The 72,089-nt window shown below is 35.3% G+C and overlaps 2 protein-coding genes and 3 pseudogenes across 4 annotated transcripts in view; all 5 read right to left on the bottom strand.

The window, feature by feature from the left end:
• Positions 1 to 20,058: 20,058 nt before the first annotated feature.
• LOC143630427 (cysteine-rich receptor-like protein kinase 2) lies at positions 20,059 to 36,219 on the bottom strand (annotated as a pseudogene). Its single transcript, XR_013153162.1, has 8 exons — positions 35,558 to 36,219; positions 35,087 to 35,182; positions 34,874 to 35,001; positions 34,627 to 34,728; positions 21,539 to 21,674; positions 20,723 to 20,956; positions 20,477 to 20,627; positions 20,059 to 20,388 (listed from the first exon to the last, which is right to left on the bottom strand). The product of XR_013153162.1 is annotated as a cysteine-rich receptor-like protein kinase 2 (transcript).
• Positions 36,220 to 37,022: 803 nt separating this feature from the next.
• LOC143630426 (cysteine-rich receptor-like protein kinase 2 pseudogene) lies at positions 37,023 to 37,550 on the bottom strand (annotated as a pseudogene).
• Positions 37,551 to 57,113: 19,563 nt separating this feature from the next.
• Positions 57,114 to 61,376, bottom strand: LOC143630452 (cysteine-rich receptor-like protein kinase 2; annotated as a pseudogene). Its single transcript, XR_013153168.1, has 8 exons — positions 60,201 to 61,376; positions 59,269 to 59,938; positions 58,815 to 58,921; positions 58,517 to 58,653; positions 58,193 to 58,403; positions 57,874 to 58,108; positions 57,639 to 57,789; positions 57,114 to 57,547 (listed from the first exon to the last, which is right to left on the bottom strand). The product of XR_013153168.1 is annotated as a cysteine-rich receptor-like protein kinase 2 (transcript).
• Positions 61,377 to 61,627: 251 nt separating this feature from the next.
• LOC143630450 (cysteine-rich receptor-like protein kinase 2) lies at positions 61,628 to 67,298 on the bottom strand. The gene is made up of 8 exons (XM_077099455.1): positions 66,322 to 67,298; positions 64,748 to 65,419; positions 64,261 to 64,371; positions 63,203 to 63,339; positions 62,883 to 63,093; positions 62,554 to 62,788; positions 62,305 to 62,458; positions 61,628 to 62,211 (listed from the first exon to the last, which is right to left on the bottom strand). The coding sequence occupies exons 1-8, from the start codon at positions 67,073 to 67,075 to the stop codon at positions 61,873 to 61,875; spliced, it is 2,613 nt and encodes an 870-aa protein (XP_076955570.1). The 5' UTR covers positions 67,076 to 67,298; the 3' UTR covers positions 61,628 to 61,872.
• A 3,844-nt stretch (positions 67,299 to 71,142) lies between these two features.
• Positions 71,143 to 72,089, bottom strand: part of LOC143630425 (cysteine-rich receptor-like protein kinase 2) — a 1,325-nt gene continuing 378 nt past the window's right edge. Inside the window, exons 3-5 of the mRNA XM_077099441.1 lie at positions 71,758 to 71,968; positions 71,434 to 71,668; positions 71,143 to 71,344 (exon numbers count right to left, since the gene is read on the bottom strand). Coding sequence (XP_076955556.1) covers positions 71,143 to 71,344; positions 71,434 to 71,668; positions 71,758 to 71,968 — 648 coding nt within the window. The remainder of the gene's footprint in view (positions 71,345 to 71,433; positions 71,669 to 71,757; positions 71,969 to 72,089) is intronic.

Genomic DNA, 72,089 nt, shown 5'->3' with positions numbered 1-72,089 from the left:
TTTATATAGAAAAACATGGTTGATCAAGAACAACAAACTCAACCGCCACAGGAACAACCTCCACAAGGACAACCACAACAACACGATCAACAAGCTGAAATGATTTTATTACCGTTTGATAAGAAGCACAACATTTGTGCTTATGTTGAGCAAGATGTGACTGATTTTAGAACGTTTGGAGCTATGTTGAATTTCTTACGCTGTTCAAAGATACACTTTGCAATCACTGCTAAACCGAAAGTGTATCTTAGTATAATCAAGCAGTTTTGGAACACGGCAGAATTTGTTGAAGAAAATAATAGGGTTCGAGCTACAATTAATCAGATCCCTATTACGATTGATGTTGAGGTCATTCGTCGGGTACTTCAATTTAACGATAATGATGATTACCCGAGTGAATTTGATAGGACATTGGTTAGGGGTTTATTCACACGCTTGAATTATGGGGGTGATATTCGTAAGTCTATGTTGAACAAGAATGGGTTGTGTCCACCTTACAAGTATCTGCTGCATGTTTTACTTCATTGTATGAGTGGACGTCGCGGTGGTTTTGATGAGTGTAGACTAAGTTTGCAATCAGCATTTGTTGCTCTAATCCTGAACAAGCCCTTCAACTATTCAGAACTCATCTTTGATCATCTGAAAGAGCAAGTTCAGCAAACTCTACCGTCAAAGAAGTTCTTAATGTATCCACGCTTTTTACAGCTAATTATTCAGGATCTGATACCGAATTTGGTGATTGATCGATCGTTGGTGAACGATGTTCTTGAGATGGAACATATGAAAGCTGAAACGGTGCATCGTATGTTAATCAATAGAAAATACAAGCCACTGGATGATTGGTCATATAATTAATCCGGATTACGTATGTCCTCCTAATGAGCGCTGGATCCATGATGATTCGGACTCCGAGCATGAAGGGGAGAGGGTGGGAACAATGATGGTGGAGATGATGATGGTGACAATGATGATAATGATGGTGATGGTGGAGCTGGTGAACGAGCTCTTAAAGAACAACAAGATACAGTCGATGCTGCTCTAACTGCCACCATGAAAGCTCAGCTAGAAAGAAAACGAAAGGGGAAAGCTGTAGCTACTGGTGAACCATCAAAGAAGCCCCGTGTGTCTGCTGGGGCTGGGGTAATTATTGGAACTCCACCACCACGTCAATCAACTACTCAAAGCTCGGCGGTGCCGCTAACTACTAGCACTCCGACGCTTACCTTGACAACGACGATGGTGCCACATGAGAGGCTCGGTCTTATTCCTCAAATGGCGTTGACTGAGATACCGAGGCCTCCTGCTGTGTTCTCTACAGTATCTTCCACAACCTCAATGAGACCTCCTCCTCTGCCAACAACTACTCTTCCTCCACCTCCGCCTAGTGATGTATCTTTTATGAGGATTACTCGGTCTCACGGACCTGTTCAACCAGTTCATCCATCTGGATACAATTTGCCACCAGGTCGTCAAACGGAAATGCTGCTTAATCTGCTACATCTATATGAAAATCAAATGGCAGCTGACCGTCAAACTCAAGAACGACTCATGGAGAATCAACGACGAATGATGAGTTATATTTCTTTCTGTCAGAAGGAGACTAAATCATTGCGTACGATTGTTGAGTCTCAGGGGGTGAAATTAAAAGAACAAGAAGAGTTGATTTTACAATTAACTTGTAAAGAAGATGCCCTCAAGAAACTCAAAAATGACGATGATGATCCTGACGAATCTGATGCAGGAGGTGAGCCTAAACAATCGCATGGTTCATCCTCTGGTGCAGGTGTTAGTGGCGCTGATGATTCGAACAAGCAGATAATTATCTATCAAGATCCAACAGCTGCCTAGCCAATAGAAATGATTGAGGCTAACACGGTGATATTTATTGATGGATCGGGGATGGTTAGAAGTGTGGTGAACAGAGATGAGATACAGGTCGATGAGTTTGTGGTTAGATCTTTGACACGGGAGCAGATTTCGATTCTGCTTGGGCTAAATGACGATCAGTTGACTGCTTTAGAGACTGAGCCCGATGTCAAAGTGATCAATGAGGAAGAAATGGATGTTGATCCGCTATTTATGGATACGGATTTTATTTATGAGAAGGAGGAGATTGAGATGGAGGATGTGACAGCTGAAGAGTACCCGGACTTGTATCAACACGCAAACGTTGATCAAGGTGCTCCGGTATTTCATGAAGATTTAATTAAAGAGACTGAGGATGAACTAGAAAAGGTTGTGCAGCGAACAGTTCCTTCACTCAAAGAAGTTACTGATGATGACATAGAAAGATGGTTCAAACGTCAGAAAGTGGGTAAGATCATCAGTGCTTATCGGTATGTTGATCAAGAAAGAAAGGATACCGCTGCTGCTTGGATTGAGGCAAATCAGGTGACTACCTTCAAGACTGCTTCTAAGGTACATGGTGATATTGTCTCCTGGCTCTATGATTCAGACCTTAAGGTATGTATTGTTAAATGGGAAAAGGGTGTCCAGTATTACGAGAGGATAATGGATGTTTTAACTCTACCGCGCTGGGATGTACGTACCCTCGCGAGACGTCCATTTATCAATCGTGGGAATCACCGAACTGCTGAGTGGTTTCATCAACACTTACTGTTCGAGGTCAATCATGGCTTCAAATTCTTCAAGCCCCAGGTCCCAAGACGTAAGCGCATTGACGAGATTGATCATAGGACCGGCTGGAAGAAACTTGTCTTGAAAGTGAAGCCGCCAAAAACAATGAAAAAGGTTCATGTGGAGACAATGCCTCAAGATATTTATCTGTCTTTCAACCGTTGGTACTATGACAATCGTACTGGCGAGGCCGTTTTTGTTCATGGTCGAGGACTGCAGACCGAGCTCATCAAGATAATCGACCCGATGTGGTTGGTTAATTTATCTGAGACAGACAACGACGTGCTATACAGGAAGCAGATTTTGTTTGAACGCCAAGAAGATTACGACCTGGCTATGCAATTCCAACGAGTCGTTCGTGTGTGTCACGAACATGGAATTCATAGCTGCAGAGACTGGCAGTCCAAGCGCTTCAAATAAGTTAAACACAAAGAGCTCAAGACGAGGGGGTGTCTGTTAGTGCACGGTTTTGCGTCTAGAGTCTTTGTATTTATCGTTAATGTTTATTTGATATTTAATGTAATATTTAATGTTTATTCTTAACTAGTTCGTTAAGATTGAGTCTAGTTCGCTAGAGATGTTAGCGAACTAAGACTAGTTCGTTAAGGTTAAGTCTAGTTCGCTAGGGATGTTAGCGAACTAAGACATATTAATGTATTCCCACCTGATTCGTTAGGGGATGTTAACGAATCAGGGGGTGGTTCGTTATGTTAAGTTATGTAACGAAGGGGAAGCTGGTTCGCTAGGGGATGTTAGCGAACCAGGTCGCCTTCTATATGTAGTGAACAACTGTTCACTTGTAATTAAGTTTTGAGAAAAGTTTTGGAGAGTAATAAGTTTATTCAGAAAAGTTTTGTGCAATTACTCTCTCTCAAGCTTCACATTAACGTTATTGATAATATATACACATATACATAACATTAAATCAAGGTTAATTATGAGATAGATCTTTAACAGTGGTAATTGAATAATTAACAGATCTGTGATCTGTGTTATTGTTATCGTCTGTTAATCCGGGATCAAACAAAAAGAACTCAAAGTGAGCCTAATTCTTCAAAAAAAAAATTTTTTAACCAAATTAATCATGAGAACGAATTAAGGATAAGAAGAAACCTAAACTTCAACCGGAAAATGATTTTTTAAGAATTATAAAGCCTATGAGCTTAAGAAATTCCGTGGAAACGAAAATATCATATCCACCTGGAATTGGCTCAAGGAGCAAGAATCAATCTTGAATAATATTACCTGCACAAGTGAACAAACCATTTGGTGTTCTTCGAAAATGTTCAAAGATAAAATCTCTCAAGTGGTGTATATTAATTCAAGTTAAAGGAAATAAAGTAATGCACAATTTAAGTTGGGAAGAATTTAGAGACCTTATTCTTATAGAAATTTTTGTCCAATTAATAAAACGAAACAAGACCAAATCTTGCCATCGGACCAGAAGGTCGTTAATAACAATTTCAAGGAATGCAATGCTAAATTGTCAAGTAAACTCTGCAATTAGATTATTTAGAGTTTGACAAATGATGAAATGCATATCTGGGCTATAAAAAGGGACAAAAAGAATAGTAAAATTACATGTACCACAAACAAACTCTGAAATTATGATAGTAGCTAAATATGTTTATAAAAACCGAACGAAGAAGAGATCAATAAAACAAAAGAAATAATGAAAGGCAAGGAAAAGGATTGCCTAAATTCACAAGACCCATATGTGAAAACTGTGGAAAAAGTCATATAGGAAAATGTAAAAAGCTAATCAGCATAGTTATGTGTACCTTTGGTAAGAGAAAGGGGGCATTTCAAGAATGAATGTTCGGAAAATAAAACAAGTAAGAGCAAATATGAAGCGATGGATGTTGAAACACTTATGATAAATATATGAAGAAATGTCAAAGACAATCAAACAGATTCAAGAATAGATAAAAGGAATGTTAACTTTTGTAAATAACTATTAGTCTAAGTTAACTCTTGTAACCCGTTTTGCAAACTCGTTATAAACAAGAGATTTTGTAACAATGAATGGATAATTAACTCCCTAATATGTATAAAGAAAATATTAACATATAAATCGTGTCTATACACAAGAATGCTTATATGCAAAGGAAAAAGAGATAGTAAAATTTTCAAAATATAAGAAAGTATATTATTAAATCATCATCTATAGAAAGATGAACTAAAATGAATGATAAAATAAACAAAGCATGTCTATTCAAAGAAAATCAATTATCCGAACTTAAAAGGTTCAAGGAAAATAAACGGAAAGAATCCATCAAATTCATGAAGCAAGGGATTACGTAATATATATATATATATATGAAAATCTTGAAAGCTATCAAGAATAAGTAAGTTAAAAAGAATAGAAAGAGATTCGATAGATTGAATCCGAGAAATATCTAGTTAATATTTAGAATACTGAAAGTAAGGTAAATAATTAAACACAATTGGCCATTGTGTTTAACGATTTACAATTGCTTACGACATTCTAAATTATAAACTTACTATATCATCCAAAGGAATAAAATTGACAAAAGAGATATACTACAACACTCGGAATTATTAGTAAAAAGTCAAAAAAGTTAACTATAGAGGGAAGTTATCTATTCAAATCACAGAAATGTATTTAAAAGAAGATTGCATAAAAGAATAAATGTAAAACAAGATGGTATAGCATTAAAACATCTACTTAAGATAGTAGATCCAAATAGTTGCTAAAGATAAGTATGAAGATTTTATTACCAAAAACGAAAAAATAAGAAGATCTGGAGAATTAGAATATTGGAGTTTTAAAAGTTTAAAACTCTAAGTAAACATAGACAAAACAAAACTTAGAAAAACGCAAGAGTAAGTAATCAACAAAAATCATATTTCCAAAGCGAAAGATTATGGCACAATCAAATTGGAAGTTAAGAGAGATGACGAAGTCCTTATACTCGAAAACCAAAAATTTGATACCAATAATGGAAAGCTATACGAGACGATAATGAACAAAGCACATAAATACAAAATGCACTCAAAAATGTTATAAAACATACCACAAACCTTAGATCGAATTATTAATAGAAGAACATGAACAAGATATCACTTCGTATATATAATGAAAGATCAAAATTCATTTACAAATCAAAACCAAGCACAAGAAACCTTTGGATTACTTTAAACAACCCAAACTCCCCATGTATAAAGGAGTAAAGACAACTATGAAACCTCCCAAGAATCCATGCCAATACAATACAAGATAGGTTATTGTTGATAGACTAACAAAGTTTACCCATCTTTCTCCCAATTAACGAGTAATACTCGATAGATGAATTAGCATGAAATTATGTGAACAACATCGTGTCTCTACACTATGTGCCACTATTTATAATCTCCAATCAAGACAATTTAATTACATCCCATTTAAAGGATACTTTTCAACTAACGTTAAGAACTCGATTGAACTTTAGCATAATCTATTATATATGGGCAAATTGAAAAGAATAATCTAAACGTACGAAGTTATACACCGCGTAAGTATAAAAGATTTAAGTGGAAGTTGGATAATTATTTTCCATACAAACATTCGAGCCACACCTTATGAGACGTTATATGAACATAAATTCAAAACATTCGTATATTGGTCTGAAACAAGAAATAACCAAATGTCTAGACCTGAAGTAGTTCATGAAAGGACGAATAAAATATTACAAATCTGTGAACGATTCAAGTGGCGTAAGATCGCCAAAAGAGTTATACGTCCATCATAAACCATTAGAATATAATATATACGATAAGGTGTTAATTAAAAATTTCGCCTTAGAAAAACGTCATTCGCTTCGGTAAGAAAAGAAAACTTAGCTCGCTTGAGATACTCGAGCAAATTGGTACCATTGCACACCATTTGCAATTAATCAAAGAAAGGAAAATGATACACGATGTATTCCATGTCTCTAAATCTGCATAAATGTCTAGACCATGAATCTTTATCGATATCATTTTAAAGATATAGAAATAAATGAAAATTTAATATTTAGAACGACCAATTCAAAATCAAAGATTCGAAAACAAAGAAAGTAAAAGGACGAAAATTAAAGATTGTGAAAGTAAAGTGGGACTCACGAATAGGCCCCGAGTATACTTGGAAACTCGAATCCGAAATGAAAAAGAAATACCCCTACTCGTTCTAGAAAGAAGCAATCTCGAGTACGAGATTTATTTCAAGGTGGGGAGGATGTAACATCAAGAAAATAACCGGATAAAAATACCAAGTTTCAATAGTACAAAGACTTAAAATATAAATTCTAGTTTTCTGTCTGGTCGCGATACGCGACATCACAGAAACAAGCCCATCGCGTATCGCGATGGGAATGTTTTCAAAACCCAAGAAATGGGAAGACGGCGACACGCGACGGATCAAAACCCAACGTCATCGCGATACGCGATGACATGGTCTATCAACGTGACACGTGTCCCGCCATGTGTCACATGGTGGCACCATGCTCCTGCTACGTGTCACCACGTGGCGAAAAGGCATTACATGGTGACACGTGTCCTGCCACGTGTCACCACCTCGTTTTCCGTTACCAAAAAATACCTCGTTTTTCGTTTCACACACACATTTTTTCACACTCTTTCTCTCTCTAACATCTCTCTAAAAATACCTCGATAAACGTACCGACCACCTCGTTTTCCGTTACCATAAAAACTCCGACATATTACCTCGTAATCCGTGCCATAAACCGACGATACCCCAAAGTACCAACCACAATATCTCGAAGTACGTGCCGACCCGGTACGACATGACGTTCCACCTCGAAGTGCGTGCAGACCCGGTACGACCCGACATTCCACCTCGAAGTACGTGCCGACCCGAGATGACCCAACGTTCCACCTGAGACGAGCCGACGTTCCGCTTCGAAGTACGTGCCGACCCGAGACGACCCCGACAACCTGCCTCGAAATGCGTGCCGACGAGACTTGAAGACCAGTGTGCTTCGATTTGCGTGCCAAGGAGGTGTTGATCAAGATTCTCGATATACGTGCTAACGTCGAAGTGCTGCACGTGAGTTTATAAATTAATAAGCCAAACAAGGTAGGCATAATGCCCAAATAAAATATTAATAAAGGCTTAGACCCTAGTCAAGGGTATAGTCAATACCTCAAAAATAAACAAAAGAAAATAAAGAAAATAAAATTTTAAGATAAAGATTAAAGTATAAATCTTTATTATAAATAAAGTATGATTTTTATTTAATTGGCAACGAGACAGTGGATTGATTCCTACACCTACGGGCTCAGGTTCCTTCCTCCTCTAGTCCGAATCAAGATGGCTCCTCTCGATCTTGTGATGCCTTCAGCGCAAAATGATCCAGATAACTGCCTTTACTTTTAGATTAGTCAAGGGAAAGCTTATGAACGGTTCCGAAATGACACGCTATTCCATCTCATCCTTTCGCCCCGGATGGTAGGAATAAGATAAAGGAGAAGGACTTTTTTTACTTCAACCGAGGAAGACTCGCACCCACGTCTTTGTTTAAATCACTAGCAGTTCGGGCAGGCCCGCAGGACTGGAATTCTGAAAAGAAGGAATGTCTGGCTTTTCCTATTCTAGTGCAGGTTCTTGCTCGGTATAAATCGCTTCACTTTGAGTGGGCTTGGCCCGCGCCTTGACAAGGCTGTTGCCCTTCCTTCCACCCGTAGAGAGAGCCAGAGTTAGGCCTTTGTATGACGGATTTCTTGATAGTAGGATCAATGATCTTTAGTTTCATTCAGGATCGACATGCCCCATGTTTGAAGAATTCGATGACAGGCCTTCGCTGCAAAAGATCCCGGAATTGGTCGATTCGGAATCGGCTGGATTGGATAAAGGGTTGTTTCGTCGATAGCATTATCTGATGTGGGATGCGTAGTAGCTGTTGTCACGGTAGGGGTCCCTAAGGCGGGAATTGTCCTAAAGTAGCCATAGCGTTGATTGCTCTCCTTGTTCTATTGTATGGGCGAATTATCTTAACGAAAGCTTTCTTTTTGGCCCTCGTGTGAGGGTTGTCATAACTTGTGTCTATCCGCTGTTAAATGACTTCACTTAATAGAGTCCTAAGGGCAGTCTCTTTGAGAAGGGGCCGTATTAGTTTTTATTAGCTGTCCCAGGGAAAAGAGTAAGTATTGGCTGTTGGCATGTCCGAGCTAAGATCGGTTGAGGCGGGTAAGGTTGCCTAGCTTACTTGGTAAAGGACTCCTTTCTTTAGTTTAGCGGTCATGGATCGATTCTAGGTGGTTCACTTGTATACCCCTATTCTCAGAGTTCACGTTCTGATACCAGCTTCTGACTCCTTGCCTTTGTATACCTCGCACGAGGCTAGGGTCACTTAGTCGATGCCAACCTCTTTTACCCCTCCCCTCCCTCCACGAGTAGATATTTAGTATTGAATAGTGTCAAACCCAATCCCAAGCAATAGTCAAGAAGAAAAACTCAGGACTAGGAAAGAAAGGCAGAGACAGGGAAAGCTAATAATAAAAAGAAAATGAATAAAGAAATAAATGAAAACAATCTTTATTAATGAATAAAGATAAAAGTATTATTTATAGATAATTTAAATAATAAAGATAAGTAATGAATAAATATATATATATACATTGTTTGTATTATTAATATAAACTAGTTGGGGTATATATATATATATATATAAGTATACGTTTTGGAAAACGTAGACGGACTAAAGGTCCGAATATCAGAGTAAGAGATATATGATTTGAACTATAGGTTCAAACATATTATAAAAGAAAAGAAAAAGAAAAATAGAAGATAGTTATAGTTCAAATTTATTATTCTTAAATAATAAGTAAAAGAAAAATATATGTTTCTTAATGAAGAAGAAACATAGAGTTTAAGAAAAAGAAAACAAGTTAAACTAGTGGTTTATCTTGTGAAAGAAATAAATTAAAAAGAAAGAGTTTTAACTTGGAAAAGGAAGGAAAGAAATAATATTTTAAACTAAAGGTTTAAAATAATGAAAAGATGTTATGAACTAAAGGTTCATAAAGAAATTAAAATCGAGGTAAAGATTTTACAAAAGAGACTAGAGGTCTTAAGCCGGATTGTATATCCGACTAAAAAAAAGTTATACTCGTACTATAGGTGCGAGATAACAAAGAAGAGGGAAAGACCCTCGGACAGTGTATTGAAGCTGATCCAAAAGAAAAGGCTATACTCGTACTATAGGTGCGAGGTAGTAACGGTAAAGACCCTCGGACAGTGTATTGAAGTTGATCCAAAAGAAAAGGCTATACTCGTACTATAGGAGCGAGGTAGTAACGGGAAAGACCCTCGGACGGTGTTTGAAGCCGATCCAAATCAAAAGGTGAATACGCCCCCAAACTTTTATAAACTTGTTTTCAAACGAGTCAAACATGTTGTGTGAAATTGTTTACAAGGAACTATGTGTTCCTAAAACCGTTATAAATAAGGGTGTAAACCTAGCCCTCAGGCTGTGTACGTGTGTCTGGATCCTTACATAGGTGGTACTACGCGGTGGGCACACCGCACCACCCTTAGTCGTAGGACGCTCTCCTGCAGGGAGTACGACCGTTGTGTATATTTACGGGTACTTAACTAAGTCGAACGCTGCGGTGTTTGCTGAGGTGACCTAGAGTAGAGGCTCGAATTTATAATTGTGTTGTTTGACTTTGTTATTCCTAAGCCACGTTGGGCCGAGGCAGGCGTAGTCTCGAGGGGTAATAAAGTAAAAGAAAATATTTTTAGCGTCAGCGTATTCACCTGCATATCGCTGACGTATTTTCTAACATTTCAGGTGATTAAAGTATCAAGAATTGGAGCCATTCATAAAGTGGATGTTCGCAAGGTAGAGATGACTCATTGTTTTAATTATTTAAAATATTATAAACAATATGATTTGTAAAATCAAACGAGGTTTATAAATAAAACGCTCGGATATTTATTATCCGAAAAGCTTTTCAAATAAATTAAATATTATTACAAAATAAAGATTTATTAATAAAATGTTTCAAAAGAAATATTAATATTTTATTATAGATAAAGCTTTATAAGTAAATTAATATTTCTAAATATTAATACTTTTAAAAGACTTATGCTAAACTCTGATACATTTACAATACCGGTACCAACTGTTGGTCACACGCCTAGGCCGTAAGTCGGGGTGTGACATGGAATCCCCGTAAACATAATTAACCTCCTCGGAATTCTCCTCATCGTCTTCATAAAACTCTGAGCAAGTTTTTAACTGATGCCCGAGCTCACCACATTCATCACATACCGGGAATTTTACTCCAACTTTACCAACCTCTTTCTTTTTCCCCATTCTGTACTCGGCCAGTTCACGTTCCAATTCTGCTATTCATTCAGATTTAATCGTGACTGACTTTACTGAATGGAAGAAGTTTGGTGTCTTCGTCTTTTTGCTGTTGCTTTTACTTTAGAGTCCTCACACATAAACTCCAAAAATTCCCAATCATCTTCCTCGGGTTGGTTCAACAGTTGACTATTACACGAGGCTTTCAAGTGTTTTCTATCCTCGTAAATAAACCCGTCAGCAAAACACTTCACCAATTCCCGCAATTCAATCTGATGGTGTGGGCATTTTCTGATCATCTCTTTGAATCTGGTGAATGCCTCGTGAAACAGTTCGCCGGATAATTGTGAAAAGTGGCGAATTTCCATTCGGGCCTCGTTTGTCTTCGGTTGTGAGTAATATTCATTGAGAAAACCCTTTGTATCTTGGCCCAATTAGCAATATTGTGCATCGGTAGCGAGTTAAACAAGTGTTTTGCTTTGTCTTTTACTGAAAACTGGAATAAACGCAACCGAACCTCATCTTGGTCAAAAGTACCGTCACCGATCGGCCCGCAAATAGCTGAAAAATCGGACACATGTGAATACGGGTCCTCGGAAGCCATTTCGTGGAAATGCGGCACAATATTAATGCATGATGGCTGAGACTTAAACGTCTGTTGCCCCGGTACTCGCACATGTGGAACAATCGGGGATGCTCGGTCTGAAATAGCCAGTCTGAACCGACTGTTAACACCCTGAACTGGGGCTACATAATTCCTCCTTCGCCCTACGGGATTCACCAAACCTCCTCTGTTAACCTGAATACCCCGAACTCTGTCGACCCTTTCTGCTCTGTAAAACCTGTTTTGACCAATACCGTTTCTTCCCCCCATTTCTGTTAATCACATCGACCTGTTTCTGATTCACCGGTGCATCCACCTACTCATCCCAATCATTATTTCCCTCATTAACAGGCTTAAACCCCTCATTCCGTCTAACTAGCCAATTTTCCCTGTTATTACCTTCAAAACCTTGACCAACATCATTCTCTTCCCCTTCTTCTTCATCTTCTGTATGGATTTCGACATGATCTTCATCATAATCAATCTGAATTCTGCGTCTAGGGGTGTTATATGGGGTTGATGGTCCGGCCTGATCGAAGTTTTGGTTTCGGTTTCTAGAAAAATGAGCTAAGCTGTTCGGGTTATTTTGCTGGTTGGAATTTTTGGTGGAGGTGGGTTATTTTCGGGTTGGAAGTCTGGGTTAAAAACGTTATTTTCTGGGAGTGGGCTCGGGTCATGATTCTGATTCTGGTTTTGGTTTTGGTTATGGTGTTGACCTTCTATTTATGATGTTCTGTAATGAGCTAGGTTTTGCCGAGCTAAACTCTCAATTTCGGGCTCGAAGATAAGCGGCGACTGTCTGCCCGAGTGGTGGGTCTACATAAACCTGTTGCCTGCACAAACAACACACCCCGCGTAAAACAGAAAAATAAAATTTAAACTAAAAACTAAAAATTAAAACTAAAATAAACACAAAAATCAAATAACACGAAAAACACTAAGCGCACTAACTCCCCGGCAACGACGCCATTTTGATGCTAGACTGTCACTATCTAGTAAAAAACAATTAAATCAAGTTCCTAATCACCTAAGAAAGCTAGGTTAAGTAGGGTGTCGAACACGAGGAGTATGTGGTCAATGTAATCGTGTAACTAATTTTTAATATTATGAAGTAATGAATTGTAGTGCTGATCACACAAACAAATAGTTTGGTTTTAATAATGATTAAGCAACTTCACAAATTCAAGCAATTAACAAAAGCAAATCACACTCGGGGTTCAAGAATGCACACAAACATTAATCTCATGCAACCTAACAGATTAACTATCACTGATTAACACATACTAACTAACGAGCTAAACCTTAGGCACCAACAATTGCTAACACACGACACTGGTTATCAAATAATCTTTACCAGTGTGACTCAACTAATGCAATTGCATACTTCATTGAATTCAACTGGTCAAAACAGTCATATGAGCAATTATTATAGCAACCGACAAACTAATCGTTCTGATCAACGTAAACCTAAAATGACTGAATGCACATCAATATTAAACATCAATACTCATAGATTAATCAAATGATAATTACAAAGTATTTGTTCTTTAATACATGAGAAAATTGAAAATGATACAAACTTTACATCCCGGGAATGACTCGAAGGATTTAGCTGAACCTCGACATCATGGAATCTTCAGTTATGATGATAATGAACATAGATATGATCTCGGTATGACTCGGAGTGATGGAATCGTCCTCTCTTTGCTCTAGAAACTGCCTGGAAGTGGTTATTGAATGATGGGATCGTCATAAGATACAAAACATAAAAACCATAACTTTCCCGTCTTTGTAACCCATCGGATACGCAATGGGGTCTTCTAGGGTCCATCGCGTAGTGCGATGGACCAAGGTCAACAAATTATTAATTAATCCCATCAAGATACACGATGGGTCTTCAGGCTCACCCATCGTGTATCGCGATGGGTCTTCTCATCTGCAAATAAAATATTATTTTACTCGTTTCGCGTGTTGGACGTCCTGGTTCTTCATCCTGTGCCTCAACAGGTCCAAATTAACTGCTTTAACGTCTATGACCTGAAATACAATAAACACGTATGAAGTATCGAAGTTCCCACAAGAAACAGTTGAAACTAGTAAATAAACGAACTTAACTATATATAAATTAGTCAACCATTAATGCACATAGTTTATATAAATAAAATTATACAAAGACATATGTGTTGTTTTGTTTTTTATGAGATAAAATGTCTGCAGTCTGCGGACCACATTTGCAGACATCTGTAGCAGAAGATGTGGACCAAACCTCTGCGGTCTGCAAGAAATAGACTGTTTGTTTTTAACGTCTGCAAACTGCTAAATCAGTTTCTACAAAAAAAAATAATAAATAACAATTGAACAATATACAAACAATTGAACAAACAACTAATAATAATTCTTCCACATAGAGGGTGGTTTCCTGTCACCTTCTTCCTTACTCCAATAATAAAATCCTAAACCACAGCCACCACCATCACCACTACCACCACCACCACCGGTAACTGCCATGTCATCCAAATCCGATGAATCCCAAAACCCATCATCCGACAACCTTAAAACCCCTTAACTAAACGACCCAGTTCAAGAAAGGAGATGAGAGGTGGCGGCGACGTCGGCCATGGGATGTGGCGGATACGGAGGCTAGGGGAGGTAGAGGAGGCGGCGGCGGCAAGTAGGTGGAGGAGGCGGTCGGCTGAAGTAGGTGGAGGCGGCGACGGCAGGTAGGTGGAGGTGGCTGGGTTTGATAGCGGAAATGAGAGGAGATGAGATTGGGGTTTGAGGAGTAGGGAAGGCTGATAGAATAATATGTGTGAAAAGTGGCACGAAGTGGTTGGACCATGTATGCACCAGGAAGTGGGCACGCAGACGTTTTTTAGTGAAACATCTTCGGAAAAACAAACAGTCTGCAGAGGGCAATGTATGTGCGGCGCAAATAGAAGAGGCCAAGAAGAGCTTTCCAGAAAAAAACAAACACCACCATAAATATTCTTTTCATAACTGTCCGTTTTATTATTTGCTAACAAGAAAAAAAAATCCAACTTAAAGTTACCAAAAAGATTGTTTTAAGATTAACAATATCATAAAAAGATTTTAAAAAATTGAATATTTTAAACACTAGCAAAGGTACGGAAGAAAAAATTAGATATAAATTTTTAACGAAGTATAAAGAAAGTAAAAATTAAAAACCATTGTTGTTAGTGTTGTTTGAGACGGTATAAACACCTATCGAAAGAAATAATGTGAAAGAAACATGTGGTTATGAATACGCTAATGACTTCTGTATAACCAATTTAAAGACTATCTGGGTTTGGTAAGACCCATACCCGTAATTTCGGGTCAAATGCATGAGAAGCCTTCATTTAGAAATCAAACAATCTGATGGCTCTAGAGAATGAGGGGACAATTTAAGAGCGACACGTAGGATTTCATGGTAGACAATTATATAGATAGTTTAGATGGTATAATATATGGTATTCGTAAACCATAATTTAGATATGTTCTCTTTCCACTATATGGCATGCTTATGGAATTAATTATGTCTTGGCCCAAATACGTTGCATTGCATCATCATGAATCATAATGTATCTCATGTCAACTTACATAACTAATTTTTCACCATCCTTGATTTTTACTATGATTTTTTGCTATGAACACATGTATATTCCATCATTGCAAGGGAAGCATGATATCTACAAGGAAAATAAACTTTAGTTCTAAAATACTTTTCTTTCTCAATCTTGGTTTTGATTATTCACAGTATTTGTTTCAAGTGAGGCAAGTTGGAGAGGAGAAACACTATAGATGTTCATCGAATCAAATTTAATGTAACATTTCGGGTTTTCCGTTTCTTTTCGGTTTTGTAATCATCACCCGACCCGGGTTCGGGTTCGGGTAATTTATCAATAAAGTTCGTTTTTGTTTAACATTTTTTTTATTTAATTATAATTGATTACAACTTTAAACAATATGCAATATCTACCCTCAAACTAACAATTGATCCATTTTGCATCCAACCTCAAAGACCAAGGACCCAATTGCAATTATTATTCAAATTCCTTTCCTCCTTCCTCTTCCCCTCTCACAGCCGACACCATACCCCCCTTCAATTTCGGAATTGTTAAACGCGTAATTGATCATACCATATCAAGCCTTACCTTATTTCGATTCTACCGACACTCCAAACATGGAAAAACGTTAACAAATTGACAGCTATTACGTAATTACAATCCGCGGCTAACCTCGTCTTTAAAACCCTATATAAACTCGTTTAAAATTCAATTAATCGTATACACATGTTCCTCAAACCATCGCTAATCAAAACCCTAACCTAATTACAACACACCAGTTCTTTAATACTAGATTTGAGATCAACTTCGAGCCGCAAGCCCTAGTTCATTGTTATCCCTTAATCCATCATCATATACGCTAATAAAACATTCCTTAGTATTCGTTTTTAATCTATAAACGAAACCCCTAACTCAATTTGAATCAACTTTGAACGAATTAAACAAAGATTCTAGGGTTCGTTTGATTTGGGGGTATTCTTGGGACTGCTTGTTTATAAATTACGAATCTGGTTCTTTCAACAAGTTAAGGCACCAGCCCAACGGCTGGTGCGTGTTTGTGTAAGACGCTTACATCCGGCCAGGCGCCGGTTCGAACCCCACTCCACGCGGTTTGGCATTTTTTTTTAAATTACTTTTTCATTAGTATATATAATATTACTCATAAATATCAAGTAATAAATGTTAATTTTTGTCGAAACCAAACCTCTAAGCCTCCCGAAACCCGGTTTTATAGTTATATTTATTTATTTATTTTAAATATTTTTAATCACATTCTTACATTGCTATATTAAATAACAGTTACTTTAATAAACCGAACTATTTTAGATTGTTCATAATAAGCTTTCTTTTGAACCTCCACGTTAGTTTATATATATTACATAATATTTTACTTATTCATCAACAATTAATAATAATGGTAATTAAATACTAACAATAATAACATTAATAAATCACAACAACCGTATAATTATGATAATAAGAGTTGTTACATATTAATAATCTCATCGAGACCCAAGATCCGTCTTATTATTTTGTCATTAATATTTAACTCACTTTATCGTTAACAACTAGGAATAATTATCGGCAAATCTCGGGAAGCTTGATCGTTTTCCATCCTAGCCTTTTTCTTTTATTATCTCGTCCTCGTTAGGTTGCTTGATGATTGAAGAACACCTTTTCTTATTTTAAATTATTTATTATCGATTTGTAACTTTATTGTTAAGACAATGTTTGTGCTTTCGAAAATTGATATATGAATGAATAATTTAGATATTGACACGTGTATTTTACTTAGTGTCTTCTGAGCTATGATACAATCAATGTCGCGCCCCGGCATGTTCCGCAGTAGGTTGGGGTGTGACATTTAATTTATATATTCAGATTATGTTATTTAAATTTAATTGAAAATTTTAAACTAAATCGAATTCGAATAACACTCACAAAACCGATTGAGTAAACTTATTTAAATATTGGTCTATTCGAGTAACCGAATTAGAAAAACTCAGATAAAAAAAAAAAGACAAACCATCACCAAAACTATCAAATATCTAGTTATATATCTTAAATATAGAGTTATGTTCAAATAAGAAGTTTGATTTTACTAAGAAGGCTAGGAAGGAGGGTATTTTAGTCTACTACCTTAATATTGAAAACCCACTTCCTTTAATCTCAAAACCACTTACATTAAATTTCAGAAACCCACTTACATCTTCACTAATCTCCTACAACCACCACCATTCCATCACCCACCACCGCCACCACCTTGCCGGAAAAGTCTCTAGAAATTTCGTTGGAAAATTTCACTAGAAAAGTCGTCGAAAAGTCACCGATAAAAAATCCCCGGGAAATTTCGCCGAAAAAATCACCGAAAAACAATAACCGGAAAAGGACACCGGAAAACGGCCACCGCGAAAAAACAAAATTTAAAAAACACAATGGAAAAACACTATGAAAATAAACATGATGACAAAAACAAAATGAAAAACACAATTGTATACACAATATAAAAAACACAATGGAAAAACACTATGCAAAAACATAGTTGGATAAAACACAGTGAAGAAAAAACACAATGTATAACATATTACACAATGTATAAAAAAAAAACCACCAATTTTTTTTATTATTTTTTTTATAACAATTTGGTACTCATATTAAAGATATATAAATAAACGATTATTATTAAGGTGATTTTTTTTAATAAAAGATGTCGTATACAAAAGTTATGGACATTTAAAAAACGATGATGAAATTGACATGTGCCTTGCATGTGGAGAGATAACGTCAACAATTATGTGTTATTACTTTCTTGCCCTTTTCCTTATTTTATACTTAATTTTTATCCAAATCAATCTCAACCATTCAAATTCAAAATTAATGGTCTAGATTACTTCTTATCATTCCTACATAGATTATACTTCTTATCATAACCTGACCCGATAAATATATACTAATGAAATATTTAACAACTCTTTTAGTTGCTTCATATATTCTCTTAAGTCATCAGATTGTTTTATATTTAAATGGAGGCTTATCATGCATTTGACCTGAATTCATGGGTATGGGTCCATCAAACCCAGATAATCGTTAAATGAGTTATAACATCTCATTAAATTAAAAAGTAATCTCATCAAATATTTGATATGACAATCCTATAAATTAGGGATATATTAAAAATTAATATTCGATTTAAAAAATATATATTTTTTATAATTAAGAAACAATTTTATAGTAAAATAAATAAGCGGGTCATGAGTCTCACCAAACATAGATAGCTTTTAAACCAAGTTATAACATTTTATTTATTTGTGAAATGCTTTCATTATCAAATACTAAGTATATTATTAAATTTCTTACAATAAATAAAATTAAAATAAAAAAATTTATAAATATTGGAAACGGATAATGTGAAAGAACCTCGTAATATGAAAGATAAAAACTAGTAATAATATAAAAAAAGCCTTAGACATAAGACCATCTGTAGTGGTTGGCATTATGTGGCGTTTTGGAGCCATAATGCCTGGGAACACCGCCCCCCATGCATTATAGATGACATTATGGTGGTAAGCGTTACGTACATAACGCTAGTGTGACACAAGTTTTGAGGGTTTTATGAGTGAGAGGTAGAGAGAGAGGGGGAGGAGAGAGAGAGAGAGGCGTTTTGGGGTATTTTTCCCACTACGCCCACTTTTTGCAAAATGCTCAAAAGCTGACTAGGCGTCACATGACGTAAAATGTCCGGATGTGCTTAGTTATGACTACGCATGGTCTAACCCAAAAGCTCATATATTCTATAAAAGATAAAAAAAAATGTTTATATATAATGTGAATTATGGTTATCCGAATCAAATCGACTCAAGATACTTATGAATTCGAATTAGACTTTCAAGTAGAAAAAGGATTAAATTTGAGTAATTAGAAATTTCAATTTCAATTTGATTAAAATCTTAGGTTATTCGATTTCAATTCAAATAAGAAAGAAGATGTTCATGTTGGTATTGAACATAATAGGAAAACCGTATAGCTTTTTGAGTTCCAACCTGGTGTAGATCAGGGCCATTTTTGTGTAGCAAATCCGGCACATTTTTTATTTCGGGGCTGTGAGTGTGTGACACGATTAATTTAGTGGCTGTTTGTAGCTTTTTAAGGGTCATTAAAAGACTATCTCTTACTGTTTCATAACCTCTTAATGGTTAAAATGTAAAGGTAATATCTTAATAACAATTAAGAGGCTACCAAACAACCCAGAGTAACACTATTAATCTCTACACGCATACCTATTTTATTTTTCTCATTGGTTTTGAAATTCAACGTTTACTTTAAACAGATTTCTTAGTATATCTATTTTGATAATCATATTCATGAGTTTGCTTTTCCAAGAATACGCGTCAAGGATAAAATTCAACAACGTAGTTTCTTGGAACCCATCTTACTTTGTGATTTTATTTTCTTATGCATAACAATTTGGAGAACGTAGAGGACAAGAAAACGTGTCATCTGGAATTTAAATGGAAATTTCTTTCCTTGCATCAAAGTCAAGTCAATCTCTTGGAATGCATTATGCATATAATCGTACTTTCTTTGTAAATACGTACGTATTGGACTTGGAGGCAAAAAAGTAATAGAAACTTGTTATGTAAGTTAACAGTGAATAGATATTTGTGTTAATAGAAGATTATAAAACATGTAAATTATAAAGGATTGTTTTAATTAAATACGTTCAAATTGTAATATTCTTTATAAGGTTCAATTACATTCAATTCATCTGCAATCTTATTAATCATCCCTCTTTAGTCGGTCTTCATTAAACCTTCCCACAAATGTTGTTTATATGAGTTTATTGATGGCTTCTTGATCTACAAACTCGTTTACAGCACTGAATTGTTGTTATTGTAGAGTACTTTTCCAAAATGTAGGTACATTTGTGTTGGTAATAAATCTACCTCGGGATAAATGAACTATTTGATACAGTGGGAAGTGAACCTGGATTGTTTACTCTATGCATTGGACCATACTCATTTAGTTGTATGGTGCTGTCAGCTACATAAGGTGGGTTCGCAGGTGAAGGAAGTGGTTCTATATTCTTAGATAACATTTGTAGAACCATAGACATGGTTGGTCTAAGCGATGCAATTTCTTGAATGCAAAGAAGCCCAATGTGCATCACTCTTTCTACTTCCTTCTTTGTTTTGCGGCTGGTTTCTTTAATCAACATCAAATTTTCATCAATAAGCTCCTCCATTGACCTTTGCTTAAAATGCTCCCATGCCTATCATGTCAGAAATGAGGAAATTATTAAATTCTACATTAATTTTAGAATAAATTCTTAAAATGCTATACGAACTGATTGTACTTACCATAGAAATCAAGATACGCGTGTCCTCTGATGTTTGCATCCCTCTATTTGGCATTCCAGTAACAATCTCAAGCAAAAGCACGCCATAGCTATATACATCCACCTTTTCACTTAATTTGCCATAGGCAATGTGTTCTGGAGCCATATATCCACTGCAATAACAAACCAAAACAAGTAATGAAAAGTAAAATCAAACATCCTTATCTTTGGTTGTATATTAACAAGAATTCCTATAAGTAGTGCATACAGTGTTCCAGCAATCCCAGTGCTTATATGATTTGTATCTTTTTGAAAGATCTGGCTAACCCAAAATCAGCAATCTTAGCATCAAGCCTCAAGTCCAACAAGATGTTAGCGGCTTTTATATCACAGTGAATGATCCTGATTTTATAGTTTTCATAAAGGTATGTCAAACCTTCCGCTATCCCTACAATTATGTCATATCTTTTTGCCCAGTTTAGTTCCTTACCTCTAGCCGAATCTGTACAAATTAAAAAAAATACAGTAGATGAGTAAAACAAATTACATTTTCATCAACTGACAATTGAATGACAAAATTGTTGGTTCAGGCCCCAAGTTAACACACACAAACACACGTATATGTATGTAGTATGTGAATATATAATATGAAATGAGAAGATGTTATTATTGTTATTAGATTTATGAGTAATGAATGAAAGAATGTTGCAGGAAGTAAACACCCTTTCATTCAATAAAGTAAGGCTATATATAGCCATCAAGTACAACCAACTAAACATGAAAATAGCAACAACTTTCTAGTCAACCTAAAGAATCGGTACAACCCACTATCCCACTTGCATACTTCCAACGTACACTTTAAAATGAATGGGTCAAACTCTATCAATTATGACTAGACACAAATTAAATAAACAAAACATAAAACAATAAATAAATGCTTTAGTCTCCAGATTCCATCCATGCATATCACCTCATACCTCATGTGAACATAACTCTTGAAACCCATGACAATTGAATGACAAAATGCTGACACACCATGTTAACTTGAGCTTGGGGGGGGGGTTTGGGAAGTCAAAGTGCTTACCAAAGATAAAGTGATCGAGACTCGTGTTGGGTAGATATTCATAAATGAGAATACTTTCAGGACCGAAGCAACTAAATCCTATCAACTTAACCAGATTTTTGTGGTCGACACTGAAGAAACATGAAATGAATCTGACCTGATCCATGACGATGTTCCCCGGTCTTCTAGATGAACGAACCACAACTCGATCTTCTTCTCCAGGTAGCTTGAGATCTGCAATGGCTTTTGGGGGTGTGGAGGTGACTGCTAAGAAATCTCGAGGATCTCTTGTTTACAGACACAAAAATGGTTATGGTGGTGGCTCTTATTGAGAACAACAACAACCCTTAATAAGGAGGTGGAGACCTCCTTATATAGGGAGCCTCATGGCCACCATCATGGTACCCTAATGGGCCTAGCCCAGTTAGGGTTACCTCCATAAAACCCCCTCAGCCCAATAATATTGTATTAGTCCATATAATAAAATAAGTCAAACATAATAAATTAAGGTCGTAAGCCGGGCTTAGTACCATACCCCTACAAGCCCCCCAAGTCCAGTGTTGCTCCTATGCGTGCAAGCGTTTAGGTGGAGCGCTGGACTTCATAAGGTGTGTTAGGATATGAGGCGGTTTTTTCCCTTTTCTTCGGCCTTGTCTTTATTGTCTTTGAGTTTTGAGAGGTTTTCTCCATGATGGTGACATGTTGTGATCCTTATGATAATAATGGTGCACTGGCATGAATAAGATATAGCACGCATCATAACAATAGTGGCGCAGGGCCTGATAAAAGATAGAGTGCGCATCTCGATAATAATGTAATGCAACTTGCGCGCGAGGCAGCTTACGAGCTATAAAAATAATGAAGCTTGCGCGCGAGCCGACTTACGAGCTATAAAAATAATGAAGCTTGCGCGCGAGGCGACTTACGAGCTATAAAATAATGAAGCATGCGCGAGTTGCGGCTTATGAGCTATAATATGATGATAATGAGTGGCCCACAAGGGCCTCTTCTACGCAGGATGACTATCCCAACTTGTTTTCAAAATAATAATGGAGGCACAAAAGGCCGGATAATAATAATAATGTCATAGGTGCTTGTGCGACTCGTAGCCGAACCTGCAAAAACATATCAACTAAAAGTGGATGTATTACAAGGTTCCCATCCTCGGGCCAATTATGAGGTGTGCCCAACCTACGTTGGCGTGTGGCCGTTTGGGATATTATTAGGCTCCCGACCTTTATGTTTGGCGCGTGGCCATGTGGGATATTATTAGGCTCCCGACTTTTATGTTTGGCGCGTGGCCATGTGGGATATTATTAGGCTCCCGACCTTTATGTTTGGCGCGTGGCCATTTGGGATATAATTAGGCTCCCGACCTTTATGTTTGGCGCGTGGCCTTATGGGTTTATGAGGATTCCCAACCTTTAAGTTTGGCGCATGGCCGTATGGGTTTATAAGGATTCCCAACCTGTATATTCGGATGTCTTCCATCCTTAGGCGAATTATAAGGTGTGCCTAACCTAATATTCGGCGCGTAGCCGAGCGGGTTTATTAGGATTCCCAACCTATATATTCGGATGTCTTCCATCCTTAGGCGAATTATGAGGTGTGCCCAACCTAATATTCGACGCATAGCCGAGCGGGTTTATTAGAATTCCCAACCTTTAAGTTTGGCGCGTAGCCATATATTTTGCATTAATATAAGCACTTTTGTGCCATTTCATGCAAATCCTATATACTCATACATCAAGAAAACACCTTCATTCATCATACAAAAGACATCCAGATCGCTTCTTCAGTCCCCGATGATGGTGGTAGTGAATTTCATCCATGCGGAAGCGTGACGAGCCCTGGTAGTTTCCCGCAAAAGTTGTTTACGGACGCGAAATGGCGCGAATCAACCCGCTATGGAACTCTCTCGTGATCTGCGGGAGCCAGGAATGACCCGCGATACATCCATGATGGCTGAAATTAACTTGTGGGAGTGCGCATGCGGCTCTTTATGGTTGCTAGTTGATCCTCGTGAGTGCCCAGATGACCCGCCGTTAGTGTTTCATGGTGGCACTGTGCCGGGGCTGGAATATCTGAGCGCTTGTCACCCGCGGGAGTTGAGCGCGCGCGCATGGCGGGGAGTTGAGCGCGCACGCATGGCGGGGAGTTGAGCGCGCACGCATGGCGGCGGATTGTTTATCTGCGGAAGCGCACGCATGGCGGAGTAGAGTTGATCAGCGGGACACGCATGCATGCACGGTGACGCGATGATCCTTAGCTCGCATGCATGGTGACGTATTGTTGAAACCCATCGGCGCACATGAACGGTGGTCGGGTGCTTACCTGCGGAGCTTGCAGGTGACCCGCCTTGGTCAGAGTTTGTTATGTCGGAGCACGGCGCCCATGAATGGTGTCGTCTTCCAAGCTCATATTGTACTATTTTTGACCCGCATGGGTCGTCTTCCAACCCGCATGGGGTTTTGATCCGCGGTGCGCATGCATGGCGGCGGAGCGGTTACTCGCGGGCGCGCATGCATTGAGGCGGAGTCTTCTGCGTAAAACCGAAGGCATGGAGTCGTCTTCCGACCCACATGGTGGTTTCCGCGAGCGCGCATGCATGGCGACGGAGTGATGACTCGCGGGCGCGCATGCGTCATGGCGGAGCATGGATATTTCCGCGGTGGCGGAGTTTTTCCGAGACTGTTAACTTTAGTTGCTCCGGTGGTGATGGAGGAGCACCGATATGCGTGTGTGGGGTACTTTTTCTTCATCTCATAAAGGCAAAATTTTTTGGGAATGATTAAAAGCTGGAGTGTGTTGTTTAGCGATGCGCATGCACGGTGGCGAGGTGTTGGATCGCGGTGATGCGGTGCTCGGCGCCAGCGCGTATGCGTGATGGCGCGCTGCTGCTTCATAGTGGTGGGACTCATGCATGGTGGCATGCACCATGGCGGCCAGATGGTTATCCGCGGTGGCGTGTACACGTGGTGGCGTAACGACATTACCCGGTGGCGAGGTTTACTTGTCGTGGCGCGCATGAATGTTGGCATTGTATTGAACCACGGCGAGCGCATGCGCGGTGGCGGAGCGTTGTGCCTGTTGGGTTTTAAACAAGTTTATCAAAGTCAAGTTAACCATATTTAACTAGAAAACGCAACGGAAGCTTATATCTTAATACTTGTTAAAGAACATACCATTATGTTAAAACTAAAACCCAATGAACAAGGATCAATATTACAAGAACAATATGCTCACAAAATGTAAATGTACCTCCTTATACCTTATAGGAAGATGTAGGTTGTTGAAGGGGATGATGAATGAAAGGCAAGCCTCCAAAGAAGAAAACCTCAAGAGAGTGATACCCCAAGCCTTTTGCAACAACACCAAGTTATTTGCTAGGATTCTTGAACACCAAAACAAGCTCACCAAGCTCTCCCAAAATGCCAAGGTTGGCCGTGAGTTTTAGGAGAGGGAAGGAGAGAGTTTTTGATTCAAAACTTGAATTCAAAATGGAGAGAGGAGTGATGCTTTGCATGTGTTGTGATTGGAGATGTATAAAGGAGATGTCAACACAAAAGGACAAAATAATAAATGGACAAACCATCCACCCACATGGGGTGGCCGGTTTTGTTATTTTTTTTTTTTTTTTTTTTTTTTGTTTTAACATTTAAATATCTCCATCTCTTATTTTATAAAACTCATTTTTATAAAATGCACATACATTTATGTAATTATTTAACCAATTAAATAATTAATTTATATAAACAAATTATCCAGATAATTTATTTAAATCCTCAAGTGTGTTTGTTTAGAAAACCAATTTTCTAAACACGTAGTGTTCGGTATTCATTTAAATGATCAAATCATTAAAAGAATACATTTGGTGTCGTCTAGCTTGTTATTGGGTATGACCCGACTTGGATCAAACACAGTTAGCCACATTAGTATAATTATGTGTCTCGGGCATACGTAATTCCAACAATCTCCCACTTGCACGAGATACATAGAAAATTAATGCAAGTGGTGAATACCGCCTAACAACAGTTCACCACCCCTAATGTGTTTGACGAAGTGCCATTCAATAACATCATCCCTTCAAGTCCCTTACTTGATATGATTTAGGTGAATCTATCATTATATCCCTTTGTTACTAGATGTCATGTTGAATCTAAGAGACATAGGTGATCATTCTCTTTACAATTCAACTTTATCAGGCCTTAGACATCTAAACTCTCAACACATAAGAGGAACAAATTCCGTCTTGACTGTATACGCCTCTCACTATCACTTTATACTCCACCTGAGCTCATCCTTATGTACCATCTTTTACGAATAGCGAAGGGGAGAGTCAAAGTGTAATACTTGGTGAAAATCAAGACCCAATATACATCTCAGGTCTAAGGATAATATGAAATTCTCCTTTACTCAAAATTACTAATGATCAAGTCAATCGACTCCATGTAGTAATATTGAGAGCGGGTCAGTCCAATATTTGTATCCCACAAATATCTATGAACCTTGGCAGCAAACCTATGCTCCATATTCATTCCTTATGAATATCCACCAATCCTAGTTCATAATAGTCTTGCTTCATATTTGTTCCCACAAATGTGATCGACTACGGACTTTTAGAATAAGATAACTTATTCATGGATTAAACATGCAAAATTAGAATTTAACTCAAGATTCCATAATCATATAAAAGTTAAATTACAAAAGTCTTTTAAACGTAAATACAAAATAGATCAAATCCAATTACTAGAATATCGAAGTCCTAAGCCACTCGCATGACGCTCATGTTTCGGTCTTTCTAGGAGCTTCGTGAATGGATCCGCAAGATTTTGATCAGTTCCAACTTTGCGAATACATATCTTTCCCTTTTCAACTTCATCCCTTATGTAGTTGAATCTCCGCTCTATGTGCCTTGTCTTTTGGTGTGAACGAGGTTCCTTGATTTGTGCAATCGCACCCTCGTTGTCACAAAAGATTTCTAGGGGGTCTTGAATGGAAGAGACCACCCCTAGATCAGTAATGAATTTCTTCAACCATGCAGCTTCCTGAGCTGCTAATGAAGCGGCGATGTATTCTGATTCTGTAGTGGACAATGCTACCACTTCCTGTTTTGAGCTCTTCCAAGAGACAGCTCCTCCATTAAGAGTGAACACATACCCAGACTGTGATCGAGAATCATCTCGATCAGTTTGGAAGCTCGCATCCGTGTAACCTTTTATAGCGAGTTCCTCCTCACCAGATCCATATATCAGAAACATATCCTTAGTCCTCCTAAGGTATTTCAATATGTTCTTAACAGCCATCCAATGACTGTCTCCTGGATTCTGTTGGTATCTGCTTGTCATGCTCAAAGCGCATGACACATCCGGTCTAGTACATATCATCGCATACATGATGGATCCTATAGCAGAAGCATATGGGATTTGTTTCATCATGTCTTGCTCACCCTTTGAGCTTGGACATTGAGCTGAACTCAATATGGTCCCTCTTTGAATAGGTACAAAACCTTTCTTGGAGTTTTCCATCTTGAACCTTTTCAAGATTTTATCAATGTATGTACTTTGGTTCAAACCTATCAAGCGCCTTGACCTATCCCTATAGATCTTTATTCCCAAAATATAGGCAGCTTCACCAAGATCCTTGATGGAAAATCTACTTCCAAGCCAAGCCTTAACGCTTTCCATGGTTGGAATGTCATTTCCAAATAGTAGAATGTCATCGACATACAATACTAAGAAGGTAATTATACTCCCACTAGCCTTTTTATACACACAAGCCTCATCAGCGTTCTTGATGAACCCAAAATTTTTGATTTCTTCATCAAAACGATGATTCCAAGTTCTAGATGCTTGTTTCAATCCATAGATTGATTTCTTTAACTTGCATACCTTTTTAGGATGTTTCGGATCGACAAAACCCTCAGGCTGAACCATATAGACATCTTCCTCAAGATATCCATTTAGGAAAGCGGTCTTGACATCCATTTGCCAAATTTCATAATCATAATGTGCGGCTATGGCAAATAATATCCTAATAGACTTTAGCATTGCCACAGGCGAAAAAGTTTCATCATAATCAACCCCTTGAGTTTGAGTGAAACCTTTAGCTACAAGTCTTGCTTTATAAGTATCCAAGTTTCCATGCATATCCGTTTTTCTTTTGAAAACCCACTTACTTCCAACAGCTTTGGAGTTGAGTGGTGGTTCAACCAATTCCCAAACTTGGTTGTCATACATGGATTGCATCTCAACGTTCATGGCTTCAAGCCATTTGTCACAATCATTCTTGGACATTGCATCACGGTATGTGGTTGGTTCATCCGAATCTACCACGTAGCAACCTTCTACAAAAAATCCATATTTTTCAGGTGGATTGCTAATTCTACCAGATCTGCGAACGTTTTGTGTGTTTTGATCAACCACTTGATCACTTTCAACAACCTCTTGTTGAGTGCTAGTATCAACCAATTGTGTATCATCTTGTGATTCTTGATCCTCATCAAATTTCACTGTTCTACTATTAGTTCCTTCCTCAAGGAACTTAGTTTCCAAGAACTTACCCTTTCGAGCAATAATAACATTTTGCTCACTAGGATCGTAAAAGTAATATCCTAAATCATCTTTAGGATAACCTATAAAGATACACTTAGTGGATCGGACTTCTAATTTGTTTGGGGTGTATTGCTTTACATAAGCTTCACAACCCCAAACTTTTAAGAATGATAGCGATGGAGCCTTTCCATGCCATACTTCAAAAGGTGTCTTCTCCACTTTCTTGGTTGGAGCCATATTCAATATGCGAACAGCGGAAAGTAAAGCATAGCCCCAAAATGATAGAGGTAAAGTGCTTCTAGCCATCATCGATCGAACCATATCTAATAGGGTACGATTTCTCCTTTCAGACACACCATTATGTTGTGGTGTTCCAGGTGGAGTAAGTTGTGAAATAATTCCACAACTCTTAAGATGATCTTGAAAAACACTACTTAGGTATTCACCTCCTCTATCACTACGAAGTACTTTGATTGTGGTTTTGAGTTGTCTTTCTACTTCAGCTTTGAAGTCTTTGAACATTTCAAAAGCTTCATCTTTGTGTTTCATTAAGTACACATAACCATATCGACTATAATCGTCAATAAAGGTAATGAAGTATCTTTCACCATTCCTAGTCATTGGTCTAAAAGGACCACATACATCCGAATGTATGATACCCAATAATTCTTTTGACCTTTCAAAAGTTTTATTAAAGGGTTGCTTTGTCATTTTGCCTTGTAAACAAGATTCACATACATCAAATGAATCAAACTCATTGGTTTCTAGAATACCACTCTTGCGAAGAGTTTGCATGCGATTCTTGCTTATATGTCCAAGGCGACAATGCCAAAGATAGGGATCACCCAAGTCCTTCTTGAGTTTCTTGGTGTTGACATTATACATTGAACTACTATGTGACATACCACTTTGATCTATTTCATATATACCATTCATGGGTATAGCTTTAAAATAAAATATGCCATTCATCAAAACATGAATATCATAATCAATAAACTTAAGATCAAAGCCACATTGTTTTAAAAGGGACACGGAAATAATGTTTCTCCTTAACTTAGGAGCATACAAAACATTTTTCAAAATTACTTCCAAACCACTTGGAAGCTTTAACATGTAGTCTCCTTGAGCTTGGACTTCAACTCTTGCTCCATTGCCCATAAAGAGACTAATGTCCCCTTTGTTGAGTTGCTTACTTCTTTTGAACCCCTGCAACAAATTGCAAATGTGAGTTCCACATCCGGTATCAAGTACCCATGTATTTGAAGAAATAACATTTAGTTCAACATATATAGTAAAGATAATACCTGAGGTTTGCTCCGCATCCCTCTTATCTTTTAACGCTTTGAGATAGGTCGGACAATTTCTTTTCCAATGACCTATCTCTCCACACTCAAAGCATGGATCTTGCGTCGCAACCTTTTGCTTCTTTTCCTTCGGTTTGTAGGGCGTGATGGCTTTCCTCTTTCCCTTTCCTTGGACGTGGCCCTTGCCCTTAGCAACACTTGCTTTGGGGTTGGAGTTATGTCCCCTTTTGCCTTCATTGATTGTTAGAACGGGTAAAACCCTTTTACCCATTCCCGCTTCGGCCGTTCTTAGCATTGCGTGAAGCTCACCAATGCTTTTGTCCCACCCGTTCATGTTATAGTTCATGACAAAGGTTTCAAACCTTTTGGTCAAAGAGTTGAGGATCAAATCCGTAGCCAACTCATTAGAGACGGGACAATTCAACCTACGAAGCTTTTCAATGTAGCTTTTCATCTTTAGGACATAAGATGAGACGCTTTGGGTTTCCTCCATACGACATGCATGAAACGCTCGAACCGTTTCGAAACGTTCCGCTCTAGCTTGTTGAAGGAACATTTCCTTCAATTGAGTTATCATGTCGTATGCCCCATGATGCTCGAAATCCTTTTGGATTTCGGGAATCATAGTTCCCAACATGAGGCAAGAGGCTTGCACCGAATCTTTGGTGTACTTAACCCAATCGTAATAAGCCTCCTCATCTTCCACGTTAGGCTCGTCGGGAATGGGATCGTCTAAGACATATGATATCTCTTCTTGCTTGAGAACTATTCTCAAGTTGCGATACCAATCCATAAAGTTATTATGGTTTAGACGATCCTTTTCAAGGATGGTTCTTAAGGATAGGTTACGGGTGTTATGGGTAGAGGTGTTTGCATTGTTAGCGGCCATCTACAAAATTTAACAAAGTTTTATTTTAGTATTATAAACAATTTAATTATTAATACCCTTTTATTCCAAATTTTAAAATAATAATTAAATTCTAGAATCCAACGATAAATCAAATTTTGGTTAGGTGACCTTTATCCCGTTATTTGATTTAACAAGGTAGTCAACCTTGACAATTGCAACCCTTTGCAACTTCTAGAGGTATGGGACCATTCGAAATCCTTATTTCGTGTTGGCATGTTTATCCCATCAACACCATTGGACCCCATGCTTAGGTGACCTTTATCACATGGTTTCCAATTCAAGTCGTCCTACTTGTATAAACATGTAAGATTAACATACAAGTGGTTAGGTGACCTTTATCCCACAATTATGTTAATATTACCTTAAGTATATTAGTTTGCTCTAAAATGGTTAGGTGACCTTTATCCCATTTAAAGTTTCCTAATACGTTAAGTGTCTTACAAAAGGATGGTGTTAGACTTGTTTCCTTGGTAATTATGAAAAAGGGATTTTTAAGTTTTCCAATATTCTAGTTTGAAAAACATTATGCCATATCCTAACATGCATTTAGTAATATGGCGATTTTGAAAACCAATTTTCAAGGTTCTAGTTATAATAAAACCAATTTTATTATATGTGAGTAATCGCTTAGTTTTAATAAACCCATTTTATTAACTAATTGACGCGATATTACCAAATATATATTAGAACCCGTTTTATGCTAGTTGTCGTTCCTATGTGACGGTTTGGATATCCTAATATCTATCAACCACACATTACATAAAGTAAAACAAACAACCAAGCATACATGCAAAATATAGTCATAACCGAGAACCGCTAAGTTTGACCATACTTGTTAGCCGAAACAAGTATAGGTCATAAGTCTCACCTAAGGGACAAAACATGACACAAGGATGGAATGTTGACTCCCACTTGACCTTGCATCCAAATGCTTCAAGTATCCTTTCCAAGTTGTTTGTGTTCTTGTTGGGCTTGTAAATGGGCTCCAAACTTCCAAAAGTCTTCTTGGGCCCAAGAGTGAAATTTATGGGCTTAATGGGCTTGAATCCCATGATGGGCCGGTGAGGCCCAACAAGCCCAAAATTTGGTCCAAGGCCCAAATCCACCAATTCTTGCATCTTCAATTTTTACAAAATGTATCCTAATACATATTTTTCTAAAACAAAGAAAATGCAACTAATCTATTTATTACATACCAACTTATGAATAAATAAATTACACAAGCCTAAAATATGAATTATTACAACCATATTGAATAATAAATATAACCAACATACACATAACAACAATCAACACATCCAAGGTCTCGGTTTCGGTTATGACACATCCAAACATACCAAATGTTCTAAGCATGCAACCTAAGCAACCAATGCCTAAATACATCAAAAAAAAGGCAGCCCCCCCCCCCAAAGGAGGCTACGGCTCAACCCCCCCCCCCCCCAAAATTTTGCAATTTTGATATTTTCAACATCCAAATGTTAGTAATGGTTTCCTAAGATCTTTGCATGCATGTCAAGATCTTACAAAACCATGAGGGGTAAAATCCACCAAAATTTCGGACCCCTTTTCACCCATGAAAAAACCGAAATCTATGAACATGCAAGGAGCATAAGTCCTTGTAACCGGCTCTGATACCATTGTTGGGTTTTAAACAAGTTTATCAAAGTCAAGTTAACCATATTTAACTAGAAAACGCAACGGAAGCTTATATCTTAATACTTGTTAAAGAACATACCATTATGTTAAAACTAAAACCCAATGAACAAGGATCAATATTACAAGAACAATATGCTCACAAAATGTAAATGTACCTCCTTATACCTTATAGGAAGATGTAGGTTGTTGAAGGGGATGATGAATGAAAGGCAAGCCTCCAAAGAAGAAAACCTCAAGAGAGTGATACCCCAAGCCTTTTGCAACAACACCAAGTTATTTGCTAGGATTCTTGAACACCAAAACAAGCTCACCAAGCTCTCCCAAAATGCCAAGGTTGGCCGTGAGTTTTAGGAGAGGGAAGGAGAGAGTTTTTGATTCAAAACTTGAATTCAAAATGGAGAGAGGAGTGATGCTTTGCATGTGTTGTGATTGGAGATGTATAAAGGAGATGTCAACACAAAAGGACAAAATAATAAATGGACAAACCATCCACCCACATGGGGTGGCCGGTTTTGTTATTTTTTTTTTTTTTTTTTTTTTTTGTTTTAACATTTAAATATCTCCATCTCTTATTTTATAAAACTCATTTTTATAAAATGCACATACATTTATGTAATTATTTAACCAATTAAATAATTAATTTATATAAACAAATTATCCAGATAATTTATTTAAATCCTCAAGTGTGTTTGTTTAGAAAACCAATTTTCTAAACACGTAGTGTTCGGTATTCATTTAAATGATCAAATCATTAAAAGAATACATTTGGTGTCGTCTAGCTTGTTATTGGGTATGACCCGACTTGGATCAAACACAGTTAGCCACATTAGTATAATTATGTGTCTCGGGCATACGTAATTCCAACAGTGCCACGGTGATCATCACAACTTGCGGCTTGCTTGTCGGAGCAGGAGGCGGCGTGGACTCTAATTGCCCGCCATGTTTTTGTTTTTTCCGGTGATAGGTTTTTCAATGAAATTCTTGGATGATGATAAGAAAATTGGAAACTGGACCCACCGGGTATTTAGGATCCTACCTCCACTAGTCCCCCTAGTCCAGTGCTGCTCCTGGGCGTGCAAGTGGTTAGTTGGAGTTCTGGACTTATTAGGAATGCTTGTACGGTTTTTCCGATCCGGTGCTTCCCAAATGTACTTTTTTGCTTATATTTCTACTTTGCTTCGGGTTGTAAGAGGTTTTAATCATGATGGCGCGTTGAGCGAAGCGGAGCGCGTCCGGTATACGGAGCGTGCCCAGCCTTGTATTCGGCACGAGGCCATATGTTACCCGCGGTGATCGTGTCGGAGCTTTAACTTGGCCTGCGGGAGCCGTATCTGACCGGCCATTTCTTTGCTCAGAGCGTACATGTGATCCGCAAAAGCCGGACTTGACCCGCGGAAGCTCTTGTGACCCGCAGAGGTTGTACTTAAGCTGCTGGAGTTTTTCGCCATGACCCGCGGTCAGATTTGATCCGCGGTTGCGCGTTAGTGACCCGCGGTATGTGAGGTTGGTCCCTTCCAACATTTAAGTTGCCCGCTAGTTATTCATTGATCCGCGGGAGTTCATAATGTGATCCGCCAATTATTATTTAGCGCGTGCGGCATGCTATGGCGGAGTTGAATCGCTGGAAGCGCGCATGCAACCCGCTGTGGCGGAGAGTAATCGCCGGGAGCGCGCATGCAACCCGCTGTGGCGGAGAGTAATCGCCGGGAGGGCGCATGCAACCCGCTGTGGCGGAGAGTAATCGCCGGGAACGCGCATGCAACTAAAGTTCGTTTGGTTCTGCGGGCGCGCATGATGGCGGCGGAGTATATTGATGGCGGGCGCGCATGCAACTAAACACAGTGGTTTCTGCGGGCGCGCATGATGGCGGCGGAGTATATTGATGGCTATTATTTTGAGGCTGTACTCAGCCTGTCATTCTCCCAGAAGATGCCTTCCCACATGAGTCAAAGATATGCAAATATGATGGTACCCACTGCAAAAAGAGTTGTACCTGTGTATTCCTTTTTTACACCCAATTTTTGCTTTGTGACTATAGATCTAGAACTTATTCCAGCATTGAACACTGAAAAGTCAGATCTGGATCCGGCACCCATTGCGTATGAACGCAGATCTAGAGAGACAAGAATATCGAACGTAACTGTTGCTCAAACGGAATCAGATCTGAAGGAATTAGAACCAGATCTAACCTCCGTCACTCTAGAAACACAGATCAGGCATGAAACGGGGAAGATTGAGGTGTGGTTCGTTACCGTCCCACAGATGGCGCCAATGAAGAAACATGAAATGAATCTGACCTGATCCATGACGATGTTCCCCGGTCTTCGAGATGTACGAACCACGACTCGATCTTCTTCTCCAGGTAGCTTGAGATCTGCAATGGCTTTTGGGGGTGTGAATGTGACTGCTAAGAAATCTCGAGGATCTCTTGTTTACAGACACAAAAATGGTTATGGTGATGGCTCTTATTGAGAACAACAACAACCCTTAATAAGGAGGTGGAGACCTCCTTATATAGGGAGCCTCATGGCCACCATCATGGTACCCTAATGGGCCTAGCCCAGTTAGGGTTACCTCCACAAAACCCCCTCAGCCCAATAATATTGTATTAGTCCATATAATAAAATAAGCCAAACATAATAAATTAAGGTCGTAAGCCGGGTTTAGTACCATACCCCTACAGACACTGCTAATGATATTGACTTCATTGTAGAAGTCACATGCTCGATCTTTGTGGTTGAAGAAAAGTCTCTTCACAGCAATTTCTCTTCCGTTTTGAAGAATACACTGTAACAATGTTCATCATGTAGAGTCTTGTCATGTGACTTGGGCATTTGATTATCCAAAAACACCATAACTCTAAATTATGCAAGAAGCCGAGGATAAGGAATTAAAGTTGTTTGATTAGGTTAGATGGTTGACTCTGAAATACGTTATACACTGTTCCAAATCCCCCTTGCCCGAGTTTATTGGCTTCATCGAAATAATTTGTGGCTTTCTCTATCGTGGAGTATTTAAAGTTCAAGCTACTAATATTCAACAATTTAATGTCATCAGAACCTGGAATATAAAATGAATCAGAATGTTTCACAACTTCTTTTGCTAAATAAATAGTTAAAAAGAACAATCGAGTGAAAACGGGTACCTTTTCTTTTTGATTTACTTTTGTGCTTCCATGCATAAAAAACAACTTGGAATGCTACAATGGAACCAACTGACATTATAATGGCCAATATCTTCCCTACAATTGGCACAAAAATGAACGGTCAACAAAAAAATGCAACTTATCACCCCATTCAATAAATGATTTATTCAACTATCGTCATTAAAAAAAAAGGAGACTCAATTTCCCCTTGTAATATTTAAGAAAAAAATATAATTAACTCTTTATGTTTCATGTTCAGACCCTTGAAAATGATTTTGTATTTCCAGAATTACGTATCACTAGCATAATTCCACCGTCACCGTCACCGTCACCATTGTCTCACGCAGTACCACACTTTTTCTTATAATAAATGGGCGTTTTTGTAGAACACATATAACTGAATGTACACGATTTATACAAAATTAGGGGGTCCAAAAGTTTAATATTCAAGAAGAGTGAGATTTTATTTACCTTTAGAGAGTCCATTGTGATGAGGATTTGAAGAATTGGAATCAGAATACCTCATGAAGCAACCAGTAAACAATGCATACCCCTCTGACCCAGGCAAGCAGTCTAACATCGACTCAGCTGCTTTTTTCAAGCATTTCTCACAAGAACCAGGGTCTAACGTACGCAAGCAATCAGCCTGTGCATAATTTGTCCCAGATATAACAATTTGTATTCTGGCATGGTAGTTGCTGGTTTTAGGTGAAGTTTCCACTGCTTGAGCCACAGCCTTCCTTACTGATTGCTCAAAGGCATTGTTTCTCCTTGTATTATTGGGGCATATACTTCTATCTCCTTGTCCTGTATACTCCTCAAAGAAACTATAATTCTCATATCTCAAAAAGCAACCGTCGAGATAGACTCTGCCACCTGTATTGGGTATGCAACCAGGAAGCGCAGCACGTCCTATGGCATGGCATACTAGGCAATCATTGGTAGGAATATTACCGTAACACTGGCTAAGTCCATGAGCTAAAGAAGTAGCCGTGCCAGCTGTTCCAAAATTTGATTTTTTGATACTGGTGGAAAACACTTTCCATTATCTGGACAAAGCTCGGAATGAAACTTTGATTTGTCGTTACTGTATTTCCACAAGTCTGTTGGATAATCATGAAACTGTTATTCATCCCTGTTCCATACACATGTAGTGAGTAGACTTATAGTGAGATGGATGAATGCATATGTTATTTAAGGCTGCAAACAAATCAAGATTTATCAAGTAACTAAAGTTCGTTTGGTTCAAGCGTTCACTGAGTATGACCTTGAATTCAAGCATATAACAGGAGCTTACAGGGTATTACGAGTCGATCTCTAGCTTATAAAGTCTTAAGTCTCGACTCAAGCTCTTGTCAAGCCATTTGAGCCTTATGTGACCAATGAATGCATATATAACTGAAAATTCTCAGTTACGTGTTATTATTAACATACTTGAAAATTTTAACCTTTTCATGACTCGTGGTTAGAGTTTGTTATTTAAAAGATTATTTTTACATACATTTAATAAGGTTAGTAATAAAAAATAATTTTTCCATAAATATTCAATCTTTTCTAGCTAAGCTTGAGGTTATTTTGAATGTTCCTAGAGCCGAGCTCGATCTCAGTTTGTATGCAGCTCATGATTCTAGCTTTTTAAACCGTCTCCGCGTTATTTTCTTTTTACTATTTAGTTCATCTGTTCAAAAGGAGTGATTTGTATTATGAAGAATGAATTTTGATTGTAGAAAAATAAAAATAAAAAAACCCTCAGGTTGGTTTCTTAAAGCACCTCAAAATTAGCTGTTTTAATTTTAGGAATCTCAAAACTATACATACATTGGTATAAAGCATCTATAAATAAGAAATATCTGCACAGAGCACCTGAATTACCTCCATTATTGCCCGCGGTTGGCTCAGGATTGAGAAAATTGATATTAGAATACTTCAAAAAACATCAAGTGTGGAGTGCACTGCCCTCGGACGATGGAAAGCACTTAAAGATCGATGCCAATGCATTATTCAAGCACTCTGTACAAGAATTCTCATTCAAAGTGTTCCAACAGTCTGCTAGCACATAGGCTGAGTCATTTTCAGTGCTAGATAATTCCTGTTTTCGTGCAAAGTAGTTCCTGTTTCTTGGCGCATCCCTCACAGCATCTATGAGTGCCTGCATCACGGAATCCCTAAACACACGACGACTCCTTGTTGTATTTCCACAAACTACCGTGCCATCTGCTACTTCATATTCCTGAAAGAAGCTGTAGTTCTGTGTTCGCATGAAGCAACCATCAAGTAAAATTTGTCCGCCATTTCTAGGATAGCAACTGGGAAGATGTGTCCGGGCTTCAGCGTAACATAACACACAGTCATTTATAGAAAGATCATCATAGCATTCAGCAAGTCCATAGATTCTGTCAGGGCCCGTGCCTGCAGATGATGTTGCACTTTTAAAACTTCTAACTTGGGAGCTAATTGTGGTCATAGCCTGGACAAAGTTTTGTATGTATATGGTTCGGTTGTTCGGATATTGTTGATTACAAGTCATTTTAATGATTTGAGATCTGGGACCCCCCTGTGATGTATCTAGTAGAAGCAAAATGATGATAATAGTGATCAAAACAGACTCTTTCAATGGTGATTCCTTCATCTTTATCAAAGTGAACTGCACATGGTTCAGTGGTTTAATATATCATCAGTTATCTGTTGTATAAAACAAATATCGTATTTAAATTGTTTTGCCAAGAAAACTGTTTTATGTTGACCCTCCCCTACATGCTATCCCAAAAAGAATCAACGTTCGTATGGACTTTGATAAGGTTAGAAATTTTTAAATTGAATCATATAATATAGAAAACAACTGATTGAATGAATCTAAATAGGTAGCTGTAACTTGTGAATTCTTACCTATAATTAATTATAGTTAGTTAATCAGATCGGCAGAGAGATTGAAGAGGAGCCCAACTCATCGAAGATTGACCTGAGGTAGACTACGTTGAGCTATAAAGTATAAACAGTAACCCTGCCCTGGGAGAGTACGTCACCATCAATTTGACCAAAAAGAGTTTCAAATCATTTTAAATTTTACAAGTTTTCATATTCTATAGAGAAGGTTCAAAACACGTACTTTTCAAGATGAAATAATATCTTATCTTTTTCTAATATTTATTTAAAATTATACGCAAATATTATATATATTAAAATGCATAGTTAACTCACATAAATCACTATTCATGAAATAGTAAATATATAAACCACTTAGTTACTTATTGACACCTCACTTGCTTTTTTTATTTCTATGTGTAGTGGAGGGGCTATAAATTGGGGCGTTTTGCGTCAAAGGACGTCCAGTCAGCAAATGATGGGTTTTTGTTTTTTTGGGTGTAATGGTGTTGTAGCCCCATATATATACATACATACATATATATACTAGTTTGATCCTCCCGTGCTACGGGAGTTTATTTAAAGTTTTGTTTTTAATCGTTTTGATATTTTATGATGATTTATTTTATTTTTTAACGTAGTTTTGTTTTAATTTAATATATATATATATATATATATATATATATATATATATATATATTAGTTTGTTATTATATTTTTTAACGTTTGGGTTTTATCACTTGAGATGTTTAGGTTTTTAGATTTTTAACGAAAAAAAATAAACGAACATGAGCATGTTGATTTTTTAAAATGTACAAACATGAACAAAAGATTTGTCTAATGAAAAAAAGAGGCGTTGATGTAGTGACAATGGTGGGTAGTATCGGAAGTTAACCGACGATGGAGATGATAGACCAGTAACGAAGAACATGTAAAGTAGATAAATTAAATAAGGATTTGATGATGAAAGTGTTTATCAATAAATGAGATCTTATAACCCATTTGAGGACTATTAAAGTTTGGTAAGACCCATAACCCGTGAAAATTATTCTTTGAAGATTATTGGGTTATTTTACAAATAAATGAGATGTTATAACTCGTTTAAGGGTTATCCGGGTTTGGTGAGACCCATGACCCGTGAAAATTATTGCTTGATTATGAAATACTTTTACAAATAAATGAGATGTTATAACTCATTTAAAGACTATCCGGGTTTGGTGAGACCCATATCCGCGTATTCGGGTCAAATGCATGAAAAGCTTGCATTTATAAATCAAGCACTTTGGTGGCTCTAGAGAATGTGGGGAACAACTTGAGAGCGACACCTAAGATTTTATGGTAGACAATTATATAGATAGTTAGATATATCATATATATCTCTCACACATATATATATAATAATATAATAAACACATAAAACACACAGATATGCATGACGAGAAAAACCCATCGCCCCGCCCCCACCCCTTATCGCCTCAATATCGCCAGGGGGCGGTGTTCCCCCCAAATTCGCCCCATTTCGCCCTCCAAATTCGTCCGGTACGCATGGCCTAACTAACTTTTGAATTTAACATATTTTACTCATATACATATTTTAATATACTATGTCTTCTTAATTTTCAAATATACAATCACGAACACTTATTTTTATTACGTTTCAACATAAGTTTTCTTCAAAACCGATGTAGGTCAAATATTATATTTTTAACTCTCATTTTTTTGCAACTTAATGTTACTTTAAATTTAAATACAAACAAAACGACAATGTTTCTATGTATGCTTCGATATAAATTTGATTCAATATTAAGCTCACGCAATGCATGACCAAAACATGCGTGTCAAATATAATATATTTTTGCTTTCTTTCTTAAAAGTATTTTAGTTTTTTACAAAGACAATCATATTTCTACATCGTTTCGATGTAAATTTTTTTTATTAAATCGAGCCACTATAACATGTAGACAAACTTTATTAACTTTATGTGTTTATCAACGTCTTCGTTAAAATGCACAGACTAATGTGTATCAACACTCCCGTCGCAAAGCACGAGATCATTTACTAGTTAAAATAAAAAGGTTTAAAAATGGAGAAGCATGAGAAAGATGAAAGTTGAAAACCATTCAAAATAAATTCAAAAAAATATATTATAATTTAAAATACAAATAAAGAGGTCAAACAATTAGAATGTTTCCTCCGTTGTACTCATTAAAACACTTGTCCATCAAATTAATCCTAGCCACCCAAAAACCACAAATTTTTCTTACTTTTATAGTTTTTTTAAGGATAACTCAACTCTTTAATTAATGCCAATAAAAAAGAATCATATTTTAAATATCCTTTTCCAAATTACTGTAGTGGTAGGAATTATGAGTTTCTCAATGGAGACTCATGTTTAATTCTTACAAACAACACTTTAAAGGGGGTATGAGTGAGTCAATAAAGAAAGACTGAGATTTTTGTAATATCTAGTTTAATCCTGAGGGGTCTGGGTTTTACCACCAATGACTTTCAGACGGTTGGGTTTTCCCCGGAACTAGAGGCACTTAGGTTGTTCACTATGAAGGAGGCTTTAAAGCCCCTCCATAGTGGCAAATCATTACCACGTGGGCGCTGTGGGCTTTAAAGCCGCTCCACTATGTTGCCCCACGCTTTGGCTCGAAGTCCCGATGGGCTTTAAAGCTTTTTTTTTATTATTTATTAAACAAATAGAATAAAAACTAAATAATAATATAATAATACTAAAATTAAAATCAAAATATAAAACATAAAAAAACAATGAAAACATAAAAAAAAATAAATTAACCAAAATATAACTAATATTCGTCGTTGTTCTCTTTGTCTTCATCCTCGTTTGCATATTTGGCCATTATCTTTGCTCCCCCACCCCCATCCTAAAAAAAGCCCACGTGGCTGGATCTAGATGCGATAGATACTTTGCGAGGAACTTGAAATCATTGTCTCGTTGCCGCTCTAATTAATTTATTTTCCTTTCATCGTGCATCGTTTTGTATTCCGCAGGCACCGTTTTTCTTTCTTCATGCATTCTTGTGTTTTCATCTTTTGAGTCTTTTTTAACCTTCACAAATTCGGATAGTATAAGCTACAAGTTGTCAAAACGCGAGCTCACTTTGAAACTCATCGAGGATGTCGTTCTAAACGAAGATCCTCACCTCTCGCCATCGCCTTGGCTTTATCTCTTCCTACCGGGCGTGGTAACTCATCAAGTTCATCAAAAACAAACTTGAGATCACACTCGTTTAAGTTTAATTGACAACGAGCATCTGACTTGGCTTGAGACACTGATTGATCGGCCGAAGTAGACGTTGTTTTTAACTGACTGGACAGTCGTGATGAAGATGACAGGACGGGTGGCACCCACTTTGGTGAGCTCGTGCATCGTCTCTAAGCGTCCAACATATTGAAATCTCCTTTATATTCGTCCTTGTATTGTTTTAAGGCAAACTCCATAACGTTGGCATCATTCATGCCGCTTTTCTCCCATTGGTTGCAATGCGGTTGTAACAGTTGGAAAAATTGGTTATTCTTTTTTGCATTGCCTTCTATTTGCTTTGTTGTAGACGTAATCGTCCTTACGGTATTCACCTATACACATTGTAGCAAAGAACCGAGCACGTGTTTTCTTCCAAATCTCAAAGGTATGTTTACCGTCACATTCGATTAAAATAAAAACCTAGTATTAGTAAGAAAACATGAAATATATATAATTATTTTATTTTCTATAACTTACCTTAAATTGAGTATTCGGATGAGTCAATCCACGCACATGCCAACACAATATCCTCATCCGTTTCCCACTTTAAGCTTTAGATTTTTCCCTGGTTGTTAAACCTTCAATTTTTTGTATAACTTCGTTTACCCTTTGACGTGGTACAAGTTACTTGTGGTTCGGGTACTCGGGTTTCGGGCAATTAGGTTGCATGTATTTAGGTTTCGGGTACTTGCAAAGACACATATGACATTGGCGGTTGATATAACATATCGGTGAACGGTTGCATAGTGGATGGCATTACAGGTTGATAACCTTGTTGGTTGGAAAAGAAAGGGTTAGTAGGGTCATTAATGTTTGCAATTGAGTCGGACCCCACATGTTCGGGTTTAGGATCGGTTCGGTTTGGGTTCGGGTTTGAGCTCGGGTTCATGGTTGAAGAAAGTTGAGAAATTGATTGTATTATAAAGAAAATTGAGAGTGTTTTTAAGATTAAATGGAGTGTTGAATAAAATGGAGTTGAGAAATTCTTTGTTTAAATAGGTTAATTTTTTATTTAAACGGTAATATTACCGTTGGAATGGGAGAAGGCCCACCAACATTCCCTTTTCCGCCCATCTTAGCCACCTCCCTCCTCTAAAGTTGCCTGCCCTTTATCGCCCCTCGTTGGTGTTCCCTCCAATACGCCGTTGCAACAACTCGTATTCAAATATTATTTTATTAACCATTACCCGACCCGTTTTACATTCGGGAAAATTTATCAGTAAAATTATCGCGATTATCGAACTAATTATTATAATATTATTGTTCATTTACTTATTTGAAATATATATATATATATATATATATATATTTTGGCAAAAAATTATACAAACTAAAACCATTACCACTTTATGTTTCCACCTTCAATCTCCAGGGACTAAAATGCAAATATTATATATTAATATATTATAAATCAATTATCTGGATCTAACCCATATCCAAACCCATTTTCAAACCCGTTTGTAATCAAACCATAACCGGTTTATTTTTCTTGATCCTTAATCTTCGCACTATAATCAAAATTTGTTATACCAAATTGTTTAGATGATTATAACCATCTTTATCCCTACAATAATTAAGTAACACGAACAATTAAGATTCAGAATTTCAAACTTAACGAAACTGCCTTATACCCGTTTCTGATTTGCATATATAAACATAATAATCCAATTAACATGGTGTACATATTCTCCTTCATCTCGTGAACCTAACCCTAAGAGGAATTGGATTATATTAACCTGCTGAGCTCGTTCTTGATCTCGTATTAGCCGGAGTTTATTCAATCTAATTAGCCATCTTACAATCAGCGTTTAAGGTAATTGTTTATATGTTTATGAACGTCGTGATGTCAGCTTTAATAACCCTATGACCAATTAAACAAACAAACAATGGATTGATAGTTTGTGATTCTAGGTTTCTTCAGTTTTGGGGAAACTGGTCTTTGTATATTTAATATTTCGTTTTAATATCTTAACAAACTAACAACCTAGAGAAGCTGGTTTGGTTGGTGTCTGTGTTCCTGGTCACTAGGCTGCCGACACAGGTTCGAGACCCAACAGCCCGAGTTTTTAGTTTTATTATTTTTTTATGGTTTTAACTTGTTTAAGGGTTGTAAAATCAATTTTAATTCATATTAATTATTAAATAAACAATATTTTATTAAAACCGACATCTTGGAGTTATCTTTCTTCTCGAATCTCGTTAAAAGCTTTCGTTTACGTATATATATATATATGTATTATAAGTATGTATTTTTTATAATAAGTCATCGTTATTTAAACCCGACACCATCATTTAGGATGCTTGTCGTTGAACGTCTATATAAACTTATATTTATTATATATATATATATATATATATATATATATAGGTATTTGATCATTTCAGAAGTATTTTTACAACGAGAAGTGAATGTGTAACTCCATTAATCCCTATTTTCACTCCCTTTCTTATTGGGTAGGTGCATATGTACGTGTGTAGGTACTTATTTTTGTATATGTGTATGTATGTTTGTATGTGTGTAGGTATATGGGTTTGAATGTGGCTTGGTACATTTGTATGTGTGTAGGTAGGTTTGAATGTGTGTAGCTAAAACATAAATACAACCAACCTACATAAATGTAGGTAACATCATATGAAATGGAGTGAAATTAGGGATTAATGGAGTTACACCTTCACTTCTCGCACTTCTCGTTGTAATATCACTTCTTGTAAAATCCATCCCCTATGTATGTATATATATATAGGGTTAATTGTGTGATGTACACACCAGTTTTAATGTACATATAATAGATATTGATGTGAAGTTGTTGCAATATTTATTTTTCTACTCTAGATGTACACACAGTGATGTGAAGTTGTTGCAATATTTATTTTTCTATTATATTTTTCTACTCTAGATAATCATTTTGGATTAATTGGCATCCCTTTTATTTTTAACGCATATGCAGGTTATCGTGTGACGTGAAGTTAGTTCAAGTTTTTGAAAATAGCTTAAGAATAAAGATAGAGAAAATTAATAAGACATTTGTTTTATGGTTTATGTTTGTTTGGTGAACTATTTATCATTTTGGATATTGTATTGGATACTTTGTTTTATTTGAAATTAAATTTAATAGATATTGAAATTTCCAATATTACATGATAGTATCTGAGAGCTGTGATGTAAGGCCCCGTTACCGGTGCCCCACATTTGGTGTTGGATTTACTCATAAACGCAGTTCTAAATATCATAGTTAATTAAAACATTCGTGGAATATAAAAACTTTCATAAAATATTTCATAACAACCATATCTTGTCTTAAAACAACATCTCGTCTTTCAAAATAAATCGAAGCATTAAACTTAAACTTCTTGAGCCTTCCGATGCCAGCCTCTTATTCAATGTCACGTATCCCCTTAAGCGAGCTGCCTCAATCTACTCACCTGCGTGCATACTAAAAGTCAGCTACGCTGAGTGAGTTCTAGTTAATCATACAACATGCAATCGGTTCACATACTTGCACACACGCCCGAAGGGGTGTACATTATTCATACTTACTTGTCTTACGTAACTATCTATCCTATTTAAAGAGCCTTCCGCCCTATAACCTCACAGATATTATAAGGGTCTGGTCCCTAACATCACAGATATTATTAGGGTCTGGTCCCTACCATCACAGATATTATTAGGGTCTGGTCCCTACCATCACAGATATTATTAGGGTCTGGTCCCTACCATCACAGATATTATTATGGTCTGGTCCCTTTTCTACCTGTCTATCTCTTACATTCATTCATAACGTACATACATGTCATTCATATTTCATACATAGCATTATAGCTTGACAGTACGTGCAATATCCGAAGATCGTTCACGTATCGGCAAGCAATCATTCTTACCTTTCACATAATCACATAAGGCATACACTTATCACTTAGGATAAATGTATTAACAATCACGTCGAGTATGCACACAGCCTCGAAAACATAACAAGGAAATGGGGCTAGAAACTCACCTGAATGCGGTTACGTTCACCGTTAATGGTAATCCCTTTCTTCAGTTGCGCACGGCTGACTGTATAATAATTGCACGTATCAATTAACTACTACTACTCACATTGTATTTCTAGTCTTAGTTATTACCCACAACGAACGGGGGTCCGGGGGCAGCGCCCCTGGCAGCAGGGTCTAGGGGCGGCAGCCCCTAGCAGGGTCCAAGGGGCAGAGCCCCTGGCTGGGGTCGAGCTGTCTTAACACATTTTTCACTAGGATTTTAATTTATTTCCTAATTCGCTAACTCATTCCTCATAACGAATTAAGCCTGATTCGCCATCCGATTCGCTACCGAACTTAACTTACGCGAAATTAATTGTAAGCCAACTTGTATACAAGTAAAATTAGATACGAGCGAACTTAGCATTAAGCGAAGTTAACTACAAGTGAACATATTCATAGGCGAACTTAGAGTGGTGAATTTAACTTGGCGAAGTTAAACCTTAGGCGAACTTAACTTGCAGGCGAAGTTGCCCGCTGGCGAACTTGGCAACAGCGAACTTGGCTTGCAGCGAACTTGGCTTGCAGGCGAAGTTGCTCAGCAGTAGGTTCTGTTCGTTCTAAAACCCCTTACTCGTATCCGTTTCGTCGTGAAATCCTTGAATATGATATTTAGCCAACCCGCGATCATTCCCATGGTCATTTTTGGATAAGATTCGGCCCGTAAACGTATAAAGTTTGGACCTTTAAACTCAAAAACGTTTAACACTAGATCTACGGTTTATCTTAAACGAGCCGTTTATGTTTACGGTTTCATTAGGTTTGTTTTAACATCAAGTTTATAACTTTACGTTTTGTTTACACTCGATCTATCCCCGTTCTAAGTTTCAAGGCTAACCGATCCTAAAAACATAAACTTTAAGGTAAAAGGCATGCCTTTATGCGATCGGTGTGGTCGCGGTTTGCTTGGTTATATTGTATCTAGCTCGTATAGTGAAGATCCATGGCTTGATCTTTGGACTCGAATCCCGTCTCTCTCTCTCGGCCGTATGTAAGGTGTAGGGTGTGTGTTTTGGAGTGTGTAGGCAATATGGATGAGTGGAATGAGGATTAGGGTTTTAGGGTAGTTTAAGGGGTATTTATATCCCTTAAAGCCCATGGACCTAAGGCCCATTCCCTTTAATCCATCTTAATTAGTCCAAGTCCATGATCTTTTCCTTATTAGATGCTAGTTAATATTATTTAACACCCGACAATTTAACGAAACTTTCTTTATTTATTATTAGAATATTTTAGGATGTTACATGTGAGCAATCAGCTCATGCCCAGCATTTCCGTCATAGGATGGGGTGTGACAATCACCCCTAAGTTGCCCCCCCTAAACCGCCCATAGTGAAGAGTCTTAAAGGCTCCGTATAATTAGGTTGGGCTAGCTGATGATGATGTTGTTCATTGGGTCATCCCTTACGAGTAACTAAACAGTGCTCTGGTTGTTAACCATTAAAGAGAGTAATAATAATAAGTTCAACCATTTTAAAGAAATATATGCTGAAATGACCAATGGGCCATGGAAATCAAAGTAGATATTACTAAACTCAAGTGGGACGTCTCCTTTTAATAAAAAAATAATGATTAGTCAACCAAAAGACATTCAAGGTCGTTCTTTATTATCAGGGGTTGTTTAATAACTTCTTAATGACCACTAAAAGAATGCCTCTTGATGATTCATAACCTTTTAATGGTTAAGAGGTAAGAGGTAGCATTTTAATGACTATTAATAGGCTACCAAATAGCTCCTTAGTCTATTAGTCTATCAGACTATTAGGTTTGGGCATCAAAATGCCACTCAAGTGATGGCATGGCTATCGACGCCGATGGTTAACACCTCCTCGGTGTTTTTTGGTCCACCCAACGGAGGTTTTGTTGTGGAATTTTCACTTATATTAGCACTGCTCAACTAACCTCTTTTTTCAATAACAATTCATTTTTAATATATTCCACAATTTTTTCTTTGTCAAACTTCTAATACATAAAATTCAAGTTTGAATCTAAGGAAATTGCAAAAGCCTGAAGAAGAAGATGAGGCTTTAGAAGAGGAGGAAGTTGCAAAGAAGATGAGATAAAGTTTAAGTAGAAAGTGGAGTTTTTTAATTGTAATGTTTTTTTAAAAACTTTTATGAACTATTTAAGTATTTTTTTTTTCATTTTTGTAAACAACTAAATATTTATTGAACTCATGACTTCCCCTTTCACATTCATATCACCTTACCACCCCACCAAAGTGGGAATGATCATAATTATTTTAGTAGCTTGTTGTTTTTTGAACGACTAAATTTTACATTGTATTAAGTTTGAACCCATAACCACCTATTTAAGTTGGTTAGTTAGTTTTAGTTAATAACTTGTTTTTGATAATTTTTTGAAAAATTTAAACATACAGGTTTGTATAAATTTTTTTACGAACATCCCAGTATAAATTTTAACAAAAAAGAATTTGTTTTGTAAAAAAAAATATATTTTTGTATCTGTAAATGACTTTGACACATGCTTAGACTAGTAAACTTGGCGAATATTTTACATTTTTGACTACCAACAACTATGTGTACTCGAAGCTTAATACTTTTTTAGTTTTACATGTATACAATTTTTTAATTATTAACGAATATTTTTAACTAATTTTAGTCGGTAATGTTTGTGTAGCATTAATTTATTAATGAATGCAGTGTTATTTTATTTATTTTTTAGTTTTAGTTATATTAATTTATTAACGAACCATCCTCTATATAAATACACACATACTAGGTTTTATCTCCCGTATTACCGAGTTGTTTTATATTATTCGTTTATAATATTTATATACTTTTTTGGATATTAATTTTATTTATTGTAAATAACTTAATAATATACTTAGTATTTGATGATGAAAGAGTTCACAAATAAATCTGATGTTATAACTCGGCTTAAAAGCTATATGGGTTTTGCGAGGACCCATGACCCGCTTATTTTTTTTACTATAAAATTGTTTATTATTTATAAATAATATCTTTAAAAAAATTGGATATTAATTTTTTGTATATCTCTATTTTATAGGATTTTCATATCAAGTATTTGGTGAGATTGATTTTTAATTTAATGAGATATTATATTCCGTTTAAGGGCTATATGGGTTTAGTGAGACACATACCCGTGGATTCAGGTTAAATGCATGAGAAGCCTACATTTACAAATAAAACAATATGATGGCTTGAGATAATTTCTTTATTAGTTTTTAAATTTTCTCTTTAATGAAGAGTTTTCTCTTGATGCTTCAAACACACACACACACACACTAGCTTTTATCTCTCGTATTACGAGGTTGTTTTACATTATTCGTTTCTAATATTTATTTATGTTTTTGGATTTTAATTTTATTTATTGTTCGGAACATAATAATATACTTAGAATTTGATGATAAAATGGTTCACAAATAAATGAGATTTTATTACCCGGTTTAAAAGTTATTTAGATTTTGCGAGACCCATGACCCCTTTATTTTTTTTTACTATAAAATTGTGTTTTAATTAAAAATAGCAACTTTAAAAAAATTGGATATTAATTTATAGTATATCCCTATTTTATAGGATTTTCATATCAAATATTTGGTGATATTGATTTTTAATTTAATGAGATGTTATAACCTGTTTAAGGGCTATATAGGTTTGGTGAGACACATACCCGTGAATTTAGGTCAAATCGTTAAAAACCATCATTTACAAATAAAACAATCTGATGACTTAAGAGAATGCATGGAACAACCAGAGCAAATTTAAAAGTTTGTTTATATATATTTAAGATTACGATTAAGATATATATATATATATGTATATGTATATATATATATATGAAAAGAGTTCAAATATAAAACAATTGTTTTGTGAGAAGTGTGATAATAGCTTTAAAATAAAACAAACCACCTAAATATGACACTATACTATGTAAATAGGAAACAATACAATTATTTAGAAAGTATCAATCTCAACCACTAGATTATAGATCCAAAAGCCTAGATCTATTCTTATTCTTCTCACAAAAATATTGGTTTTTACATTAACCTTACCCATCTATCTATTCTAATAAATGACTACCAATTTTTGCCACTTGTCACTCTCATAGCTCTCTTCATCTTTTTTTCAACATTTCAATATTGATCGTTATATTTTAAGTAATTTCAATATATGAATTGAATTTTATTTTTATTAAATATAAATCCTATTTGATTAATTCGTTAACATTAATGTTGAAAGATAAGAAAATAAGGAAATATCAAAATTGAAGTTGCAGATCTATTAGAATATAATTTTAAAATCAAAGGTAATTAAAATCAAGGTAAACTATAACTTGTTTTTAAACTGGGATATTTGCAGGAGTGCATAATTTTTTTATATAAGATTGGTTTCAAATTTGGATTTAAATTTTTCTCATATGTATTTGAACTCAAGAAAATGTGTATTTTCTTAATTTTCCCAAACCATTTTATATAAATATTGCAAACATGAAGAATATATTATATATATATATATTGGTGTTTAGCATTAAATCATTGAAGTTGAATATTATAATTATAATTCATATGAATAACGATTAGCAACAAGAAGATCAACATTTAGTTTTCAATATTTTCTTTCATAACTCAGACAAAAATGCTCTAGAAACATATATTTTATGACTTGATTTATATTTTTTTTATACATTCAAATATATTTAATTTAACATGCCTTATAAGACAAATTGCTTAATTAAAAACATTCAAATTTTTAACAAAAAAATTTGTTTCAATCCCTTTCCACTATTTTCGCTCTCCAAAAATCAGTTAGGATGAAAACCTAAAATATCGTTTTCATCAGTTACTTAAATCATTTCAATATTATATTAAATTAGGAATTTTATTTTTATACAAATACAATGATTTGAGGTTATGTTAGTGTTACATGTTGGGTAGTACACAATTAAAGTGTCTATTATAGTTTAAATTCAAAATAATAAAGCTATACGCAATTTTAGAAAATAAAAAATAAATTTACTATTATTTGAACATGGCTTTAATGTTAGCGTGTCTTTGTCATTTTCCATTCATATGATGTGAAACAAATCATTTTGTTATATTTAAATTTTGGGTTTTATATGTTTCTTGATTATACAATTGTTAATTTTTATATATAAAATTAATTAAAATTTGCCATATGCAGAATATTGATAACAACAAATAATTTATCATGATAAATCATTTTCAGATTCTAATGATGATTATATCATCAAAGTTCAGTAAATCTGTTTTTTGGGATAATCATTTTTTTTATAAAAATGAGCAAATGATCTCAAATTACGTCATATATATTAATTGATCAAAAGGCATGTTATTTTATGTGTATGAATATTTTTTTGTTAGTTTCATGGATATATATTATAATTAATCTAGGGTCGCGATATGTACTTGAATGACCTTATTTGTCACACAGACAACTAGATATGGTTATATCAAGAGTTATAAGCAGACATATATGTTACCTTATAAAGAGTTACAAGCAGACATGAACTAAATATTTTTATTTTAGATAAACAATGTATACCAACCAATACAATCTCAAATGTAGTGTACAAGGAAGGTTTTTTTACTTATTTGTAATATATTTGTGTAATCTTAATTATGTAATTTCTGTAATTTTCATACAAATTGTAATTTTATTAATAATATATGATCATTTTGTTAACTGTAATTAACTTAATGGTTAAAGTTTAAAATTTTCATCAAGTACCCGTGTAATACACGGGACTCAAACTAGTATATATATGTATATATATATAGCAAGGTTATAATAAGAAGTTAATAATTCCTAAAAAGAGTAGAAAGTGATTAGGACCGTTAGATTAAATAGAACACACAAGGGTATGATCGTCCATACAATTTTTTTTATATTTGAAAAAAATGTATTTAGTTGTAACTTCCCTATGTATATATATTGTATCATATGTAACCTCTTTTCACATACATACGACACATTCAACATAACCATCTCCACGCAACCACCATTTCGATTTTCAAGGAACTACACCGCTTCCTGAAGACATCGACGGCCTGATACGTAATTGACCCGCGGTGGATGGCGGTGGTTGTTGACTCAATTAGCGTCGGCTAGGTTATCAGGTCCTGATATTTTTGCTATACAGGGAAAAGTGGAGATCGTATTTGCCGTCTGGTTTTCCGCCGGTAGATATTGTGAACATGGTTAGACTTGCATAGGGGTGAAGCTTGTATTTCGTCTCTGGCCAATCAAACACCGGTGCCTGCACAAAAACCAGATCCGGGGCAGCGTCTTTGTCGGTCTTGGCGGAACCAGAAGCCACGGTGGTGAAGGATGAGGGGGTTATAGTTAGGTTTTAGGATGGATATTTGGGTAGTTATAAGAAGATACTTGGTGGGTTTTAATTTTTTGAAACAATCATGACGAAGAAATCGGAAGTGAGAATTAGGAAGCTGATTGATAAGATTTATGCGTCACTTATGTTTTCTTTTTTTATTTAATTGGTTGACAATTTACTGTTATGATAGAATTTTAGTGTGTTAGTTTTTGATTAGAAAGAAATATAATGTGTTTTCATATTACAATTTGGTTATGCCCGGTATGCAATCATTGTAAAAATTAATCCTTTTCACACTATTCATTTCACTTTGATAATTGGATATCGTGTTATTTTTAAATAACTGTGTTTATTGTTCTTGAATTAAAATCGGAGTGTGTTTTAGTTCGTGGTGTTTTTGGTGTTGTGTTTTAAACTTGGATTAAAATTTGGTCTTGTTTTTTAATTTTGATTAAAATTTGATCTAAAACACATTGTAATATACATTATGATATTCTTGGTGTTGTGTCTAAATTTGGATTAAAGTATGATAATTATAGATTGATATGTTTCCATATATAATATAACACACTAGACGCTTATGCCTCTGGAGAGTTATAAAACAAGTATAAAAATATAACACACCATCAATTCAGTCAACTTTCCATCTTAACCATTGATTGACAAGATCCAACCATCTAGATTTCTTTCTACACTTTTTAGATATTCTCATCTTTTTATAATAACCTCTCTCTCTCTCTCTATATATATAAACATATATATATATATATAAAGAGAGAGATAGTTAGGTTCAAAATGGAACTCCAAAAGAGTGGGGAATTGAGGAACATCCTTTCTAACCCTTAGATCATTTCCTCACATCCTTATGAGACACCCCCAATCACCTACATCAAATCATTTTTGTAAGCGAAAAAAACTCTTCAAAAAATAATTAAAAATATTATAAAACAAAAAAATAAAAAAAAAGTAAAAAAAAAAACGTTTCTCTAGCATCCCCCGTTTCAAAAAAAAATTCTCGGTTTAGCCTTTGAAAACTAATTAGAAAAATTATATAACAAAAAAAGTAAAAAAAAAAACCAAAATGTATATCTAACATCCCCCGTTCCAAAAAAAAATTAAAAAAAAAATCCGGTTTAGCCGTCGAAAATAATTAAAAAAATACTATGAAACAGAAAAAAAAACAAAAAAAGTAAAAAAACCAAAATAATTATCTAGCATCCCTCGTTCCAATATATATATATAATAAAAAAATATCGATTTAGCCTTCGGATTTAGTTTAGCTTTTATAAAATAAAAAATATCGGTTTAGGTTTTTTTTAGCTTCTGGGGAGGGGGGGGGGGGGGTTTAACATTTTACACATAAACGCAATAAATCTCATTAACATTTTACGTGTAAAACTACATTTATTTAAGAGTTTACATGTAAAAATTAATATTTTACTTGTAAAATAACATTTTACACGTAAAACAACAAATCACATTAACATTTTACATGTAAAACACCAATTTTTTAGAGTTAAGTGCCATTTTAATATCTATGGTTTGATCAACTACGCAACTTTAGTACCTATTCTTTATTTTGTGCAAATGACTACCTGAGTTTCAAAAAACTTGCAGTTTTATTACTTTTTTTAAACTCCGTCAATTTTTCTCTGTTAAACCAAGGGTATTTGGGTAATTTTATCTCTCTCACTGTCTTCTACATCATCTCCCCCTTCTACCTATTCCCCACAACCACCATCATTTCTTAAAGATACCACCATATTTGTATATCTCATCACCATTTTTGACAAGATACCAACATATCTATGTTTAAAACCACAACCACAACATATCCATGTTTAAATCCACAATCCAGCAACCATCGCCGGACCGCCGCAATAACCCGATAACCACCGTCAGACTGCCGCAACACCCAGCCACCACCGTCGGACCGCCGCAACACCCAGCCACCACTGTCGGAACGCCGCAACAATCCAGCAACCATCGCCGGACCGTCGCAACAACTCAATAACCACCACCGCAACACCCAGCCACCATCGTCGAACCGCCGCCACTAACCCTAGACACCACCTACCATATCTGCCGCCACCAACTTAACCTTACCTCCAGTAACATGCTATGAGAATGCAAAAAAAAACTTTAGATGTTTAGGGTTTGGATTTTAAGATTTTGGGAAAAAAATTTTAAAGAGGGTAGATAGGTATGTAGAAGATGGGGAGAGAAAAGAAGAAGGAAAAAAAATAGTGAAATTACCAAACTGCCCCTGATTTAACGAGCAAAATAAACGGTGTTAAAAAAGTATCAAAATTGCAAGGTTTTTGAAACTGAGGTAGCCGTTTGCACAAAATAAAGAATATGTACTAAAATGGCACAAGTACTAAAATGGCACTTAACTCAATTTTTTAAGATTTTACATGTAAAACAACACGTTTCGTAATAATTTTAATGTAAATTCAATAATTATAGATATATATAACACGTTTCGTTATAATATTAATGTAAATTCAATAATTATATATATATATATTAAAAACCAACCTACGGTTATCTTACAGAATTTAGTGTTCATGAAAATTAACAAGTTATGTTTTTACGCGTGTACAAGACATTTTTTTTATATAATATTTTTTTAATTATTTTTCAAAGGCTAAATCGAGAGTTTTTATATTGGAACGGGGAATGGTAAATAAACATTTTGGTTTTTTTACTTTTTTTTATTTTTTCATTTTTTGTTTCTTTTTGGAGGTGTTTTTTTTACCTTACAAAAATGACGTGATTGAGGGTGTATCATAAGAATGTGAGGAAATGATCAAGGGTTAAGAATGATATTCCCAAATTCTCCACTTTTTTGGAGTGTTATATGTGTGTGTGTGTGTAGATATAGGTTTAAGTTCAAGAAAGAAATCAAATTATTGCAAGAAATGAGAGAAATGAATATGAGTCACTAGTTTTATTTTAGGTTTTAAATATTTCAAAATAAATAAAAAAGATGTAAATGCAATAATAAATGCACTCTCTCTCTCCAATTAATACAACTAATATAACCATAATAAATATCTATAATTAATATATAACTAATTTAACTATAATAATTAAAAAATAAAAACACTAATTTAGTTTTATTTTTTATTTACACATTATTCATTTTATTCAACATAAATACAATTTATTCATATAATACTATTTCTTTATATTAAAAAAATAATTTCCACTCAATATATTAGCATATATCAACGTATTTAAGTTCGATAAATATACAACCTACACAAAGTTATATAACCTACATTTGTTTTGAGCAATAAAAACGTATAATCTACACAAAGTTAAATAAATATACAACATAAACAAAGTTATATAACCTACAAAGTTATATAACCTACACTTGTTTTAAACAAGTGTAGATAATCTACACAAAGTTAAATTTTTCGTGTGTAGGTTATATGTTTTTTGTGTGTAGGTTATATGTTTTCGTGTTCGTGTGTATTTTATTGATGATGAATTTTGTGTGTAGGTTAAATGTTTTTTGTGTGTAGGTTATATGTTGTCCTATTCTTAGAACAAGTGTAGATTATATGTTTTTGTGTAGGTTGTATGTTTTTTTGTTGATATCTAATGAAAACACACGTAAAATTATTTTTTGGTATTATTCATAATTATGTAAGTATGTGTTGATGGATATTAATATATTGAGTTGGAAGAAATTAGTTTTGGAAAGAAAAAAATTTTAACGTGTGAATAAATTATGTGTAGGATAAAAATTCAAGAAACAAAAAGTAAGTTATAAAAATAAATGAGTTCTTAATATTTTCTAATTATAATAATTTAATTAGTTATATTAATTAAATAAATAAGTATTATGGTTTATTAGTTATATTTATTGAAGAAAGAGAATAATTAATAGTTTCTTTATTTAGCTTTAAGCATTTAAAACTTAAAACAAAACTAGTGGTCCATATTCATTTCTTACACTTCTTGCAATAATATCATTTCTCTCTTTAATCATCCCCTATATATATATATATAAAATTAAAGTCAACATTGAATGTAGAAAGTAAAAAAATGGACTACATATCTATCTATTATAATAAAACACTATCACTTTTGCCACTTGTCAATCTCATAGTCTTCCTCACTTTTTTTTCAAACAATTTCAATATATGACCCTTTATCTTTTAAATCATTTCAATATATGAATTCAATATTTTAATTAAATATAAAGCCTAACTGATTCATTCATTAACATTGATGGCGAAATAGAGTAAATATCAAAATTGAAGTTAAAATTGTGTTAGAATAAAATTTTAAAGTCACAGGTAATTACAAATTAAAGAAAATAAAGGTGCATCATTGCTGAAGAATTGAGATTTGTATAGTAAATTGCAAATTGTTTATAAACTGGGATTCGACAACAGTGCATAACTTTTTATATAAGATTGGTTTCAAATTGGAATTAAATTTTCTCATATGCATCTGAACAAAGAAAAATGTGTATTTTATTAATTTTCCTAAAAAATTTTGTATAAATATTGCAAACATGAAAAATACTTATTATATGTATAATAAGTATATCGATGTATATCTTGATGCTTAGCATTAAATCATTGAAGTTGAATATTATAATTATAATTCATTTGTATAACGATTTACTATATGAACTATCTGTCATTTATTTATATGACCTTTTTTTGTTTAGTATAAAGAGTTTTAGCAATAAGCAGATCAATATTTAATTTTCAATATTTTCTTCCATAACTCAGACCAAGATGCTTCAGAAACATATATATATATATATATTTATGACTTGATTTATACTTTTTTATATATTTAAATATATTTGTGTAATTTTAATTATGTAATTTATGTAATTTTAATGTAAATTATAATTGTATTAACAATATATGATCATTTTTCTTAGTATTTCATTTAATGGTTAAAGTTTAAAATTTTCATTAATTACCCGTGTAATACACGGGTCTCAAACTAGTTATGTATAAACGTATTGATACAATTCTCAAATGATTTGTTTCTTGATACGTCTAGTAATAAAACTGGTATAATGAAATAGTTTTTTGTTAATGGTAGATTGATAGTAGTAACAGTAAAGAATCTTATTGAAGATTATGTTTCGTTATTAAAGAAAAAACCTCGTCATTACATGATAAAATACATGTTAAAATATTGTCTAAAAAGAATGATTTCATAAACATGACATATACCTTTATAGGGGTGGGATTCGATATAAGTAAACTTAACATACTAAACACACAAATAACTAGAGTAATTACAGTTTTGAATTAGTGTAATTATGTTATAAAAATAATATTACTCTAGTTCAAAAGTTATACTATAGTAATAATTATTTTACTTATTTGTATACATCTCACGATAAAAGTCATTTGTATTTGATCTTAATCCTACCTCTATAAACTTAGATTATATATTTATTTATAAAATAAAACGACTAACAGAACTACAATAATTCATGAATTACTTAAAATGACTTCGATAACATACAAGTTTTTTTAAACAAATCATCCTAAATCCCTCATAGTTGCAAACTCTAATGTTTTATTGTACATAATCCAAATTTGGTAACCTTTTCCAAGCTATATTTTTCAAGCAAATATCTACCTTGGATCAAAAGAAATGTCGGAAACTGTAGGAACTGAAACATGATTGTTTAACTTAAGTTTTAAACTAAAGTCATTCGCTTGTATGTTGCTTTCAGGTGTAAAAGGTGGATTTGTTGGTGCAGGTAGGGGTATAATATTCTTGGATAACATTTGCAAGGCCATAGACATGGTTGGTCTACGTGATGCGACCTCTTGTATGCAAAGAAGTCCTATATGTACCACACTCTCCATCTCCTTCTTCATGCCATCATATATATGATTTTGCAACATCAATTTCTTATCAAAAAGCTCATCCACTGACCCTTGCTTAAAATGCTTCCAAACCTACTTCAATGCAAATTTGCAGCCATAATTAGTTACTTAGGTTCACATGAAATAATTTTATAAAACATAATCATGTAAAAACCATACTTACCATTGAAACCAAATTGTGAGTATACTCTGATGTTTCTGGTCCTCGGTTTGGAATTCCAGTAACTACCTCAAGTGTTAGCACACCGAAGCTATATACATCCACCTTTTCAGTTAACTGACCATGGCCTACGTATTCTGGAGCTATATATCCTCTACAGTGTTTGAGAAAACTAGATAAATAAATTTAAACATCTCTTATTTAGAGTAAATAAAGAGATTAATGAAACGGTGCATACAGTGTTCCCGCGATCCCCGTGCTTATATGATTTTTGTCTTGTTGAAAAGACCTAGCTAACCCAAAATCAGCAATCTTAGCGTGAGGCCTCGAATCCAACAAGATATTAGCAGCTTTAATATCCCTATGAATGATCCTTGTTTTACTGTTTTCGTGAAGATAAACCAAACCTTCTGCTATCCCAATTATAATATCAAATCTCTTTGCCCAGTTTAGTTCCTAGCCTTTAATTGGATCTGCACATGTTGAAGAAAAATATCATTGAATAATTCTATTTTATTTATTATTTTTTTTTGAGAAATTTGAATTATTATGCTTACCAAAAATGAAATGATCAAGGCTCTTGTTTGGTAGAAACTCATATATGAGAATGCTTTCGGGACCCAAACAACTAAATCCTATTAGTTTGACCAGATTTTTGTGCTCAACGCTACTGATTATGTTGACCTCATTGAAGAAGTCAACTGCTCTATGTCGATGGTTAAAAAAAAGTCTCTTGACGGCAATCTCTCTTCCATCTGAAAGAACACCCTGTAACAAAGTTCATAATTAACATAGAGCAACATGAGCTAATTAACACTTCCATAGAAGTTTGGTTTAAATGTTTAAAAAGGTTGCAAAGTTGACTTTTTAAGAATAGCTACCTTATATACCGCTCCAAATCCCCCTTCCCCAAGCTTGTTAGCCTCATTAAAAGAACTCGTGGCTTTCTCGATCGTGGAGTATTTGACGTTCAAGCTACTACTGTTCAGGATCTTCAATAATTTAGTGTCATTAGAACCTGGGACATTTAAAAAATTATGATGTATTATGACCAAAAAGCTCATCACATATCGAAGCTTAGTTGAGTGGCATCAAATTAGATAGAATGGTAACAATATTTATGATTATGAAGCTAGTTATTTAAACGGATTGTGTTGATTTTAAAAAGCAAAGACATACCTTGCCTTGTTTTCGATATACTTCTGTTCTTCCATGCAAAAAGAATTACAATACTTGCAACTACGAACGCTACCACAGAACTAACAATCGATACAATAATCATTGTTCTCTTTGCTGAGGCTATACATAGAAGAATTGGTTAATTACGGTGCATCAACCAAATCAAACATTCATTTCTTTTAATATTAGTAACCATGTTTAATATATATATATATATATATAGGGTTTGGATCAAATACAAATGAAATTAACGTGCTAATTTTGATAATCAAGTAGAGTAATTATGTAATTACATCATAGAGTAATTATAATTACTCTATGATATAATTACATAATTATTCTACACGTATATATAAACACTCTCTATAATAGTTACTCTATTTGTATATATAATTATACTACCTGATTTTCACAATTAGCACATTAATTTCGTTTGTACGTTAACTTTGATAACTTACATTTGGAGCGTCTTATATTATGATCAGAATTTGAAAACTTCATGTCAGAATATCTCATGAAGCAACCAGTATACAAGGCATACCCCATTGAACCAGGAAAACAACCTAATATCGAACCACCTGCTTTTTGTAAACACTCTTCACATGACCTTGCACCCAAGGAACTCCAGCAATCACCAGCTGCATATGCTGACTTGTTTTGGGTCTCCGCGTAGAGGTTCCATGTTTTAGGTGCACTTTCCACCGCTTGTCGTACAGCTTTCGATGCCGCTTGTTGAAAATCATCATCTTTTCTTGTTATATTATCACAAAAGACTCTATCTTCCTTCCCTGTGACCTCACCAAAGAAGCTATAATTCTCGAATCGCATAAAGCAGCCCGCTAAATAAACTCTACCACCAACGTTTGGCAAACAACTGGGAAGTGAAGTGCGTGCTTCGGCGCAACATAATAGGCATTCAGTAATGGAAATATCGCCGTAGCATTGTGCAAGTACATAAGTGGTCTCAGTTCCGGTGCCTGTAACTATGGTTCCGGTATGTGATGTTTGCATTTTGGTGTTGATATCTTCCATTGATTTGAGAAAATTAGCGATGAATTTGGTTCGTTTGCTTAGTTGTTGATCTTGGCAAATCAATTTGATCAATTGGCTTTTCGCACTTCCATCTAATCAGTATACACCATTATTGTGGTAAGAATATGATATGTTCACAAACTTCATATTAGGAAAGAGTATTAACAAAGAAAAAAAAATGTAAGTTTTAGATAAAGAAAAATAAATAGTAGATTTGGTCAAATTACATAAACGAAAATTACCTAGTAAGAGCTAACAAAGTTAATTATAAAACAACACACTGTTTCTTACAAATTAAATCATATTTTTAAAAACATGAACTCATGAAGAAGAATATAAATATTATGGATTTACCTCCATTACTGGTAGGAGTTGATTTCGGATTTAGAAAGTTGGTATTTGAATACCTCATAAAACATCCTGTATAGAGTGCACGCCCTTCAGACGATGGAAAGCATTTCAAGATGGATTCAGATGCTCTCTGCAAACAATTGGTACAAGAAGTCTCATCCAAAGTATTCCAACAATCAGCGAGCACATAAGCAGAAGAAGATAGTTCTCGTGCGAAAAAATCACTGTTTTTTGGTGCATCCATTACAGCATTCGAGACTGCACGTCTGACCGACTCTTGAAACACATCACCAGTTAACATCGTATCCCCACAACTTGCTGTATCCGCTGCCTCCAAACTTTCGTCATAGAAGCTGTAATTATTCATTCTCATGAAGCAACCATCAAGATAAATTCGACCATATTCAGGGTAGCAGGTGGCCAGAAGAGTGCGTGCTTCGGCATAGCATAAAACACAGTCATCTGTTGAAAGATCACCGTAACATTCACCAAGCGCGTACATGGCACTAGAGCCTGTGCCTGTAAAAGCTGTTCCGCTATGTGCTGATCGCAGTTGGATGCCTATTTTTGTCATAGTTTGGAGAAAGTTCTGGCCGGCTATGATTTCATTTTCAGTGTTGGTCTGCTTTTGATCACAAACTAATTTAATGACCTGGGATCGAGGATTGCCCTCTGATTTGCCTACCATGACTAAAACTATAATAAGATGAATAACAACAGATGATATATGAATAGGACAGAGTTGCAAAATCATGGTTTCGTGAAGATGGACGTAGCAAGTGAGTCTTCGTTCGGTATATGTTGAAAGTCGTTGAATATATAGATCGAAGAAAAATTGACATGGAGAGAAAAAAAATCACAATTGGCCCAATTGGGTAGTCGACTAAGATAGGTGCTACTGATTCCCCTTGTCTTGTTCTATTTGTATACATATTCAAAATTTCGAATAAGTCTCTTGTTCTTTAGTTAATAACTAAGATTCTTAAAATCATTCATGATTAATGATATGAATATGAATTAAACCCTTCGATGTCTACTTTGGTAGGCTAACATTGATGTGTGGTCAACATTACTTTCACTAATATACAATTCATACCATGATGTTGATTTTAGAAAAGTGTTCTTGTAACATTTTTATTACAAAATGTATAGCCATCAATAGTCGTAGAGTGGTTAAAGAAATCCAAAATTAAAATCTTTGTTTAATTAAGTCTATTGATCATGATCTAACTTCAATACTTTACAAAAGTTAATAAAGTGTTATATCAAAGTTTAATAAAGTAAGAGCAATTTGTTCTAATACTAGTTATAGAAACTATATTTGGCAAACAAATTGTTTTTAGTTTATGTCTCTTCTATACAAAGTTTAGTTTGTTAACAAGATATAAGTGTGAACATTGTACGCTGTAAAAACAGTGTAGAGATATCACCATACAAAATATGTTTTTATTTATGTATTTTCTAACAAGAATGATTTCATACATCATATATTCGTTTATAAATTAATAAAATCACTAACCGAACTATGAATTATTTGTAAGGACTTTGCTAATTAATGTTTAAGTTTTTTACAACTCATCCCGATACCTCATATATGTAAGGACTTTCCTAATTAATGTTATAGTGTCATCCAAATCATATCTCTTAACTTAAACTGGATTTTTCAAATAAACATCTACCTCGGACCAAAAGAGATCTCGGAAATTGTAGGAACCGAAACATGATTGTTTAACCTAAGTTTTAAACCTTCATTTGAACTAGATTCATCCACCAGTATGCTGCTTTCCGATGTAAAAGGTGGATTTGCTGGTGCAGGTAGGGGTATAATATTCTTGGATAACATTTGCAAGGCCATAGACATGGTTGGTCTAAGTGATGCAACTTCTTGTATGCAAAGAAGTCCTATATGTACCACACTCTCTATCTCCTTCTTCATACCATAACTCTTGTTCTGCAACATCAAGTTACTGTCAAATAGCTCATCCACTGACCCTTGCTTAAAATGCTTCCACACCTATTTACAAAGAAAATTCGCAGCCATTATTAGTCAGTTAGTTTTATATACAGCTATTTAATTAAAACATAATTATGAAGAAATCATATTTACCATTGAAATTAAATTGTGAGTATACTCTGATGATTGTGATCTTCTTCTGTTTGGCATTCCAGTAACTACCTCAAGAATTAGCACGCCGAAGCTATATACATCCACCTTTTCGGTTAACTGACCATGGCCTATGTATTCTGGAGCCATATATCCTCTACAATATTGAAAAGAATGAGTGATACAAAATTGTATCTAAAAAAGTCAATCGTTGCTGAATAAATTTAAGGTAACTAACGAAACGGTGCATACATTGTTCCTGCAATCCCGGTGCTTATATGATTTTTATCTTGTTGATAAGATCTGGCTAACCCAAAATCAGCAATCTTAGCGCAAAGCCTTGAATCCAATAAGATGTTAGCAGCTTTTATATCCCGGTGAATGATCCTTGTTTTACTATTTTCATGAAGGTAAACCAAACCTTTTGCTGTCCCGATTATAATATCAAATCTTTTTGCCCAATTTAGTTCCTTGCCTTTAATTGGATCTACACAAGTTGATGAAGTAAAAGAGAAGTGTATTTTCATTGAATAACTGATATGCTTGCAGAATTTTAGGAAATCATTTTGCTTAGTACTTACCAAATATGAAATGATCAAGACTCTTGTTTGGTAGATACTCATATACGAGAGCACTTTCAGGCCCCAAACAACTGAATCCTACAAGCTTGACCAGATTTTTGTGGTCAACATTGCTGATTATGTTGACTTCGTTATAGAAGTCACCTGCCCTATGTCGGTGGTTGAAGAAAAGTCTTTTGACGGCAATCTCTTTTCCGTTTGGAAGAACACCCTGTAAAAAAGTTCATGATTAGCATGGAACAACATAAACTAATCTTCAACTCCAAAGAAGTTTGGCTTAAATGTTTAATAAGGTCAAACGATCGACTTTTTAAAACTACCTTGTATACTGCTCCAAATCCCCCTTGCCCAAGCTTTTTAGCCTCAGCAAAACAACCCGTGGCTTTCTCAATCGTGGAGTATTTGATGTTCAAGCTACTACTATTCAGGGTCTCCAATAAGTTAGTGTCATCTTCACCTAAAATATACAGGAATCAGAATGTTACTTGATCATCTAGCTCAATATAGAAGCTTAACAGTGACATGAAATTAATGTTAGTTATAACACTATTTAAGATTAAGAGAGTAGCTATCCACTTCATTTGTGGCAATACTAAAAGTGAAAGCATGTACTGTTGGAAAATTTAGAAAATGTGAATGGAAATTAATTATTGTAAAAAACTCTTGATTGGTGAAACTCTTTAGTAAAGTGGCTTGATGACACTTAATGAGTTTTTATTATTACATTAAGTCACTAATTAAGTGAGACATTTGTTTTTTTTCAACTCTTGAATATATTATTTGGCTTTGTGCCTCATTTGGAGAGAACTAGAAAAATGTGTTCACTTAAAAAATCCATATGGTTAGAGAGGAGTACTCTCTACTTGATTCCTTCATCACATTATTCTAGCATATTCATTTTCAAGAATACCGATATACCCGATGTAACCTTGGGCGCGTAGCCTTTCCCGGTAGTACATACTGCTTCGGCTGTTGTACCCTGGGAGACAAACGGGCTCTTTAGTAGAGACCCGAAATCTGTTTTAAGGGAAGCGTATTGAATACGTGCCTCAACGAACGCTCAATATATATTATTATGTTCATGTATTGTTGCAGCCAATGGAGTTGGGTCAAGGATAAGATCTGTAGCCACACCAAGGAAAACTAAGACGAATGTGAAGATACTCAACGTGTGGACGACTCGAGTCAAGAAGTTCTTGGTGAAGTTCTCACCAAAGACATCGACACGAATCTATATTATTTGTTCTCTATATTAATTTTATTTTTGGTTTTGTACACGGTAATCTACTAGGATATTTCCCATGTATAACGAGAGTATCGTTATACTTATTTTATTTTATCACTTTAAAGGTTATTGTGACCCATGTCCAACATGTACCTTGTCTTGTTTTTGATTTATTTTTGTGCTTCCGTGCATACAACCCAATAAGGCTTGCAACTACGAATGCTACCATCGAACTAACAGCCAATACAATAATAATTGTTTTTCCTGCAGAGGCCATAAATATTAGAATCTATTAGAAATAATTGGGGTATACATTGACCAAATCAAACATTCATTTTTCTTAAGTTAGAAACCATGTGGCAGCATCATGGCACTTTTTGATTGTGTTATACTTTCATCATGTAGTTATATGTTTTCAAAATTTCGGCATGCCTGTTGTGTAGAAACTTTAGCTAATATGTCTATTTTCATGATTTATCAAAAATAAAAAGTTACATCATTTGCTAATTTATTCTAACTTCCGGTGCAACTCTACGGATGAATTTTATCAATCTTAATCCGTCATACGATTTATTACAGAGTTGTAAAGTTTATATGTACAAATACATAATACAAGCTAAGAGAAATCACAATAACTTACTTTTAGAGCGTCTTTTACGATCAGGGTTTGCAAACACCAAAAATTTAGTGTCCGAATACCTCATGAAGCAACCAGTATACAAGGCATACCCCACTGAACCAGGCAAACAAGTTAACATTGAATTACTTGCTTTCTTCAAACACTCTGCACATGATTCTTCACCTAACGGACTCCAGCAATTGGCGGCTGCATATGCTGATTCGTTTTGAGTCCCCGCATACAGGTTCCTATTTTTAGGTGCACTTTCCACCGCTTCTAACACAGCTTTCGATGCCGCTTGTTGAAAATCATCGTCTTTTCGTGTTATATTATCACAAACTATTCTATCTTCTTTCCCTGTAACCTCACCAAAGAAACTGTAATTCTCGAATCGCATAAAGCATCCTTCTAGATAAACTCTGCCCCCAATGTTGGGCAAACAACTTGGAAGAGAAGTGCGTGCTCTGGCACAACATAAGTGGCATTCGCTGGTGGAAAGATCTCCGTAGCATTGTGCAAGTACATGTATGCTCTCTGGACCGGTGCCTATTACTACTGTTCCGGTATGTGAAGTTTGCATTTTGAAGTTGATATCCTCCATTGATTTGAGAAAATTGGGGATGAGTCTGGTTCGATTTTTCCCTTGCTGATTTTTGCAAATTAACTGGATCAGTTGGCTTTTTGCGCTCCCATCTGATCAATACAAACCATTATCATGACATGAATGATATGTTTACACTAGAAGAAATATAATTTGGCCCAAATGGCCTATTAATCATTGGTTTGTTTAGGGATTTTTTTGTGATGCGTTAAGGAATTTAATCCACCATGTGACAAAGGTGAAAACAGAAATGTAGAGTAATAATTGTTATGAGAAAAATTCCATGTGAACAGTTTCTCTCTTTTACAGGAAGAAAAAGAAGTAGCATTTGTAACTAAATTCACAAATAAGAAACTAATTAAGTACGATAATTAAGAAATCAAGACATCAACTAATGAATCATGTGAGTTTGTCACAACTCACAATTATATTATTAAATATAAGTATTCAATGAAATTTTCATAATCAATTTAATATTATTGTCACTTTCACGCATCAACTACACTCCTACCAATACGTAAATGATTTATTTAATTAATTGGGTTATTTGACTCTTATTATTTTATAAAGTATTGTATTTCACAAAGATATTTTTTCTAACTTATTTTATATATGATTTGAGGTATGATTTAGAAGGTCGGACTTTTGAAGAACGGTAATTCTAAACAGTAAGGTTGTTGTTATATGACATAGAGATAATAAGTTTAAGTCTTGAAAACAGTCTCTTGCATGCATGTACGGCTAGTATGTGTATATATCTTAGGTTAGACCAGGTGTGCATGAAACCGAAATAACTTGCCCATAACATAAATAACCGGCATTGACGAACCGAACTAACCCAACCCAGCCAAAAACCTTCTGTTTGGGTTTATGTTTTCTAAAATATTTCGAATATCCAGTTCAATTTTGGTTTTACATGTACCTATATCCGAACCCGTGGGCGACATTAGCCTTCAAGTTATTTTAAAGAAGAAAAAAAAATATTAGGATTTACCTCCATTACTAGCAGGAGTTGATTCCTGATTTAGGAAATTGGTATTCGAATATCTCATAAAACATCCCGTATAAGTTGCACGTCCTTCATATGATGGCAAACATTTCAAGATGGATTCAGAAGCTCTCTGCAAACAATCACTACAAGATGTCTCATTCAAAGTGTTCCAACAATCAGCCAGCACATAAGCAGACTCATTTGCAGTACCGGACAAAGACAATTCTCGTGCAAAGAAATCACGGTTTTTTGGTGCATCGATTACAGCATTCGAGACCACACGACGCACTGAATCTTGAAACACACTACCAGCCAACATCGTATCTCCACAATATGTTGTATCTTCTGTTCCTAAACTTTCATCAAAAAAGCTGTAATTGTTCATTCTCATGAAGCAACCGTCAAGATGAATTCGACCAAATTCAGGGAAGCATGTGGGAAGAACAGTGCGTGCTTCAGCATAGCATAATATACAGTCGTCGGTCGAAAGATCACCGTAACATTCACCAAGTCCGTACATGGCATCAGGGCCTGTTCCTGTAACGGTTGTTCCACTACGTGATGATTGCAGTTGTGTGCCTAATTTTGTCATGGTTTGGATAAAGTTAGGGGTGGCTATTGTTTGATTGTTGGCCTGCTTTTGATCGCAAACTAACTTAACGATCTGCGATCTGGGATTGCCCTCTGATTTACCTACCAAGAGTAATAGGATGATAAGATTAATAGCAAAAGATGTTATATGTACCGAGTCCTTCATCTTCAAGAAATATTGATCAGATAGTTGAAAATTGTTGGGTATTAGGACATTTAAATTTGCTTGTGTTGGCAGATATGTAAAAGAAGACTAACATGGAGAAACAAATCAGTATAGAACTTTGAAGTGTGAAAGATGGTAGTCGAGTTAGACCGGCATTACTGAGTCCCCTAGTCATGTTCTAATTATATATTTAAGTCTCCATTGTCAACTATATTAAGCTAACCATTGACGTTTGGTAGGTTTGAAAGTATTGATGTATAACTAATATCAACATAATATAATCCAACTTATATCATGTGACATTCGTCAATTTCAGGTTAACCCCGTTAACTCAACTCCGTCAATTCAAACTTAAAGATCATTGAATCTATAACGCACACCTCATTACATTTAAACTAGGGTTTAAATGACGCTTGACAACTACTACATGTGTAGTCTTTCGGGAATTGCACCGAAACGCAAACGAGTTGACGCAAACAATTGGTGAATAAACGAAAAACGTCAAAACAATAATTTTGTGATAATTATGTGTTAGACTTATGTGTTATGTGATAACATGGTATAAACGTTAACTCAATGTGCTAGAACTAGTTAGTTAAGCTAGAAAAGTAACATTTGGAAGTTGACATGTTATTATAAATAATAACATAAACTAAAACCCTAACACTCTTTCTCTCCCTCCCAAACCCGACGGCAGCTCTAAGCCCCCCCCCCCCCTTGCGATCGGCCTCATATACACACATACAATCAAGATTGTTCAAGTTTGATTGAAGATTAAGGTGTTAGGAAGGTATAAACAACTATCCTATGCATCCTCTATGCTTAATTTCGATTTTAATGGGTTAATTATAAACCCTAGGTCTGATTTTTATATGTGATGGTGTTCATGTGTCTTGTTTTGATTGAAAGATGTATTGATTGTCGAATTGATAGCTAGTATTGGTGCTATTGCATGTTAATTGTTGTGTCTTTGAGTTTGAGATCAAATAAAACCCTAACCATGTGTGTATGGTGTAATTGATATGCATGGATAGTGGTTATAGTGTCTAGAATGTTATATGAATGATTTGTGGTCCATAGATAGTTAATATGTTGAGTTTGGATGCAAACAGTTTCTGGACAGATTGTGTTGTTAATGTTCAATTGACTGTAACAGGGTGTAAATGTGAAAATTGGTTGAGATAATTGATACTACAGTAAACTAGGTTGAGTCTAGTTTCTAAAGAATGTAAATTTGCAATTTTTGGACGTGTAAAAGTTAACCTTTATGATTTTACAAAAACGTGGTGCAAAGCTGAGTTGTTAGACCTGCTGTTAGGTTGTTTTGTAAATGTTATATCTCATGAACCACGAGACCAATTGGGTTGGTTCCACTTCTGGAAGTTGACTTATTGAGTTAGGAACCTAACCCAAGTGGTCTTGCATTTGTTGGATTTTTCATTTAACGGGAATTTCAAATAACATTCTGTTGCGCATGAATTTGACTGTTATGAGCTTGCTGTAATGTTTTGATCATTATGAGAAATCTATGTGGAATAAAAATAAAATAAAACATGTTCTGGAAACCTAACACATATATGCTTTTGTGATGATTTTTGGTAAATTAATTGAGATGCTATGATCGGTGGAATAGTACAGTCTTTCAAGTAGAATTTCTGTCTCGGTGAAACTAGCTGCTGAATTTTGTGAAAATGCATGAAACATGATACTTGCTATATAATTGTTATGTTTTGACCAAATTGCCCCTGTGGGGAATACTTGTTAAATAGTTGTCGTGTTTTGACCAAATTGCCCTTGCGGGGAATAATTGCTAGTTAATTGTTATGTGTGACCAAATTGCCCTTACGGGGAGTAATTGCTAGTGATGTACATTATTAATACATGACACGTAAATAATTGCTCACACATGCAACGTATCACAGATGTACTTGTTAAAGTCACACACGATTCACAAACGAAACACGAAATATATTGTGTGCATAGGTATTATGTGCCGAGTCTAGAGACTCGATAATATTTCCGACACTTAGAAAAATCTCTTTGTTGTTTTAGTACGCTAGAGAGAGTTTTTCTGTGACACGCATCCTTTGGTGAATTATTTTGGGAAATACTTCGCAAACAGTGAGTTTCACTTACCCATTTAAACTGTTTTAAACGCATTTAAGATTTTGTTAGTAAATTATATATCACTTGTAAAGGCTAAGTGGCAAACGAAACATTTGAAGTCCTACACATCGAACCGGTTAATATTTGGAATAGCGAGTCACTGTTGAGTAGTACTACTGGGTTTGACAAACCCCACCCAACGCTAAACTCGACTGGAGGTCGAGCGGGTGTAATTTTGGCTAATACGTACCATGGTCTGGATAACCTGGTGACAAGGCACTTGATAAACAGTCAGCTTCGGGGTCGAACACTTAGTAATACTTGTTTTATAGGCTAGCTACCTATAGATATATAATTGATTTAACACTATCTGGTAAACGCTAAACGCTAAACGCAAAACGCTGAACGCAGAACGCTGAACGCAAAACGCTAAACGCTTTATTTTATATAAACTTGTGAACTCACCAACCTCGTGTTGACACTTTTAGTATGTTATTCTCAGGTAGCCGAGGAGGGCGCGCGGTATAGGATCATGCATTGCTTGAAAACGCTTTTGTTTATGCAAACTATTTTAAACTGTTGTCATTGGGTTTTAAGTCGTCGCGCGTGACGCAACATTTGTTTTATGGTTTTTACGCTTCCGCATTAATTACTCGTAAACGTTTTGTGGTTTGAAAACTTTGTTTTATGGTTTGATTATAACTAATGAATCCGATCCTATTAGTTCACACCCTCTGACGGTAAAACTCCGTTAGTGGATTTTGAGGGTGTGACATATCATAACGTTGATTCTAGAATAGTATTCTTGTAACATTTTTATCCAAGAAGTTATAGTCATGAATAGTCGTACAGTGGTAAAAGAAATCCCAAATTAAAATCTTTGTTTAAGTCTGTTGATCATGATCTATTTTTGAAATGAAAAGAAAAAAAAAACTAATTTACAGTCTACTGATCATGATCTAACTTAATTTTTTGACAAAATACTCTAATAAAGCATCATATCAGAGTCTAATAAATTCAGAGTAGCATGTCTAATACCAACACTTGTATACATTTTTTTGTTTTTTAACAAGATTAGTTTGAAAACTTATACGTTGTAATAAAATGTAGAGATAACACCATACAAACACAAAAATATATATCCCCGTACAAACACAAATATATATAGCAGTTTGATGGATATATATTAACTAGTACGTACACCTTTATACGTTTGTAGAAGTCGTGCATAAGCCTTAATTTTAGTTTGTAATGTATATGGTCTGATTGTTCAGAAGCTGTATATTACAATTAATTTATCAATTTGAGATCTAGGTTCCCCTAGTTAAAAATCTATCAAAAGCAAAATGATGATAAGACTAACTAAAACAGATCAATTTCTCAATTTTGTCCCGGCATCTATATCAAAACTAACTGTTCATAGTTAAATACATCAATATGTCAAATATTTAGTTTATCCAAATCCGTGTTAAACAGATCAACACACAATTCTAACCCCTAATGTTTTATTTTCGTCCAAATCTAGTAACCCCTAATGTTTTATCATCATTCATATCTGGCAACCCCTAGTTCATACAAACATCTACCTCGGACCAAAAGAAGTGTCAGAAACTGTAGGAACCGAAATATGATTGTTTAACTTGAGTTTTAAACCTAGATTTGAACTAAATTTATCCACTTGTATGTTGCTTTCAGGCGTATAAGGTGGGTTTGCAGGTGTAGGTAGGGGTATAATATTCTTGGATAACATTTGTAAGGCCATAGACATGGTTGGTCTAAGTGATGCAACTTCTTGTATACAAAGAAGTCCTATATGCACCACACTCTCTATCTCCTCCATGTCATCATTACGATAATTCTGCAAAATTAAGTTCTTGTCAAAAAGCTCATCCATTGACCCTTGCTTAAAATGCCTCTAGACCTATATCAATGCTAATTTGTAGCCACTATTTTAGTTTAATTTATGTGAAATTATTACTGAAACTCAAACATGCAGAAGTAATCGTATTTACCAATGAAACCAAACTGTGAGTATACTCTGATGTTTGCGGTCCTCGATTTGGCATTCCAGTAACCACCTCAAGAATTAGCACACCAAAGCTATATACATCCACTTTTTCAGTTAACTGACCGTGTCCTACGTATTCTGGAGCCATATATCCTCTGTGGTGATTGAAAGAAAGAGTAATAATAAATATATTAAAATTAGTTAATTTTTGGGAAAATAAGGTAACCGATGATTTGGTACATACAATGTTCCTGCAATCCCGGTGCTTATATGATTTTTATCTTGTTGAAAAGACCTGGCTAACCCAAAAACAGCAATCTTGGCGCGAAGCCTCGAATCCAACAAGATATTAGCGGCTTTTATATCCCGGTGAATGATCCTTGTTTTACTATTTTCATGAAGGTAAACCAAACCTTCTGCAATCCCAGTTATAATATCAAATCTTTTTGGCCAGTTTAGGTCCTTGCCTTTAATTGGATCTGCTCAAGTTAAAAAATTAAAAACAAAAGATGCATTTTCATGATTAACAGATTTTTTGGGAAAAGATATTACTATGCTTAGTGCTCACCAAAGATTAAATGCTCAAGACTCCTATTCGGTAGGTATTCATAAATGAGAGCACTTTCAGGCCCCAAACAACTAAATCCTACAAGTTTGACCAGATTTTTGTGCTCAACACTACTGATTATGTTGACTTCATTATAGAAGTCACCTGCTCGGTGTCGATGGTTAAAGAAAAGTCTCTTAACAGCAATCTCTCTTCCGTTTGGAAGAACACCCTGCAAAAATTTAGGTAGAAAAAATATATATATTAGTCATACAAAATGAGCTCATGATTAACATAGAACAACATAAACTAATCAGCAACTCCAAAGTATGCAAAAACATGAATATGGAAGT

Source organism: Bidens hawaiensis, unplaced genomic scaffold (genome assembly GCF_021521415.1).
Source record: "Bidens hawaiensis isolate Kalapana, Puna unplaced genomic scaffold, B.hawaiensis_p1.1 tig00005663_1, whole genome shotgun sequence".
NCBI classification, from domain to species: domain Eukaryota; kingdom Viridiplantae; phylum Streptophyta; class Magnoliopsida; order Asterales; family Asteraceae; genus Bidens; species Bidens hawaiensis.
This window is presented reverse-complemented; position numbering and strand designations above follow the sequence as displayed.

What these genes read in the sequence shown, in the direction of transcription:
- LOC143630450 (XM_077099455.1), bottom strand. Translation starts at nt 67,075, where the DNA reads ATGAAGGACTCGGTACATATAACATCTTTTGCTATTAATCTTATCATC. An exon ending in AACTCCTGCTAGTAATGGAG is followed by an intron (nt 65,420 to 66,321) that starts GTAAATCCTAAT and finishes TGTATTGATCAG; the next exon opens with ATGGGAGCGCAAAAAGCCAA. An exon ending in TCTTGATCATTTCATATTTG is followed by an intron (nt 62,789 to 62,882) that starts GTAAGTACTAAG and finishes CAACTTGTGTAG; the next exon opens with ATCCAATTAAAGGCAAGGAA.